The following is a 59,364-nucleotide window of genomic DNA, read 5'->3' as shown; positions in this document are numbered from 1 at the left end:
GGGCCCTACGATCTTATTTTACAAGTAACATGTAGAACCTAATAATAATATATACAGTGTGATGGAAAAGAAATTGCCAATCCTAAAAAAAAACTTTCTTAAGTATAGCAATATATTACATATAGGAATGGCAAACAGACTGACTGAATATCTGATGGTAACCATTGTTTATATTTCACCATCACGGTCGTCACATTCTTTTGTGACGTCTTTGACGTGCTTGATCTGATCCATTCTTAGTGTAATTTATAATTATGCTGCTAAATCTTACCCTTCAGACCAGAGGTTCCCTTTTTTGTGGAGACCCTTTGCCATGTTTTTCGGTTTTGGGTAGACCCTTCATTCTTACATGGTATTGTTTTTTTGTAAATTTCTAACTGCAGTAAAGTTAAAAATATAAAGTGACAAACAACAAGATGTCGTAGACAACTTGAAGTTTGTCATAGACCCATGGGGGTCGATATAGACCACTTTGGGAATTAGTGCTTCAGACCAAAGCTGTTAGCACAAAGTTATTTGTTATTACTACAATTGCCGGATTAGGATTACAATTTCCTTTCCGTTACACTTCAAAACGTCATAATCTAAAATCCAGTAAATCATATTGCAATGTCAAAATAAATGAGTGAAGCGTAATACATTATATTTGACAATAGTCCCGTTATAAATATTACAATAGTCAATATATGCAGGCATGTGCCGTGGTTTAATTGAGTCGTTGGTTGAGTATGCTCCTCGAGTCACGGATGTATGGGATGGTATAACAAGCGAACATTTGACGGTATTTGGGAAGCTGGACTACAATCTACTAAACAACACGAGATGAATCATTAAGATGTTTCGTGACCCTTTTCAGAGTGTGTACAAATGTCGCTTTACACAGATCATAGTAATGTTAGCTTTATATAAACCGTTGCGTGTTATAGTAGTGTTAACAGTGTGCTTCGAGTGCTAGGGATCTCTTAAACTCGGCAGTATATATATAATGCAAACTCATATGTTACGTCTAAAGCGAATTTTTGAACCTCTCAAAGTGATATACTGCAATTTTATTAGACAAAAATAATGTTTTTTGTTCAATAATACCGTTGTATCGCTCGTTATACCTACAGTTTGAAATACACGATTACGACACGGGATATGTCTGCTGTACACGCGACTGGACGTTGCTTACATACAACATCACAATCACGAATACATAGCGAACTTTCTAACAATTTTTTTTATATGAAACATCAAATTTCGAAATCAATTATGTATTTGACAGTTGCAATAGTTCGAATATAGCTCGCAACTGTCAAATGGTACATGTAATATCGCAAAGCTATCGTTTTGGATTAATATAGTACGTGTGGCCTGCCTCGTGTAGTCGCATGAGTGGAGTTAGTCGCGTGGGGGCCGGCGCGCTCAGCTGGCGGGGCGGTCGTCGGCGGGGGTGGAGGGCCCCGCGGAGGTGGAGGGCCCCGCGGCGGTGGAGGGCCCCGCGGCGGTGGAGGGCCCCGCGGCGGTGGAGGGCCCCGCGGCGGTGGAGGGCCCCGCGGCGGTGGAGGGCCCCGCGGCGGTGGAGGGCCCCGCGGCGGTGGAGGGCCCCGCGGGTGTGTGCGGGCCCCGTCCCCGCTCGAGGTAGCGGCGGCGCGCGTCGGCCAGCAGCTGCGCCTTCCTCTGCTGCAGCAGTGCCTGCCGCTCCGCCACGCTGCACGAGAACCGAGAACCGGAACTGGCTCCAGCCCTGCATACAAGACGGCGGTTTAGCAGTCTACCACACTACCTTATCTCCAATGGTCACAGGTTCGATTCCTCGAACGATGCAAACATTTATATTTACGAGTATAACTGTTTATATCGGTGGGGGTAGTAATAATATACATATCTATTTACAAAAATAAAAGTATTTCTATCACTGGTCTGACTGACACTGGGCATCCGCAGTCCCCGACATGAGTGAAGGTTGACCACTCGGAGCGAACCTCTTTACCTTAGCATTGATTCCCGAGGGCAACAACTGAACTAAAACTCCGAACAGTTCCCGGGACCTGTGTCCCGGATGTACGTTTAAAGAACCTCTTGCCGACCTATGTCAACACGTACCTTCACTACTGATGTTTCTCTTTTGCTCTGGCAAATCTGGTAGGACCTCGTGCGGCTATAGAGACACGTTCTAATATAAAACTACCTACAGTTCAAGACAGGCTCAATTTTACAACTTCAAGTTTTCGCAGATATACTTCTCCCTTATACCACTACAAAGTGTATAATTGTTGAGAAATTTCGCTGTTATTACACATCTCGCTCCCTTATTCCACTAAAAAGTATATGTAAACTGGGTTTTTACCTGTCGTCGTTATTAAATTCCGGCAAATAAGTGTGCACGAAGTCATGAATGTCGGTGCTGGTACTAGTGCTGGTGCTGGCGCTGCCGCTGGCGGTGGGTGTGACGCCGGCCGCGAGCAGCGGCATAGCGGCGGTAGCTGCGGCGGCTGTCGCGATGGTAGCGGTGGCCATCGAGCTCACGGACGGCCCTGGACTGCCGCTACGACTCTCCGGTGCAGGCACTGCACACGAATACCATTATTAATACCGAACCAATTTGCTTATTAGCGGAAAAAATGTACCATATTCGGTACATGAAGGAGATATGATTGATATTAAAATTGTATATGTACGCATTGTTTTTTTATACTACGACGGTGGCAATGAAGCGTACGGCACGTCTGATTGTGAACGGTTACCGCAGCCTATAGTACCAGGTATGACATGTGTGCGGTGCCGGTACGTTGAGGACCGCATTGAAAATCTTGAATGCTTATTTTTCCCCGAATGAAAGGCCATTTACGAGTTCTAGAGTAGGTGTAAAGGCAGGTTGTGTGTGTACCGACCGTAGTGCAGGCGGCCTTCCAGCACGTTGTCGACGGTGAGGTCTGGCGAGTGCGTGGCGGCCAGGTCCCGCGTCAGCGTCGCCAGGGGCACCTGCGGGAACATCTGCTGCACCTGCACCACACAATATTTATTTAGACATTTATTACAATTTCATAGTTGCCCCGTCTTTAGAGGGATCACGGTAGCTAACTGACATGACATCGTCCTCGCCAGCGAAGACGATGACCTCGACTACACTATCAACTGGGCGCTTCACGTCGGCGCCTTCGGTCATAGCGAGCCTCACACTCACCTGCTGAGCCATGGCCTCCAGCTGCGAGGCGGTGAGCGCGGGCGGCTGCACGCGCACTCGAGTCACCTCCACGGAGAAGCTGGGCAGCCACGACACGTAGCGGGAACCTACCGGCATACGTGCACCTGTTACTATATGTACACTAGCCATTACCTGCGACTACGTCCGCATCGACTTTAACATTTTATTCTTTTATTTAGATAAATAAAAGTTTCTGAAACGTATGTAGCCTAACTCCTTAGACGATTGGCTGTCTATGAATGAAAATTCCGGTCAAAATCAGTCCAGCCTTAGCCCAAAGATTAGCCAGAATAAACAGACAGACAATATTTTTTATAATTTAGTTAGGGGTGGGCAACCTTTATCACTTAGGAGTATAAAAATAGACAGTATACGATTCTCAGGCCTACTGAATATGGATTTATTAAAATAATTTACTAAAAATCAGGCAATCCGTTTGGGAGGAGTATGGTAACTAACATTGTGACACGAGAATTTTATATATATAATTATTTCTTAAACACGAATTGTTATTGATAGTCACTGCAGAATCTTTTATATATACAGAAATAAATAGAAAAAGAAATAATCTTTATTCAAATAAACTCAATACCAGCACTTCCTGTACTTTGAATAGTCATATTTTGATTCTACCACTCATTCAGAACGCAGATTCATTACAAGAAGAATGAGCGAGAAACTTGTGTTACTCATCTGTATAGATGGTAGCGAGTTAACAGCTAGTAAACAAACAGTTCACCTGGCAATCTCCATTGTAACATGCAGAGATATATATACACAGACAATATGACGAGGCACAGCAGTATAGAGAGAGCGAAGCGATGTAGCATTTATGGCATAACTAAGTCGTAAAGCCTCGCTCTCGAAAATATACTATTAACGATTATTTCAACATTTAATTTTCTTTAACTTTTCGTTACGACATCACATTCTGACTGACATATTGTTCGAATGACATTCTGTTTGTGTATTTAAAAAGCATACACTTTTATGTATTTGGATGAGGTGTAATTAGAGACATTTTTATAGAATGGAGTGAAGATATAATAGAATAGAATTTTTTTTCTTTTGTAATGGCTTGTCTCTATGGTGCATTTGCCAACATCAAAGTTTGGGAAACTATAGGGCTTGGTATACGATAATTTTGAATTTTGGGATACGGATCAGAGAAGTCATTACATTCTGACTGACATATTGTTCGAATGACATTCTGTTTGTGTATTTAAAAAGCGTACACTTTTATGAATTTGGATGAGGTGTAATTAGAGACATTTTTATAGAATGGAGAGGATATACAATAGTTTAGAATTTTTTTTTCCTTTTGTAATCGCTTGGCACTATGGTGCATTTGCCAACATCAAAGTTGGGAAACTATAGAACTTGGTATATGATAATATTGGATTTTGGGATCGGAGAAGTTAAGGAGGGATATGAAATAAATGTTTGAAGATTATATGTTTACAATGAATATTCATACAAATATTGAATTCATATAATGATGTTTTATATAAAAAATAGATACCAAATGAGATAATGTTCATATTTAAAATATAATAATATTATGATTAAAGCTTAAAATAAATATATAAGCGCTTTTGAATAGTTAAATTTTTTTTATTCTACCACTCATTCGGAACGTAGAAACATCATATATAGAATGAGTAAGAACTTGAATAAATCTAATACATGCACTAACACATAATCAGTACAAAGATCATTATTACAATTGACAATAGAAAATCTTATTTCAAAACTAGCTGTTGCCTGCGACCTGGTCTGCGTATCCGTCGTTTTTCGTAAAATAAGTAGCCTATGACCTTCCTCACGGTTCAGTGGTTTTGATGTGTTTCCCTAACATTTTCCTTCACTGCTCTGCTCCTATTGATCGTAGCGTGATGAAAAGTATACTAGAACCTGCCCGGGAGTATGAAGAATAATTGTACCAAGTTTCGTTAAAGTCCGTCGTGTAGTTTTTTCTATAACGAACATACAGACAGACAGACAAAAATTTTACTGATTGTATTTTTGACATCAGTATCGATCACTGATCACCCCCCGGTAGTTATTTTGGAAATATATTTCATGTACAGAATTGACCTCTCTACATATTTATTATATGTATAGATATAGATTATATTAATATTGATCTGGTGATCCATTGAAGATTAATTTAAGCTATTCAGGACATATACAATGGTCCTTTGAGCCGGATATTAGAATTCGTTGGAGTTATATTAATTTTAGTACTTGTAGACTAAAGAAATAAGACATAACTTGCAGAATAATAGTACAGGAAAGAGTTAATAGTTTTGTAGTGTATCTTCTTGGGTTAACGCATGAGTTTTACCTCTATAGATAAAGTTTTAGAAATCAACTTTTATTCCTTTTCTCAAAGTACATAGACTATATTATTTAAATTATTAACCGGGTCTTAACACGAATAATTTTATGGCAAATAAAGGTATTTACCTCTCTCGACGTTTCGACTAGGTTGCACTAGCCGTGGCTAGTGAACGCAGGAACAAATCACTGGATTGAACTACATGCGCCTAAGGTCCTCTCTACTGATCGCCACTATTACCCACGAATAGTTCGGGAGGCGATTAAAATTAAAAAACATCCCAATTTCAACAGAGAGGATGGCTTAAAATTATCATCTGCGTGGAATCCAGTCATAAATAAATTCACAAACTTCAGTAGCATCAATAGTCAATAAGTGTACGGATACCGTGAGTGCTGTGTGTCGCGAACTTTTGTTAAACAATCTAGTGACGGTAGATGAAGAAAAAACTGCTGTCACCTATCTACATTGACATCGCTGTTACTCCAGTCAGCTCGTGAACACGGCTAGTGCAACCTAGTCGAAACGTCGAGAGAGGTAAATACCTTTATTTGCCATAAAATTATTCGTGTTAAGACCCGGTTACATAGACTATAATTCGGTGATCGTTTTACTCTATTAAAATAATATCTTATATTTTAAAAATGTTAATTAAAACTTTGATTGTACATATATATAGCTAATATATTAAACGAGTGGAAAGGGGATTATTAGTAATGTGGACTGATGATATCATTGCTAGCAATGTACCATGTCAGGTAGACCTCCATGCGGTTTCCCCTGGAAACCATCGCTATAATTTCATGGTGAATTTACCACGATGGGCTAACTGAGCTGACCTCATGTTCATCTTATCATCCTCCACTAGTACTCCGCTAGCGTAAACCGTTAGCGCAGGCGGGTGCATCAATACATTATAATTCTTTAAAAAAATATATTAAACGAATATTATGAAGTATATTGTATAACATGAAAGTATATATCGAAGAGCACTTTTTCAGCGCTGTGTAAGTAGATATGAACTATGAACGTAGTAGTGTACTCACCGTCGAAGTGGAAGAGATGGTTGGGTCGTCGGTGTTCGGGGGGCGCGGGCCGCGGCGTCAGCACCAGCCGCGTGCGAGCCACGCCCGGGGGCGGCGCGCCCGCCCCGGCGACCCCCCCCAGCCCGGCGACCCCCGCCAGCCCGGCGACCCCCCCCAGCCCGGCGACCCCCCCGAGCCCGGCGACCCCCGGGCGCGGGCCGGCCGCCAGCGAGCGGCGGCACGTGGGGCACGACGCGTCCTGCTGCACCCACTGGCACAGGCACGAGCTGGAACATAACCGCACCCTATTAGCTCAGACGACAGGGGCTCCTTCCTTTAGGACCGATCGTTGGCCACGGCCGACCTTTACGTCTTCGCCGAGCGGAAGCTAGTGCATATGGCACTCCAAACAGGCGGCAGGACGTATGCAGCGACTGAACGCCAACTCCCGTATGACGAATACGACTTTAGTAAGACTCACTAAAGGTTTAACCTTTCGAATGTCTGTCGTCTGTCGCAGCGACCGAAAATGAAGAGGCGGTATGCGCGCGCCAGCTGTATTTTTCAAATGTGTTTCGATCTTATTTCGTTAGTAATAAGGACTAAATTGGTTAAAAAGAAGACACATCTTTGCGGGCACAGATCTGTGACAATACGGTTTAAGAGGGTTGGACAGTTCTGTGTCAAAGGAAGGGTTAAACCTCGGCTCGAGCCGTCGTAATTTCAGTCACCGTTTGAATTGGACGGGGGATCGATCGCAGTAGTCTTAGAAACTGAAATAGAAATACCCAAGCCAAGTCAAGTCACTTAATAAAAATAGAAATACTATTTATTCAAACAAACACTTTTGAACAGTCACATTTTATTTTACTACCACTCATTCGGAACGCAGGTTTGTCATATGAAGAATTAGCACGAAACTTGTGTTTTACTCTTTTGAATAAACCTGTTTTTTTATAGAGACAAAAGTCAAACCCGTTTCATTAATACAGTTAAAATTAAAACTTTAATATTTATACACATAGAAATATATAAATATAATATATATAAAAAAAATATATATATATATATAAACTTCTGTAAACAATATCGCATGTGGTGGCAACCAGTAATTAAGTCAACACTATATACCTGAACTCTTTGCAAGTTATAATAATTGTAACCTCATGGTGTATGTCTTGTTGGTCGCTCAAATAAATAAATAAATATATTTTTTCCAACAATAATAAGTAAGAGGCGTGCGATAATCAACATAGAAACCGTTATGCACTCATTTTTAGTGCAATCAGATAGTATTGTCAGCGCTACGAATTTTAAGTTTTTTCTACCAAAACTCTTGAATTTTATAATAAGCATTTTTACAGAGAACTTTGTTTATACGACCATTTGAATCTTTTTTCTGTTTGTATAAAACCACCTATCATCATTTGGTGTTTGATGAAATAAAACGTCCAGCAGTGGACGTCTTCCGGGCTGCGATGATGATGTTGATAAAAATAAAAGGTTTACTTATGGAACAAATGTGAACAGGGCAGTTTCCTGGCCTCCTTCATGGGCTCCCAGCAGATGGCGCAGTTGTCCTGATTCTTCTCCACTTCTTCCTTACTCGCCATTGGGTAACTGCAACAATCAATCTTCTTATGAATATTAGTTTATATTTATTCAGTTATTTTTTTTATTATGTTATTACAGTTTATTATTATTTAATTCAGTATTTTATTACTATTATATGGTGGCAAATAAGAATACTGTAATTTGCCCGTTATCAACCCTTAAGAAACATTAATATACCCTTATTGAGAGAGCGCCGTGACTTCGTTTATTGCGCGTCCTAAATTATGAATGAATACTATATTTATATGTTATAAGATTTAATCTATCTTTATGTAAAATTTCATTACGATTCATTCAGTTATTTAGTCGTGAAACTTTCCCAGTTATAATGTAGAATTGGCAAAAAACTTAACAGATTTTTTTTAAACAACCAGTTTACTTATATAGGTGTCTATGTCTAACATTAAATGAATATCACGTGTATGAACAACTAAGAGCTGATTTTTTAAATTTATTTAAAGAAAATTCCAATATATCCATTGGTATTTTATTGTAAATTTTTATGCCCATTCCCATAAAAGACCCATTGACTTTTTCTGAACGATACTTAGGAATAACAATTATACATTTGCGAGCTACTCGCCCCGGCTTCGCACGGGTGTACATATATTACATATATAAAGCTACATCTTGAATCACTTTATCTATTTAAAAAAGCCACTTCAAAATCCATTGCGTAGTTTTAAAGATTTAAGCATACATAGGGACAGACAGACTTTGTTTTATACTATGTTATGATAATGATAATTACATACTAGCTGTAACTGCTATTTAACTATCATGTATATAGCCTATGTGTTATTCTGATGTATAAGCTATATTACTGTAAAGTTTCATCAAAATCAGTTCAGTAGTTTTTGCTTGAAAGAGTAACAAACTTTTGTATTTATAATATTAATAATAAGTTGTTGTTCTGATGTACAAGCTATATTACTGTAATTTTTATCAAAACCGTTCAGTAGTTTGGCTTGAAATAGTATAAAATATATATCTATTAATAATATCTAAATATAAATAAAAAAAATCATATTAGGGGTGGACAACCCTAATGTGAAAGAAGTGCGAAAATTTGAGGTTGTATGTATTTTTTAACGCCACATTAAAAAAAATATCCAAAATATAAAAAAATGTTAAGGGTGGACACTTAGGGGTATGAAAAATAGACAGTAGCCGATTCTCAGACCTATTGAATATGCATATAAAATTTCATAAAAATCGGTCAATCCGTTTCAGAGGAGTATGGCAACTAACATTGTGACACGAGGATTTTATATATAACTAGCTGTCCCGGCAAACGTTGTTTTGCCTTAAAATAAAAAAAAATTAGGGGTGGCCTACCCCTAACATTTAGGGGGATGAAAAATAGATGTTGGCCGATTCTCAGACCTACTCAATACGCTCACAAAATTTCATGAGAAACGGTCAAGCCGTTTCGGAGGAGTATGGGAACGAAAACTGTGACACGAGAATTTTATATATAAGATTACACGACTGGTTTATTCTAATTAGTAACTAATTGATTATGCATTATTTTTGTTTACGTCGCAACAGGGACAAATGTAAACAGTCGTAAATAACCGATTACCGTGCAGTTTTCGAGCGATGTGCCTTTTTTTTGTGGTCATGTTGCAACTACCGTTGTAGTTGACATTTCGTAATTATCTTTTAATTGGTATCATGTTTAAGAATAACATACATAATTGCAGTATATTCTTGTATTAGGACAGTCTTTTTTTTTATTGGGTTGTTTGGGCTATTGCCAGATGTTTTTTTTTATGGATAATAATGAAATGGTGCACCCGCCTGCGCTAACGGTTTACGCTGGCGGGGCACCAGTGGAGGATGATAAGATGAGCATGAGGTCAGGTGAGTTAGTCCATAGTGACAAATTCACCAGGAATTTATCACGATGGTTTCCAGGGGGGACCGCGTGGAGGTCGACCTGACATGGTACACTGCTAGTAATGGGGTTCTGAGTCCACATTACTAACAATCCCCTTCCCCCCTATTGCCAGATGTTTGTAGCACCTGTAGCACTGCGACCTACATAGATCTATTGTGCTCGCCCGGGATTATAATGATACTAGCTTTTGACCGCGGCTTCGCTCGCGTTACTTTATCCCCTTAGGGGTGGAATTTATCAAAATCCTTTCTTAGGCGATGCCTACGTCATAGTAGCTTTATGCATGCAAAGTCTCAGCCCGATCGGTTTAAAATTGACAAAGTTTCATATAAACTTTCATCGCCCATTTTATTCCCTTGGAGGTAGAATTAATCAAAATCCTTTCTTAGCGGATGCCTACATCATAACATCTACCTGCATGCCAAATTCCAGCCCGATCCGTCCAGTGGTTTGGGCTGTGCGTTGATAGACACTATGTAAGTCACCTTTGAGTTATATATATTTAGATTTCACGTGAAGATTATATCACTAATAGTCCAGTAATGCGAGTCAAAATTATGTTGTTTAGGTTGGTTAGTAGGTGATTCTTCATATAGGATTTCAGTGGTGAAGGTACATAATAAGATACCTTTGGATATTGTACGTACTATAACAGTATTTATACGTGTGAGTGTCTGTTTATGTGCATGTGTATGGAATGTGTATATCATGCATTTTTCTCTCTCTTTGTCACATACTTCTACACTTTTGTTTGTCTCTGTCACATAAACAGACACATTATTGTACGAGTATGTGAGTGTGTGGATGGGTCGGTTTATTTTTCGGGCTACTCTAATGCTGTTGGACGCAGCTGGCCTTTACAGCTTCACCGAACGAACGGGGCGAGTGCAGATGGCACTCCAAACCTGCGGAAGGACTTATGGAGCGGCTGAAGGCCAACTCCCGCCTGACGGATACGACTTTAGTCTGAGGGCACCGCTAGGGGTTCGAATCTCGGTTCAGGCCGTCGTAACATCGGTCCCCGTTTGAATTGGACGGAGGATCGATCGGAGGGGCGACCGGGGGCGCCGGTGTGGAGCGCCCGGTTGAATATCTTCGCCGGCGAGGACGGTGTCGTGATTGTGTGTAAAAGTGTGGTCGGGACGGAACGGGTGGACACGTGGGGAGGTTTACTGCCGTTATGGGGTCGTCGGGATCATTGAGAAGTAGTGACTTGGGGTTTATGTAGTGCGAGTGCGCGCGCGACAAAGATAGGGAGGAAAAGAGGGAGATGGGGATAGAGGGGGAAAAAAAGAGAGAAAGAGTACGTGTATGCAGGTACTGACTTGCGGCTCATGTGGTGCGCGAGCGTGGTGTAGACGCGGTGCTTGCGGAGGCGCGCCTGCAGCTCGTGCAGCAGGTGACGGAGCTGCATCAGCAGCACCAGCGACGCCATCGACACCAGCATGTTGCAGTACACCACCATGTGCACCACGTCCATCAGCTCCACCACCAGCACCACGCACTGGACACATACACAGACATGTTAATGGCTGATCATTCTGGTTTTTTCATACAATTATCTTACATATACCTAAATTGGAGTTTGTAATATTGAAATAACCGTTTTTTACTATATTCATATGAATACGGTACATACACCAAAATAATATTTTTTACAATTTTCGTCTATCTTTCTGTCTGTTCCGGCTAATCTCTGAAATGGCTGGACCTATTTTGACGGGACTTTTTTTGGCAGGTAACTGATATAATAAGGAGTAACTTAGGCTACTTTTATTTTAGAAAAATACATTTAAATTCCACGTGGACGAAGTCGCGAGTACAGCTAGTGTTCCATAAAAAGAAGTCCCTTGATACAAATTATTGCTTTAACTTCTTTAACGCTTCAGACGTTCATTCACCCGTGATCAGAAGCTTCTGATCACTCTCTCAGAGCCGAGTGAGGGATCGCATAAAATTTATCTTCTTTATTTTTATTTTAATCATTATAGGAAAACCATGGGCATATAAAACCAATATGTATGTTGACACAGCACATTAAGTCGCTAAGTTATTTCTCGTTCTTTTTATCTACATTTACATGCACATTTTTTCCCGCCTGACCGCTGATTTACTCGCGAATGAGGTGGGTGTGTACACAGTGGGTACTAACTTCGAATATTTGCTGCGTGTAGTATGAGAGCGGGCCGGCAACGTCCACCTCGTAGGTCTGCAGCACGTACCGCGCCACCACGTGCAGCGCCGACACCAACACCAGCACGCACTGTCACAACACAACAACATCATACAATCTACCATAAACAAAAATATAATAAATTTTATTAAAAAAAATTGTCAAAAAAAATTGAGACCGTCGTGACCTGCTATTTCTCTAGCAGACCAGAAAAGTATAGACAATTGCAATGTTAGTTACCATACTCCTATGAAACGGCTTGACCGATTTTTATGAAATTTTATATTCAGTAGGTCTGAGAATCGGCTACTATGTATTTATCATACCTCTAAGTGATAAGGGTTGTCCACACCAAGAGGTGTTAAACTCAAATTTGGGAGAATAATGTGACCATCAGCGTATGCTATTACAATTTCGTCAAAAGAAATAGTTTAATCAGTGGCAGTACCCTAATAGCAAGTATTAGGTAATGAAAAATCCGATAACAAAATAGTTTTCACAAAGTAACAAATTAGTTCCAATAATAGTTTACGTCTCTTGGTGTGTTTAGATTTGAACTCACGACCTTTGAGGTCGAAGTCTAGAGAACTAGGTCACGACGGCTTGTAAAATTAACATATAACAGCTAGAAAGCTTTTTTCTTTTTCAATAGTGCTAATTGACGATCTGTTATTTTTTAACAATAGGCCAATCTGATGACTCTGTTCATTAATTGGTTGTATTACTTTCAATTGATGAGGCTGTTATATGAGTCAGCATTCAGGCTGATGATGGATGGATGAGCTATTCCCATAGAATAGCTCCATTAAGATATACAGCAGTAAATATAATTTAATCTGATTTCATCAGTTGCACGTTAGCCAGAACTGTTACTTAGCAACAAGAACACTAATTTTAAATCTCATGGATTGTACTTATTTTTCTAAAATCTAAGGATTTTTTGGGCTGCAGTCCAGGGCCCCGTAGATACAAAGGTTCCCACACCCTACAAAAACAATAGGCGATATGTTTAATAAGAAAAAAAAAATTGAATACTATCATAAGGTTGGTAACCCTGAAACTGGAGCCAATGCAATGTTTCCAAAATTGAGCTGGTGTATTTTTTTTTTTCAATTGAGTAATATAGGTAGGTGGGGGGAAAGAGGATTGTTAGCAATGTCGACTGATGATCTCATTGCTAGCAATGTACCATGTCAGGTCGACCTCCACGCGGTTCCCCTGGAAACCATCGTGATAAATTCTTGATGAATTTGTCACGATGGGCTAACTGACCTGACCTCATGTTCATCTTATCATCCTCCACTGGTGCCCCGCCAGCGTAAACCGTTAGCGCAGGCAGTGCACCATTTCATTATCATCTATAAAAAAATATATAGGTAGGTAGGGCCCTAAATAGTTTTAGCTCAGGGTTCCACAAATTTACGTCCCGCATCTGCTAATATGTCTGCTAGAATATATGAACGAGTAAATGTTGGGTGTACCTCAGCAGCCATGAAGACGAAGGTGTCACATCCGGCTGGCAGTCCCCACACGGCGGCTACCATCAGCAGCGCCAAGCTGGCTATCTGCACGCCGCCGACCAGGCACAGCAGCCGAAAGTGCGCCCACCGCTCCGAGCCAGCAGACGACGACAGCTGCATCACGGGGGTACAAGGTTACTGTTACACTGACGGCCTCGGTGGTCTAGATTAGACGTTCATAAGCGGCTAAAAATCCTTAAAGTGATCCTTAATAAAAGATTTTTATTTGATTTGAAAGAAATTAAATAAAAAAAAAACGAATAATAAATAGAAATAGAAAGAATCTTTATTCAAATAAACATAATTTAAGCACTTTTGAATAGTTATAACAATTTTTTTTATCTACCGCTCATTCGGAAAGCTGTCTCATCACAAGAAGAATAAACAAAAAACTTGTGTGTTGCTCTTTTAAATAATCCTTGTAAGTTCACAATTACAAGTCGAAACGTGTGAATACAAACTACCAACCAGCACTAATTTTTTAAAGTCAAATATACATATAAATAAATTTGGAGTGTCTGTTTGTAATATTGAAATAACCGTTTTTAATACATGCATATGAATATATATACGGTATATATACCAAAATAACAATTTTATAATTTTTGTCCGTGTGTCTGTTTGTTCCGGCTAATCTCTGAAATGGATGGACCGATTTTGATGTAACTTTTTTTGGCCGGTGGCTGATGTAATAAGGAGTAACCTAGGCTACTTTTATTTTAGAAAATTAAAGTTAAATTCCACGCGGACGCAGTCGCGGGGATCAGCTAGTATACAATAAGAATAAATCAGTCGTAGTGATAACAGACCAGACCCTGCAAGCAGCACTGGTTCACGATTTAAAAACAACAACAAAACGATTAAAAAAATACTTCGATATACAACTATAGAAAGTAACAAAAGAAGGGGCCTTTCAAAGAAACGAGTACATAAATCTATACCTACTACGTTTAATTTTGAACACTTTATCAACGCGATTAAGTTGAGTTTCCTTGTTTATTAAATTATAATTTACATTATATTTTATTTACATTATATTTACACACACACTCCTGTGATTACACCAACCTACTTAAATTGTAATATATCATAACAAACTTAAAGTACACCTCAATATGGAAGAGGACACTGACTTCTGAAACACAGGTATTTTCTATACCTACCTCAGAATTCAGGGACTTCTTAATTATTTGTATTATTTGTATTTGTAAAAAAAATATTAGATATTAGACAATAAAGATAAAGATTACTAAAGATTATAAATTAATTAATTAATTTGTAACTATAACGTTTTAGTAAAATGATGCAATCATTTCCTGTGAAAATGAAGTTGTTTTAAAGAAAGATATCTATATTCATGTACTTAGGTTTATTACAGACTTTTATGATATGTCAAATCTACCGTCAGTTCGGAATGATTTCGAGATGAGAAGAACTGACAAGAAACTCAGCTCGTATTCTTTTCAAATAAATGTTGTACATGTTTACAATAATACAGATTCGTTATTAAATTCAAATTTGGGAGAATAGTGTGACTATCAGCATATGGTAATGCAAAAGCAAATAGTCTAATCAGTGTTCGTAACTCGAACAGACAATTCCCCACAATAAGCACCCGGTCACGAGTATGACGGATATGACGTCGACGTATTACATATGAATGTGGATGGTTATAAGGGCAGAGGAAGGACGAAAAAAATTTGGATGGACTGTATGAAAGATGGTGGGGAAGAAAGGAAGTAAATAACGAGATGACTACGAACAGGGATGAATGCAAGAGAAAAACACATTACGCCGATCCCAAATGAATCAGAGAAGGTAGAAGCAGATGATTATGAATGAATGAATGAATGAATGAATGGAATCCTTAATTGTTCCTCTCACAGAAAATACAATCTATATATATATATATAACTCAAAGGTGACTGACATAGAGATCTATCAAAGCACAGCTCAAACCACTGGACGGATCGGGCTGAAATTTGGCATGCAGGTAGATGTTATGACGTAGGCATCCGCTAAGAAAGGATTTTGATTATTTCTACCTCCAAGGGGATGAAATAGGGGATGAAAGTTTGTATGAAACTTTGTCAATTTCAAACCGATCGGGCTAAGACTTTGCATGCATAAAGCTACTATAACGTAGGCATCCCCTAAGAAAGGATTTTGATAAATTCCACTCCTAAGAGGATACATTAACGCGAGCGAAGCCGCGGGCAAAAGCTAGTTAAATATGAAAAACCAATAATAAACAAGACAAAGAGGTAACAACGGGCGGTCTTATCGCTAACCAGGCAACCATAGGGTGGAGACAAGTGCTTAGATTTAGACATTTCCTGCCTACAGTCCAATTAGAAATAAGAACAAAACACTATCAACTAAATTGGATATTCAATTAATATCGAATTACGAACTCCGATTAACAAGGTACGAGTTGACATTATACATATTGTAATCGAGTCATTAATGATTAACTAGTAGCGACCCGGGATTTCGTTTGCCATTTAAAACAAACACTCACACCGATACAAACAATCATATTCATGAATACAAATATTTGCACCATTCGAGGACTCGAACCCGAGACCATCGGAAGTGAGGTCCCGAAGGTGGTGTGCTAAACTGTTATATCACCGAAACCATCAAGTAACGATAATACATATAAATGTAAATTATCTTTAGAGATTAGACAATTTACAGATCCCATAACTGCTCGAGTGCGGAGTCAGGACGTGTCGCTAGTCTATGCAAATAAAAAAACAATAAAGTCCCTATTTGTAATTTCTAATTACCTCATTATATGCATGAGAGAGTATATACGGTAATTACATAAAATTTTTGTCTGTCTGTTTATTTCTGCTAATCTCTGTAACGGCTACTAAATTTGAAGGGACTTTCATTCGCAGATAGCTCATGTTATAAGGTGTAACTTGGCTACTTTAATTTTAGAAATTTAATTTAAATTAATTAAAATCAATTCCAGGAAATCTAAAAAGGAAACGCTACTATACATCCTATGTGGTTGTATACCACTCATGCACAAACGAATTATCTCCTTTGGAAAGTTTACACTCTATCCTGAGGAAATAAAGGGCAGTGATGGCTGGCTCATCCGTCATACTCGTGAACGAGTTCAGCTTGTAGGGACTGGTCTGCTCTTATCACTACGACTGATTTAATCTTATTGTGTTTTTATATTTGAGCCCGCTCTCTCAGTATTCAAAATATCTTTATTCATGTAGGTCTATTACAGACTCTTATGATATGTCAAATCTACCGTCAGTTCGGAATGATATCGAGATGAGAAGAACTGACAAGAAACTCAGCTCGTATTTTTTTCAAATAATAGTGAAACATGTTTATGATAAATACAGTTATTAAAATTCAAATTTGGGAGAATAGAGTGACCACCAGCATATGCTATCGCAAAGAACAAAAAATTTAATCAGTATTCGCAACCTGAACAGACCAGTCCCCACAAGCAGCACCCGTTCACGAGTATGACGTATGAGCCAGCCATCATTGTACTCAACCATATTTGAGGGAGCACATCGACCCGGCCCACCACGCCGCCACAAGTTTGAACTTTATAGCGAGCATGACTGTTTCAGGTTACTCCACTACGTCAATTATATTATTTACAGCATAGGCTGTACCGATCACAGTTTTCACCCATTACAATATTAAATTTACATTATTTAATTTACAATATGTCATTACAGTATTCGACCGGTAATATTTCCAGCAGCCCGAGTGGCAGGGGAAGCGGCTGAAAGTAAACGTAGCATAAAGTCGAGCACAATAGATCCATGTAGGTCGCAGTGCTACATGTCCGAGCAATCTATGTAGGTCGCAGAGTTAAATAACATAGTCCACGCAAAACAAAATCAAGACATACAATGTACAAGAGCTGCAATGTTCGGCGTGCGTACGTTGGTCACCAATTACCACTAATCAGTTCGAACATCTCACATCGTAATCAATGGTCGACAGGTTTCATTGTGAATAATCTTATATCCACGGATCCCTAATGGCGTACTTTGATTAGGGTAGTTAAATAAATTACAACTAAGAAAACTTATCCACAATGGTTGTTATAATATGTTTTATAATTAATTATCAAAAGATTATATGTATTCAAAAAGAAATCTTAATAGCGAGATGTAGAAAAATGTATAAAACTAACAACGCCATCTAGTGACACACTTAGGAACTAAAACAAACAAATGTAATCTAGTTCGATTGTACACATTTTGTTTACTACATGATGGATAATTAATAATAATAATAATCTCAGGACAATTCACACAGCGCCATCTAGACCCAAGTTAAGCTAGCTAAATCTTGTGTTATGGGTACTAGACAACTGATACAAATATCTTTTTTTTTTCGTAAATACATACATATTTATTATACATAGAAAATACCCAGACCGATACAGACATACATGAATATGATATTCATGTATACAAATGTTTGTGCCGTGCGAGGAATCGAACCCGCGACCATAGGACGTAAAGCGGTGTGCTAGCCGCTAGACCACCGAGATAATTAAATATTACTAAACGATATTATTAATATTATAAACGCGAAAGTTCGAGAGTATGTATGAATATGTTAGTCTTTCATGCAAAAACTACTGAACGGATTTTAATGAAACTTTACAGTAATATAGCTTATACATCAGAATAACATACAGGCTCTAAATTTCACGCGAGGCAAACTGCGGGCTCAACTAGTCACAATGTTAGTTACCATACGACTCCGACCCGGCTTGACCGATATATATGGAATTTTATATGCGTATTCAGTAGGTCTGAGAATCTGTTACTATCTATTTTTCATACCCCTAAGTGTCCACCCTTAAAATTTTTCTATGTTTTGGATATTTTTTTATAATGTGGCGTTAAAAAATACATACAACCCCAAATTTTCGCACTTCTACCATCAACCCCTATTTTTAATAATAGCGATTCAATTTATATGGCAAAACGTTTGCGAAGTCAGCTAGTATACTACAAGAATTCATTTTTTTTATTCAAAGCGAGCGAAGCCGCGGGTAAAAGCTAGTAATATTACAAATGCGATAGTTTGTAAGTATAGATGTTTGTTACTCTTTCACGCAAAAACTACTAAACGGATTTTATAGAAACTTTACAGTAATATAGCTTATGCATCAGAATCTATATAGGCTTTTTTTTTAATGAAATTTAACGCGGCCACAGTTAGTATTAGTGTAACTTACGTAGTCGAATCTATCCTTGCAGAGTTGTCCGAGCAGCTGCAGGAAGCCGAGCACGCTGAACCAGGCGCACCAGAGCAGCACTTCATCCATATACTGCACGTTGATGACGCCGAACACGAAGATAAATTTGTAGAACAGATAATTCCAGAACTTGTCCTTGACGCGCTGCGCCTCAGACACGCGCAGCCGGCCGAACACCGCGCGCTGGATCATCAGGCCCAGCACGGCCAGGCAGCAGTACGCCGTGTTTATGACCGTCTGCAACCAAACAAACGCACATACGTCAACAACGCTCAACACGGTGGTACCACCAGGTCCAGCACGGCCAGGCAGCAGTAAGCTGTGTTTATGACCGACTGCAACCAACGTTTGTATTTCAGGCGTCAATAGGCTACAGTAACCATTTACCATCAGATGGGCCGTATGCTTGTTTGCCATCATAGTAGTAAAAAAAAACATAAACATGTTCCACTATTATTTGAAAAACATACGAGCTGAGTTTCTTGTCAGTTCTTCTCATCTCGATATCATTCCGAACTGACGGTAGATTTGACATATCATAACAGTCTGTAATAGACCTACATGAATAAAGATATTTTGAATTTGAATGGTAAATATTTGTATTCATGAATATTATTGCTGTTTTCTATATACAGTCCGGACCCTGAGAATGTATATAGGCTACTTTTTAAACCGAAAAAAGGGTTGTAAGAGGTCGAAAGTTGTTTGGTGAACCGCAGGACGTCTAGCCGAGGCCATCGAAGTGTAAAAACATTGTTAAAAAAACATGTGAATGTCCACAAAACCCATAACAAATTGTGTTGCATTTAGACCAGTGGTTCCCAAATAGTTTTTGCTGCGTACCACTTCAAAAAGTCCTCAAACCTTGCGTACCCCTTATTGTAGCAATCACACTAATTATAAATGTGAAAGTTTGTGTTTGTTTTACTGATAGCCGCACGTACCCTAGATGCTACTTGACGTACCCCAGGGGGTACGCGTACTACTAATTGGGAACACTGAAGACGAAGTGGAGGTCAACCTGACATGGTGCATGCTAGTAATAGGGTCATTAGTCCACATTACTAACAATCCACTTCCACCCGATCTATCAGGGTCATGTACCCTTTACCAATAATCCTCTCAAATATAATAATAATCTCAGGACAATTCACACAGCGCCATCTAGACCCAAGTTAAGCTAGCTAATGCTTGTTTTATGGGTACTAGATAACTGATACAAATTCAAAAAAAATATATAGATATATATATTTTTGTAAATACATACACATTATAAATAGAAAATACCCAGACCGATACAAACAATCATACTTATGAATACAAATCTTTGTACCTTGCTAGGAATCGAACCCGCGACCATCGGAAGTAAGTGTGCTAAACCGTTACACTATCGTGGCCGTCAAAAACATACAAAATACAGTTGTATTGAAAACTCTGCTTGAAAACAATACATTGCTAGTTTGTCTTTAGGCTAAGGAAAGAAGGTCACACAAATGATTAAGTGTAATCAAATCATACAAGTAAATACATAGTAACTCTTTGTGTTCACAGCAATATGACGACCTCAGTCTGCACTCAAGGTGCACGCAATTCAATTAGAAAGTATTGCACAAGGCCCAATTTTAAATAGAATAATAATATTGTATATAATATACGTATAATTAGTAAAAATCACGGGATCTTACCACGTTTTATATTTATTTGCTGAGTTCCCGATATTTCGGCAGTGTTTCAACCACCATGATCACGAGTTACCCGTAAATATATCATATATCTAATAGTAATAAAGAATAAAAATAAATTAAACATGCCTAGTTTTCGTCTCAAAAAAGTAAGTACATCTTTCATGGAACATTGTATACGTTTTTATAATAAATTGCCTGATAATGTTTTCAATTTAAATGAAGGGAAATTTAAGATACATGTAAAAAATACACTTTGCGCTAAAGCTTATTATAAAATAAACGACTACTTGAATGACTACAATGCGTGGACTAATTACAATTTTAACTTTTGTTATGAGGTATATAACTTTCCCATTGACATAGATAACACTAAAGAAACTTATTCTAAATTTAGTAATGACATATTGTAATTTAAATAATGTAAATTAAATATTGTAATGGGTGAAAACTGTGATTGGTACAGTTTATGCTGTAAATAATATAAATGACGTAGTGGAGTAACTTGAAACAGTCATGCTCGCTGTAAAGTTGTGGCAGTGTGGTGGGTATGCTCGCTATAAAGTTCAAACTTGTGGCGGCGTGGTGGGTCGGGTTGATGTACTCCCTCTAATATGGTTGAGTGCCATGATGGCTGGCTCATCCGTCATACTCGTGAACGGGTGCTTGTGGGGACTGGTCTGTTCAGGTTGCGATCACTGATTAGATTTTTTGATTTTTTTCAATAGCATATGCTGGTGGTCATTCTATTCTCCCAAATTTGAGTTTAAATGAAATTGTATAATTGTAAATATGTACAACACTTAAAAAAAAATACGAGCTGAGTTTCTTGTCAGTTCTTCTCGTCTCGAATTCATTCCGAACTGACGGTAGATTTGACATATCATAAGAGTCTGTAATAGACCTACATGAATAAAGATATTTTGAATTTCAATTTAAATATACCTTCGCTGGCACAGCTAGACTTATTAGCAGTTAGCTTACTGCATTTGGATAGCATAACAACCTGAATCGAGACATGAGGTAATTACTTAAGTAGATAATTATATAGCTTATTTACTTAGCTGTTACAATATTGGTCACACACGTTACGACATATTTTTTAATAATCTAAATATATACATACAACTCAAAGGTGACTGACGTAGTGATCTATCAACGCACATCATAAACCACTGGACGGATCGGGCTGAAATTTGGCATGCAGGATGTCATGACATAGGCATCCGCTAAGAAAGGATTTTGATTAATTCTACCCCCAAATGGATAAAATAGGGGATGAACATTTGTATGAAACTTTCAATTTTAAATCGATCGGGCTGAGACTTTGCATGCATAAAGCTACTATGACGTAGGCATCCCCTAAGAAAGGATTTTGATAAATTCCACCCCTAAGACGATAAATTAACGCGAGCGAAGCCGCGGGCAAAAGCTAGTTACACATAATTATATTGATATAAAATTATAATAGTCAGATGGCATCGTAACCTAGTTGATTATTACCCATAGAATTAGCAGCAAAAGAAATGTGTGTCTGACTAATATAGAAATACTAGGTGTACATGTATTACATATATATATAAACCATCCGCTTGAACACTTGAACCACTCTATGCATTAAAAAAAACCACTTCAAAATCCGTTGCGTAGTTTTAAAGATTTAAGCATACCTAGGGACAGACAGCGACAGCGACTTTGTTATATACTATGTAATAATGATGCTGTTGATTCTCGTGTCACAGATTTCGTGTTTATATTCCTCCGAAACGGCTTGATCGATTTTAATGAAATTTTATATGTATATTCAGTAGGTCTGTGAAAAGGTTTATAACAAATGTTTATACCTAAGTATTAAGGGTGGCTCACCTCACAAAAAAATATTTATTTTTTCATTAATTTATTTTAATTTAATTGTTTTATAATGTGGTATTAAAACTATTTTTTAATACTGCTTATCTATATATCTATACATAAAAATAAAATTGGAGGGTCTGTTTGTAATATTGAAATAACTACATGCATATGAATATATATACAGTACATACGCCAAAATTACATTTTTTACAATTTTTGTCTGTGTGTCTGTCGGTCTGTTTGTTCCGGCTAATCTCTGAAATCACTGGACCGAATTTGACGGGACTTTTTTTGCAGGTTGGCGATATAATAAGGACTAACTTAGGCTACTTTTACTTTAGAAAAATAAAGTTAACACAAGTTACACGCGGACGAAGTCGCGGGCACAGCTAGTAATTTATAAGACAAAACAACATTTACGGGGTCAGCTAACATTTCTATAAAAAAATGCAAATATTTCCACTATGATGAGCTCAGAAACAAACACACTAACGTAATAAAAACTCCAAATATGACTATTATAGATTTACTTAGCCTAGAGTAGTGTCGACATAAAAAAAACAAACGAGTCTCTGGGACTAGGTCGTCTTTTTTATAAACCGTTTATTGGTTGTTGAAACTTAATCTTTGTGTTAAAGCGAAGAAAGTAACATTATCAAATAATAATAAATTTATATTGGTCAAGGCAATTTATATTTTACTAGCGGGATGTCGCGGCTTTGCACGGATGCATTTCAAATCTTGTATTTATCACCTTGTGCTATACTATAACACCCTTGTATTGTACATATAAGCCTTCCTCTTGAATCACTCTATCTAACACTTATAATTAAAAATGTAAAGTAATAATAAAATTATTTAAAAGAGCAACACGCAGTTTCTTGCTCGTTCTTCTTGTGCTGAGACAGCTTTCCGACTGAGCGGTAGATTAAAAAAATGTAATGACTATTCAATAGTGCTTCAATGTAAGTTTATTTGAATATATGATTTTCTATTCTATTCTATTACTGAAAACTGCATTAAAATCCGTAATAAGGCCTATGTCCAGCAGTGGACGTCTTCCGGGCTGCGATGATGATGATGATGATGATGATGATTATTATTATTAATTATAATTCAGAGACATTAGTCGCTTGTTTTTTAATAAATACAATGCATAACGACTGTTTACGATGATTATTATTAGAATCCATTCGTTGTATTATACATTAATGTTTCCTATTGACGATTGTTGTAGGTATGGTTGCATGCAGCCCGCTGGTTGACTATGTGCCAAGTGTCACACATACACGTAAGACATCTACATTCTTACTAATATTATAAACAAGCTGTATCCGCGACTTGTCCGAATGGAATTCAACTTTATTTTTCTTTTAAGTTACTCCTTATTACATCAGCTACCTGCCAAAAAAAGACCAGTCAAAATTGGACCAGCCATTTCGGAGATTAGCCGGAACAAACAGACAGACAGACAAAAATTGTTGAAAATGGTATTTTGGTGTATGTACCGTATTTATATTCATATGCAAGTAGTAAAAAACGGTTATTTCAATATTACAAACAGGCACTCAATTTTATTTATATGTATAGATATAGATGAGATAGTAACTCTGTCTGTCGGTCGGTCTACGAGCTAAATCTACTTAGGAGCCTACCTAATTATATTACTCAACAAAAAAAATACACCGACCAAAAACAAGCGACCAGAAATTCCCCGTTGCTTTCTATAGACGCGCACTTGTATGGGTTGATTGATCTCAGGGTTGCCAACCTTATGATAGGTTTTTTAACATTCTAGATATATTTTATAGTCTAAATATCGTTTCAGTGGGGACTGGGGGTCTTTTGTATCCTCGGGGCCCTGAGCTGCAGCCCAAAAAGCGCTTACGTAGATCCGCCCCTGTGCATTCTTTAGATGAAGTAATGTGAGAGCAGATGTTAGGAGTGATTTTGTTATCTTATATTTAAAATTCTCGTGTCTCAATGTTAGTTACCATACTCCTCTGAAACGGCTTGACCGATTTTTATGATAATGCATATTCAGTAGCTATGAGAATCGGCTACTATCTATTTTTCATACCCCTAAGTGATAACGGTTATTTTTTTATTTTTTGGGCAATTTTTTTTATTACGTGTCATTAAAAAATACATACAACTCTAAATTTACACCCTTCTATCACCAACCCCTATTTTTTTATAGCGTTATTAATTTATATGGGAAAACAACGTCTGCCGGGACAGCTAGTGACTCTATAAACTACGTATTAACAGATACTGTTATCGTACCACCTACCACGTCGTGATAAGATCACGTTTTGTTTATTTTAAAGTTAAAAACTATCGCGGTTTGTGTAAAGTATGACTTTATTGACGTTTTTTTATAATCATTTATAGTCAAGCTCATTTGAAATGTATAAAAACATAATTCATTAAATAAAATCATTTCGGCCTCGGTGGTCTAGCGGTCTAGCACACCGCTTTACGACCTATGGTCGCGGGTTCGATTCCTCGCACGGCACAAACATTTGTATTCATGAGTATCATTGTTTGTATCGGTCTGGGTGTATTCTATGTATAATATGTATGTATTTACAAAAAAAATCTATGTATATGTATCAGTTATCTAGTACTCATAACACAAGCTTTAGCTAGCTTAACTTGGGTCTAGATGGCGCTGTGTGAATAGTCCTGAGATTATTATTATTATGTATATTTACAAAAAAAAAAAAACTGTATCTATATCAGTAGTCTAGTAGTTCTAGTACCCATAACACAAGCTCTGCAGAGGGGAAGATCATCATTGTTAGTAGGGTCTAGGGTCCCTATTGCTATCAATGTGACATGTTATGGCGACCTCTATGTGGTTCCCTAGAAACCATTGTGGTTAATTCCTGGTTATTAAATTACGGCACACTGACCAGACCTCATGTTCTTATCATCCTCCACTGGTGCCCCGCCAGCGTATACCGTTAGCGAAGACGGTACACTACTACAAGTACAACTAAAAACACAAGTTCTGCTTATCTTAACTAGATGGCGCTGTGTGAACTGTACTTAGTCATTATTATTGTTTAATGATCATAATGAGTCGTTACACCCAATTCCATTATCTATACATCTATACATATAAATAAAATTGGAGTGTCTGTTTGTAATATTGAAATAACCGTTCTTTACTACATGCATGTGAATATAAATTGTAAAAGTGATATTTTGGTGTATGTACCGTACATACACCAAAATATCACTTTTACAATTTTTGTCTGTCTATCTGTTTGTTCCGAGTAATCTCTCAAATGGCTTGTCCAATTTTAACGGGTCTATTTTGGCAGATAGCTGATGTAATAAGGAGTAACTTAGACTACTTTTATTTTAGAAAAGTAAAATTCCACGCGGACGAAGTCGCAGGTACAACTAGTTATAAATAAAAAAAACACAAGCTTTGCTTAGCTTAACTAGATGGCGCTGTGTAAATTGCACTTTATTATTATGACCTTAATAAATCGTGCAATCAGCGCGGCGCCGGTTGGTACTTGTCGGACACGAGGTCCGCGGGGCTCCGCCCCCACACGTCACACTCGTACGACACGTCACACCACACATTGTGACACACAAACATGACGTGTAAACAAACAACTCGGGTGTACGTGACCACGTGAGGACTGATGATCCTATTGCTTCGCTAGTACTTTATAAACTACAATACTTATGAATCTATTGCTGGAACGGTCGCCATAAATCCCAATATTAATTACCCCCTCTCCTCTTGAATATAGTTTTAAATTGAATGTTTGTATCTTATTTATGAAGCGCATTATGTAAGTTTATTTTTACGTTCGTATCACACAACTGGCGTATTAATAAAAAGACCTGTTAGAAAGCGTCGGCTTGGCAGAAGATTCTCGAATTTATTTAAACTAATACGTAATTTTTTTCGCATTAAAAAGTAGCCTAGTATGATGTCCTTTCTGAAGTTTGATGATGTTTTTCCTAGACTCTGGACTATCTGTGTGACAAATTTCATTTAAATCGCTTCGCGTGAAAGAGTGTCAGACAGACAGTGTTACTTTCGCATTTAGGTATAACTATAGTATTGATTTTGTATGCAAAAGTATAAATAAATAAATATTTTTATATGGATAAAGTCCTACAATACTAGGTTTTTCTCGTGCGTTATTCACGTGCAGACGGCGATCGGATACATTATCTATACATATAAATAAAATTTGAGTGTCTGTAATATTGAAATAACCGTTTTTTACTACATGCATATGAATATAAATATGGTACATACACCAAAATAACATTTTTTACAAATTTTGTCTGCTTGTCTGTTTGTTCCGGCTAATCTCTGAAATGGCTGGACCGATTTTGACGGGACATTTATTGGCAGGTAGCTGATGTAATTAGGAGTAACTTCGGCTACTTTTATTCTAGAAAAATAAAGTTAAATTCCACGCGGACGAAGTCGCGGGAACAGCTAGTTATATATACATATAGATATAACAGAAGTCAACAACATTTGGTGAGGTACCGTAAGCGTAACACGGTCGTCTCTGTTTAACTATACAATTTCTATTGTTTGCAATTAGTACTAGATCCGGCTGTAGGATTACGATGTTCATCTGATTGCCTCGGTAGTCTAGCAGTTTAGCACGCCACATTACTCCCTATGGTCGCGAGTTTGATTCCTCTCACGGTACTAACATTTATATTCATGAGTGCAGGGGCACATGAGAGCAGGGACGGATCGTGAATTTGTGGGGCTAAATCTACTTAGGGCCTCACTTTATATTCATCATCATCATCATCGCAGGCCGGAAGACGTCCACTGCTGGACATAGGCCTTAAAGATCTCCACGACTACCTAATTATATTACTCAACTAAAAAAATACACCGACCAAAAAAAGGGACCAGAAATAAATCCTTACAGGTTTTTTAACATTCTTGATATTTTTTTAAATTATAAATGTCGTTTCACTGGGGTCCCTTTGTATCCTCGGGGCCCTGGGCTGCAGCCCAAAAAGCCCTTAGGTAGATCCGCCCCTGCCTGAATATGATTTTCTTCTATTGATTTGTGTATTGTGAAAACTGTTACAAAAAGAACTTAAGTAAGTTTTTATATCCAGTAGATATAATGTAAGTAATTTGTACTTACAGACTATTTAACATTAAGTTCAGTGCAGTAGTTTTCAGTTTACTGACCTTTACAGCTGCTCCGATAGGGGGCGAGTGCAGGTGGAACTCCAAACCAAGGAAGGACTTATGGAGCGGCTGAAGGCCAGCTTCCGTCTGACGGTTACGATTTAGTGTGAGGAGACCGCTAGGAGTTCTAACCTGGGCTCAGGCCGTCATAATTTCGATCCGTGTGAATTGGATGGGGGATCGATCGGAGGGTAAAGTGCAGCAGTGTCTATGTATATTATCTATTAATAAAAAGCACTATGCGACTACACTCTCTTAATAAATGTCATCTAAACATATTTATTATTGGCATTAGAACAATATCAATGCAATAAGTATAAGGTTAAAAAAACAACTGAGTATAGTATGAGACAAACAACTATAAATAAGTATATTGAACCGGTGGTAATGCAACTATTATGGTGAGAGAACAAGAAGGTATATGACGCCACGAATATTTAATAAAATTTATAACGAAAACGATTGTTCAAGTAATGAAATATTTAATTTTAAATTGAAAAGATGGTTACTCGAAAAAATGCATTAGTATAAGTTCTATATTATAGTTAAATTGTAAATTAAGTATAAGTAAAAATGAGTGTCCATATTCGCCAACAAACTGCAAAGCAGTTTGGCGATAATTGTAAGAACAAATTGTATATATGTAATACTTATAAATAAAAAAAAATAAAAACAAAATATATAAATAAAATTGGAGTGTCTGTTTGTAATATTGAAATACCCGTTTTTACTACATGCACATGAATAAAGTACGGTACATACACCAAAAATAACAATTTAAACAATTTTCTCTGTCTGTCTGTTTGTTCCGGCTAATGTTTGAAATGGCTGGACCTATTTTGACGGACTTTTATTGGCAGGTAGCTGATGTAATAAGGAGTAACTTAGGCTACTTTTATTATAGAAAAATAAAGTTAAATTCCACACGTGTACAGCTAGTTGTAAATAAAAATACTGATATATTCTAATAAAAATATATTCACCCATTCATAAATCTACAAGTAAAATAAATATTTTAATTACTAACTAGATATAGGTATCTCTCGGTCGGCTCTTACACTATATGGGTGCATGGGTACAGCGACCTCGAGGCGGTCGTACATGTTTATCAGATCGTTAAACTGTATTTTTCACACCGAAACCATATTTACATAAAATTTTGCGAGCCGTCGTGGCCTCCTTCTGTAGACTTCGACCCCAAAGGTCGTGGGTTCAAATCTGAGAGACATCTAAAAAAATTGAGACCTATTCGCTGATAATAAACGAAAATAAATACGACAGATAAGTTGTCAAAGTATTACGGCTAAAGTTGAATGGTAAGTTAATGCACAAAAAAACTTAGGTACGAGTTTGTTCGTAAGTTTTTTTGTGCATGGTTTTTATAGCAAAGATATATTGATTGTTCGAATAATAATATATTCTTAAATTTAATATCCAATAATAAGCAATCAAAAATGCACATTGACCTTATCACCAAACTTGCACAATCTTCGTTCCCGGGAACTTTCGGCAGAATTACCACACTGCACTGCTTTTCATGAACTCACTATAATACACATACAGTCTTTTCTTGCTTTGTTGTATATTATTTGCAAATTATAACAGAAGTATTCTATTATTTGATGCGACCTTGCTATAATGGCGGGAATAAGTTCTTTTTTTTTTAAGTGCATGGCTATAGATTCCCAGGATGAGGCAAAGACCTGCGCGATCACTGATTGTTATCACTTTTCTATGGATTATAAGCTGTGAGTTTGTCCGCGGGGAACTAAAGCATAAACCATTAACACAGGCTGGTGCACCATTCCATTATCATCCCTATAAAAAAACCTGTTTTCGCATTAAAAAGTAACCTATGTCCTTTCTCAGGTTCTAGGTTATATTTTTACCAAATTTCATTTAAATCGCTGCAGTAGTTTTGGCAGGAACTGCGAAGCGAAAAAAGTGAAAAGAGAGACTTACAGACAGACAGACAGAGTTACTTTCGCCTTTATAATATTGGTAAGGGTAAGGATAAGGATTAGATATAGATACGATAGTTCGCTATCTATCCGGATAGAAATCAGACAGAAACCAGCGGCTTCACTCGCCCGAATCCGGTTGTATAATAGTGATGACGTAAAACTGTTTATAAACACATGTGTTCAAATAAAATTGGATGGAGATAATGAATGGAATTATAATACAAGTATTGCTAAATACATCCACTAGTGTCGTAAGCGGGTATACATTTAAATTAATTAAATAGACAACACTCAAATATTACGAAATCTATCTACATTTATATCGATACAATCACACTCATGAATACAAATGTTTGTGCCGTGCGAGGAATCGAACCTGCGACCATCGGAAGTAAGGCGATGTGCTAAACCGCTAGATCACCGAGGCCGTAGTTGTTGCTGGGATTGTTAGTAATGTGAACTGATGACCCATTGCTAATAATGTAATATACCATGTCAAGTTGACCTCCGGTTCCCCGTGGAAGCCGTCGTGAAAAATACCTATGGAATTTGTCATGATATGGTTATTGACTTGACGTCATGCTCATCTTATTCTCCACTGATTCCCCGTCAGCGTAAACCGCTAGCGCAGGCAGGCGTACTTATCCAATTCCATATATATAAAATTGAATTGCTGTTCGTTAGTCTCGCTAAAACACGAGAACGGCGGAACCGATTTGACTAATTTTAGTCTTGAAATATCCTTGAAAGTCCAGGGAAGGTATAAACGGTGATAAAATACGAAGAAATTGCATGTAAAATAGTAAAAACATCAATTTTATTTTCCCATACAAACTGCTGATATTTATTGCCTAACTATACTGCAAAAAACCTTTGACATATTTCCGATTCTCAGACCTACTGAATATGCATATAAAATTTCATAAAAATCGGTCAAGCCGTTTCAGAGGAGTATGGTAACACATTGTGACACCAGAATTTTTTATATAAGAAGATATAGTATGTACAAGAATGTGAATCAACACGTGATACGTCAACAGACACGAAGGTGATTAGAACCTACCTCACATATCATCAGCAAGTATTTATTTACCTATATGTCGTATAATTCATATAACTCGTGTCATAGAACTCGATTCACATGACTAATTGTTTTTTTTTATGGGCGACAATTATTAGTTAGTGGAAACAAGCCTATTCATTGTCCTGGGTTTTTTTTTGTGAATGATAATGGAATGGTGCACCCGCCTGCGCTAACGGTTTACGCTGGCGGGGCACCAGTGGAGGATGATAAGAGGAAAATGAGGTCAGGTCAGTTAGCCTAACGTGATAAAATCATCAAGAATTTATCACGATTGTTTTCAGAGGGAACCGCGTGGAGGTCAATCTGACATGGTACATTGCTAGTCCACATTACTAACAATCCCCTTTTGCCCCCCCCCCTCCCCCCGTATATATTATACTAGCTTTTGCCCGCGGATTCGCTTGCGTTAATTCATCCCCTTAGGGGTGGAATTTATGAAAATCCTTTCTTAGGGGATGCCTACATCATAGTAGCTTTATGCATGCAAAGTCTCAGCCCGTACGGTTTAAAATTGACAAAGTTTCATACAAAATTTCAACCCTTGGGGGTAGAATTAATCAAAATCCTTTCTTAGCGGATGCCTAAGTCATAACATCTACCTGCATGCCAAATTTTAGCCCGATCCGTCCAGTGGTTTGGGCTGTGCGTTGATAGACCTGTCCTCATGTTCATCTTATCATCCTCCACTGGTGCCCCGCCAGCGTAAACCGTTAACGCAAGCGGGTGCCCCATTCCATTATCATCAATAAAAAGACAATTCTACCTACTCCTAATCTTGGATATTATTCAATAATATACCGGGTCTTTGTGCTTGTAACAAAAAAAACCTATTTATACTACAGTAGGAATTTTTAGTAATCTGGTCTGATGACCCATAGCTAACAATGTACCACGTCATCTCCATGTAGTCATAATTCCAATTGAAATTGTCAGATCTTCACGCATCCTCCACTGGTGCCCCGCCAGCGTAAGTCTGAAACCATCGTTACAATTCCAATTGAAATTGTCACGATGGGACAACTGACCTGACCTCATGCTCATCTTATCATCCTCCACTGGTGCCCCGCCAGTGTAAACCGTTAGCGCAGGCGGATGCACCATTCCATTATCATCCATAAAAAAAACTGTACGTTATAATTGATATCTAGTAATTAATGTAATTATATCTGAATAGCTATGCATTGTTTACGAAGTGCTATGTTTTATTTATAGCCTTACAAGTAGACCCGGCCACGCGTTGCTGTGTCTAAGGTTCTTGAATAAAATAATATTGCGACTATAAATTGAGATGTAAGCTATCCTATCTTTCAAGTTGGATCAAATTGCACACAATGTTCAAATCAAATTTGCAACCGGTTCAGTAGTTTAGGAGTCCATCGCGGACAAATAACGTGATTCGTAATTTTTATATAAAGACAATTAAACTAGCTGAGACTGCGACTTCCTACGCGTAATACTCTGAATAACAATAGGATAAGATTCCTTTTTTTTTTCTAAATCGATGGGAATAAATAAACAATTAATGGTTTCATACCATTCATTGTTTAACAACTGAACAAAAACTGCTTCAATAGTCAGTGGAAACCACATTCAAATTGATTAAGTCGACTCGGACAATAACAAGCACAAATGTACGAACAAATAGTTTTTTTCCGGACTACTCTAATGCTGTTGGCCGCAGCTGGGTTTTACAGCTTCACCGGACGATAGGCGGCGAGTGCAGATGGCACTCCAAACCCGTGACTTGTGGAGCGGCTGAAAGCCAACTTCTGTCTGACGGATACGATTAGTCTGAGGGCACCGGTAGGGGTTCGAATCTCGACTCAGGTCGTTGTAATTTCGATCTCCGTTTCAATTTGACGGGGGATCTATCAAATAATAAAAAGACTCTCTGACCCGACACACCACCTAAATTCGGAATTTTTTTTCATAAGTACCTTTTCCAGTATAGTAAGTCTACCAAACACAACAGGGGGGAAAGGAGATTGTTAGTAATGTGGACTCACCCCATAACTAGCAATGTACCATGTCAGATTGACCTCCACGCGGTTCCCCCTGGAAACCATCGTAAGTTCGTGGAGAGGTTGTCAAGATGGGCTAACTAACCTGACTTCATGTTCATCTTATCATCCTCCACTGGTGCCCCGCCAGCGTAAACCGTTAGCGCAGGCGGGTGCACCATTCCATTATCATCCATAAAAAAACCAAACACAATAAAAAAAAGTATTAACGAAATTGGTCCAGTCGTGATGCCGTTACCAAAGGAAATAGGCATTTTTATATCAATATATAGAGACAACTGAAATGAGAATGTTGAGGTGGATGTGTGGTGTGACAAGAATGGATAAGATAAAGAATGAATACATTAGAGGAAGTGTGAAAGTGGCACCGGTGTCAGAGAGGTTGAAGAGTAATCGTCTATCATGGTATGGACATGTAATGCGTAGGAACGAGGATAATATTTTAAGAAAGGTGTTACATATGAATGTGGATGGTTATAAGGGCAGAGGAAGGCCGAAAAAGAGATGGATGGACTGTGTGAAAGATGATATGGTAAGAAAGGAAGTAAATAACGCGATGACTGCGAACAGGGATGAATGGAAGCGAAAAACATATTACGCCGACCCCAAATAAATAGGATAAGGTAGAAGCAGATGATGATAGAGACAACTGAAAAACATATTAAAATACTATCAACCTAGGTGTTACGGAACTGTATGTTTTTATAAACTCCACGTCTATATCGAAACTAGCGGTCTATTTATATATTAAAAAAGAAATTGTCTTTTAATGTATATCTATATATATAACTCAAAGGTGACTGACGCAGTTATCTATCAACGCACAGCCCAAACCACTGGACGGATCGGGCTGAAATTTGACATGCAGTAGATGTTATGACGTAGGCCGCTAAGAAAGGATTTTGATTAATTCTACCCCCAAGGAGATAAATAAAATGAAACTTTGTCAATTTTAAACCGATCGGGCTGAGACTTTGCATGCATAAAGCTACTATAACGTAGGCATCCCCTCAGAAAGGATATTGACAAATTCCACCCCTAAGGGGATAAATAAACGCGAGCGAAACCGCGGGCAAAAGCTAGTGTGTATATACATATTGAAAGTCTGCACAAAAAGTAAAGAATTAACCTAAAATTAAGTAAGTTGTACTTATGTACATGTTTTTATGTTCAATCTTTAGTTTTATCTGTACTACAATCTCTTCAAAACAACCTTTGGAAAGAGAGAATGAACGAAAAATCAAGTAGAGGTTGATGACTTAAAATCTTATCATTACATAGTATAAGAGTAGCTGTCTCTGTAACTGTCTGTCCCTATGTATGCTTAAATCTTTAAAAATACGCAACCGATTTTGTAGCGTTTTTTTTTAATAGATAGAGTGATTCAAGAGGAAAGTTTATATATATAATACATGTGTACATACACACGTGAGAAGCCGGGGAGAGTAGCGAGTATATAGCCTATGTTTTTCACGTGGGTGTAATCACGGGCATAACTAGTAATATCCATAAACGAACATTTATTATCGAATACATTATAGTGAAATTTAAAAATCATGGCCAAGTTCTGAATTTATAAATTCTAAAATGATTGTATATACATATAAATAAAATTGGGAGTGTCTGTTTGTAATGTTGAAATAACCGTTTTTTACTACATGCATATGAATATAAATACGGTACATACACCAATATTACATTTTTTACAATTTTTGTCTCTCTGTCTGTTTGTTCCGGCTAATCTCTGAAATGGCTGGACCGATTTTGACGGGACTTTTATTGCCAGGTAGCTGTACATCAGCGATAAGGAGTAATTTTAGTAAAATTATTTTATTTTAGAAATTTAAAGTATAATTTCACGCGGACGAAGTCGCGATTACAGCTAGCTATTTAAAAATATACCGAAAAAGATACGAGGCCACTAAATGTTTGCATATTATTTGTAAATTGTCAAAAACGTACAAGATATTTTCAATATTGATAAAAGATAAAATTAAAACATTGTGTATCGAATTTGAATGTTAATCACGTAATATTTTTTTCATTATCATATCAGTGACCGATTAGACTTTAATGGTATAGCATTACCCGCTTGATTTCCGGCACAAAGTATATCCTATTTATTTATTTAGAACTAGCTGTACCCGCGACTTCGTCCGCGTGAAGTTTAAATTTGTTTTTATAAAATAAAAGATTTTTTCTAAAATAAAATCAGTCTAAGTTACTCATTACTCTATTATTATTACATTAACTACCTGCCAAAAAAGTTCCATCAAAATAGGTCCAGCCATTTCAGAGATTAGCCGGAACAAACAGACAGACAGACAGTCAAAAATTGTAAAAAAAATATTTTGGTGTATGCTCCGTATTTATATTAATATGCATGTAGTAAAAAACGGTTATTTCAATATTACAAACAGGCACTCCAATTTTATTCATGTGTATATATTTGACCTATCTGTGTGATAAACTTCACTCCGATTCGTCTAGTAATATTTGCGTGAAGGAGTACCTAATTTCCATACATTCCACATCACTAACTTTCTCATTTGTAAATAGTATAAAGCTAAGTCGCTGTTTTCGTCTGTTTGTCTACAACTTAATTATCAGTATTTCATGCTACATGTTTATTTATGTGTACAAATGGAAATAGCGACAAAACAATAAAGTTTGCATTAAGAGTACTGGATTATAAGAGCTCACTGGTGGTGGGAGTGGTGTGGGAGTTGTGGGGAGGATTTTTTTTTTCGGACTACTCTAATGCTGTTGGCCGCGGCTGGCCTTGACAGCTTCACCGGACGATACGGGGCGAGTGCAGATGGCACTCCAAACTAAGGATTAAGGCCAACTACGACGACTTTAGTCTGAGGGCACCACTAGTAATGGAATGGTGCACCCGCCTGCGCTAACGGTTTACGCTGGCGGGGCACCAGTGGAGGATGATAAGATAAACATGAGGTCAGGTCAGTTAACCCATCGTGACAAATTCATTAGGAATTTATCACGATGGTTTCCAGGGGGAACCGCGTGGAGGTCAACCTGACATGGTACATTGCTAGTAATGGGTTTTTTTTTTTGTATGTGATAATGGAATGGTGCCTCCGCCTGCGCTAACGGTTTACGCTGGCGGGGCACCAGTGGAGGGTGATAATATGAGCATGAGGTCAGGTCAGTTAGCCCATCGTGACAAAGCTAGTAATGGGTTATAAAGTCCAACAATCCCCTTTCCCCCTCCAACCTCGGCTCAGACCGTCGTAATATCGATCCCCGTTTGAATTGGACTGGGGATGGATCGGAGGGGCAACAAGTATACTTAAAAACTATGGAATAAAAGCAAAACAATATTACGAACGAATAAATAATAATAATTTTAGACCCAAGTTAAGCTAGCTAAAGCTTGTGTTATGGGTACTAGACAACTGATACAAATACATAGAAAAAATTTTTGTTTCGTGCCGTGAGAGGAATCGTACCTGCAACCATCGGACGTAAAGCGGTGTGCTAGACCGCTAGACCACCGAGGTCGTCGACAATAAATGCGTTGGAAGTAGCTGTAACCATTTACCATCAAATGTGGTGCTTTCCCTGATTACCAATGTCATAGTATAAAAAATGTTCTAGATAATGTGGACTGCATCATGCAGGGACTTGTAGTTTTGCTCTTTTATTACCTGTACTACAAAGGTAGTACAGGTATTAATAATAATAATAATAAATTTGTTATTGCCAATATCAGTATAGTTATATAGTTACACATTTACAGGTATTAATAATAATAATAATAAATTTGTTATTGCCAATATCAGTATAGTTATATAGTTACACATTTATACATATTTAACATGATTGGCAATAGGTACAAACTCAGCTATTCCTGGACTGATGGGCGTCCAGCGCTGGTTTTCAGTTAGTACCTACGCAGGCGTACCTGGTCACACGTGCTAGATAACCATACCATAACATAATCAAATAAAAATTTAACAAATTAATACATAAATAATAATAATAATATACATACGAATACACACGTGACATGCATGCAATGCATGTGTACCTATACAAAAATTCACATTTTATGTCGAGATTTGTCGCCGCTATCCAAGGGCTGTCTCTCTACTTAATATAATTTTCCTTAAAGAATTTTTAAATTTTACCGGTATATCATATATAATTTTTATATTTTTTTATTATATTAAATATCATATATAATTAGTGTTGATTTATTTTATATCTTAACATTCACAGTGACAAAGTATCTCAATTATGAAGACATAAACACAGCAATAAAATCCATTAAGCAGTTTCAACTTAGGTAATCAAAATTGACTTTATAATTATTATAGGTTCAAAAACTTTATAATATACCTATAACTTATAACTAGCTGTACTCGCGACTTCGTCGCGTGGAATTTAACAAAAAGTTAATTAGAGATTTTTCTAAAATAAAAGTAGTCTAAGTTACTCCTTATTATGTTAGCTACCTGTCAATAAAAGTCCCGTCAAAATCGGTCCAGCCATTTCAGAGATTACCCGGAACAAACAGACAGACAGACAAAAATTGTAAACATTTTTTATTGCTGGCATAATAAGGAGTAAGTTTGGTGTATGTACCATATTTATATTCATAGGCATGTAGTAAAAAACAGTTATTTCAATATTACAAACAGACACTCCCAATTTTATTTATATGTATAGATGACAAAAGACATTACATCTTTACATAGTATAAAACAAATTCACCACCATGTTTATTTGCTGATATCTATTAAATTTGTAAAGGATTTTTATGCAGTTTTCAACAATAGATAGAGTCATTAAAGAGGAAGTTTTGTATAATAATACATGAGTGTTATAGTATAGAATAAGTAGAGAAAGATCAAAGATTTGTAATGTGAAGCCAGAAGAGTTGCTAGCATACTGCTTTCTTGATATATGATAGCGTAGCGGCTTTTATATTGATTGCCGCATGCATCCGTATGTAAAGTGCGAATACTGTAACTACCATATAGTAATTTTTGTAGCTGTGACGTGGTCGTGTGGAATGAGTGGTCATGCTCACTAAAATGTCCAGACATGTGGCGGCGTGGTCGGCCGGGTCATTGGGCTCCCTAAAATATGGTCGAGCGCAGTGATGGCTGGCTCATCTGTCATACTCGTGAAACGAGTGCTGCTTGTAGGGACTGGTCTGCTCTTATCACTACAACTGATTTAATCTTATTGCATATTTATATTTGACCCAAAAATTAGTGCTTGTTGGTAGTTTGTATTCACACGTTTCGACTTGTAAATGTAAACTTACAAGGATTATTTAAAAAAGCAACACACAAGTTTCTTGCTCGTTCTTCTTGTGATGAGACAGCTTTCCGAACGAGTGGTAGATAAAAAACAAATTGTTATGACTATTCAAAAGTGCTTAAATTAAGTTTATTTGAATAAATGATTTTCTATTCTATTCTATTCTATAATCTTATTAATATTATAAACGCGAAAGTTTATGAGTATGGATGGATGTTTGTTACTCTTTAACAAACATCCATCGATACTCACAATGAAACTTTACAGTAATATAGCTTATACATCAGAATATATAGGCTATAAATTTCACACAGGTGAAACTCTATTCACCCAAACGAACTAGCACAGAAGCTTTTAGCCAACAACCCAGCAAAAAGATTAAAAAGATCAAATATTCTTGAGCTGGATGAAAGATTTCTAGCTAGCTGAAACATGGGGACCTTGTCAAAGGATAGAGATCCTCCCACTCCTACTACCAACAACTCCTTATAGTACCAGTACTAATTGCAGATACCCAACTACCAATAAGAAAAGGTGAAACTGCGGGCACAGCTAGTATAATATTAAATAACAAAACAAACAACCACATAAATTTTTATAGCAGAATTATACTTGGTTATTAGCAGTATAGGTGTATTAACTTTAATATGACCAATATTATTTTTGTCTCACGTTTCTAAGAACAGATTACCACTAATGTCTTTTGTAATGGGATTTTAAAGATGTGTATATGTTCTTCTGTAATTAGTATAATGATAGTCACCTTTATTTGCTACTGAATATACACATCTGGTGTTTTGTTGTCTAATTAACATTAATCAGCTTTAAGTTCTGTATTAGATAGAAAATATTGTGCAACATATTGTCATCAGCGCCTGTCACTCGAATATCGAAATTCTCCAAAGATGTCAAAACTGCATCCTAAAGTGCATCTTAAAAGCTCTATGGTTCATCACCAACTCTGAGGTTCACCACTTTGCCACCATCGCCACAGTCAGGGAAGAAATTGGGAAATCAAGTATCAAATATAAGGCCTTGCTATTCACCCAAACGAATTAGCTCAGAAACTTCTAGTTAACAACCCAGCAAAAAGATTAAAAAGATCAAATATCCTTGAGCTGGATGAAAGATTTCTAGCTAGCTGAAACATGGGGACCTTGTCAAAGGATAGAGATCCTCCCACGCCCACTACCAACAACTCACCTGCTTATAGTACCAGTACTGATTGCAGATACCTAACTACCAAAAAAAAATATTGTCATCAACAGTTATTCATGATTACTATATTTGTTCTATTCTAATTGCCTGAGGGCAGTACGCTTCTTTATCATATTTAATAACCATTTTATCTAATTGCATTGTTAAAATAAAAGTAAGTGTATTGACTATTTAAAACTGGGAACTACCTTCCAGTTTTCTATTCTACAAAGGCGATCAGATTATTAAGATAGCAGCAAACATTACAAACAGACATGTGGAAAAGATTTTGTAAAACTTTGTTGAAAATATAAGAAAAGTGATTATCAACTGTAAGTATTGTTTTATTTGTAATGTTATCTTGTTAATATCATGTAAATCCAATAGAATACCATCATTCACACTTATTAAGCTGACGATATTTTGATCTCTCTATTTAATATTAATTGCTATGCAGCTGTGTTTCACTAAAACTAGTAACTATAATTATTGCAATCATTGTTTGTTAATTATAAATGAATTAATAATTTAAATTACACCTATACATAGCATTGTAAGTGTTAAATATATAGGATAAGCTAGATAAGTTAAATATATAGATAAATATATGGAATAACAATAGATCATATTTTTTTAGTTTGTAAATTGATTAATACAGAACACAGTATATTTTAAACACGGCTATTATTTAAAATGTATGCTTAGCTAATTGTGGGAATATTACATTAATGAAAACCACATCCAAATTAAGCCTCACAAACAAATAAATGAATAAAAATATAATTATAGGTATAATTAGTAAAAATCATGGGATCTTACCATATTTTATATGGTGGTGGTTGAAACACTGCTGAAATATCGGGAACTCAACAAACAAATATAAAATGTGGTAAGATCCTGTGATCTTTACTAATTATATGTATAAATAATGACAGCATCGAATTTAAAAGTACATAAAAATATAATCAGTCTCCAAAACTTCAAGCAGTCTTTATTTCAATTTCCATTATGTGGCCTAAAGTGTCTGTATTGTAAAGCCTTCAATAAGTTTTTTAATTACTTTCAATGTACAGATAATAATAAAACATTATTAATATAATTAATAATGTTTTATTTTTGTGTTTGTGTTTTATTAATATAATTTTTGTGTGCCAAAGACTCATATTCAATCATTTAAATATGAGTCTTTGGCACACTCTAATTGTTGATATGATAAAATGAAAATTGTTGTATTTAAGTAAATTCAAGAAATTATTTAGGAATTATTAATATATTAGAATCATCTTTACAGTATTTCTTTAATATATTTCTTCAATTTTTAGTAGATTCATTATATTAAAAAATATGTATATTGTTTAAAGAGCTTATAGTTTATAATAAAATTCATAAGTGCTTATATTAAGTTTATTTATATAATGATTATTACTATTTCCATTTAGATTATATAAAAAAATATTTAATTATTTATTTTGTTTATTGTGAAGAACAGAAATAAAAACAATACTCTGTTATTTCAATTAAAAAACACCTAAGTTAAATTTTAAAAGTAAATAGTCACATTCACACATATTTCACACACACACACACACATCACACAAAAAACAATATAATTACAACCTTACTAATATTTCAAGTTTTAAAGCAAGTTTCATGTATACTGTAAAAGCTGTAATGTTTAAGTAAATTTTATACATAATTGATAATAGGAACTGGTGATGAAGTATGAAGTATGGGGATGAAGAACATCCTGTTCAGGTACCAATAGAATGTCTTCCCCCTGTGTCAATATCTGGTTTACCACCAAGTACATATTATTAGCACAAGTAGGGTGACCACTGTATCATAGAACAATATATATAGCCTGCCTTTATCATTACTATTCACTGTTTAGAATGATATAGGCTACTTTTTATCACAGTCAATCTAGATACCAATATCGTAGTAGTAATTGGAAAAAGAGCCTGATAAAAGTACTCACCCACATACATAGCGGCTCCTGCATCATGAACGTGACCACCTCCACAAACTGCTCAGTAAAGTTCCTGGTGCCGTTGGTGCCGCCACTCAACACCCCTGCAGCAGCAGACTGCACAGTTTTCAAATTCTCGCCATTAGTCTCCGCGACCATTCCTTCCTGCCGTTGCAGCGTTGCATTGACGCGCCAGTTTGGATCACTCGTCACACTCATCGCATAATAAACGGCTACCGATAGCAGCAAAACACTTCCCGTCGTGTAAGCCTTGAGATTCGGCAAGGGCAACCTGTCCACTAGTGTCACAGGCATATTGTAAGCGTTTAATTATATACCAGCACAATAATCGTCTAAATACACCGCAATTTCGAACCTAATGACTTTGGATAGTATCTCAACATTCACATTACCGCTGATCAAACATCGTCAGACGCAATTAAAGAAACAGGTACATTTCTAATTTAATGATAAAAACAACAATAAATTCAGAATCACAATCACAATCACTGAGAAGAAAACCACAGATTAACAAGAGACTATTTTTAAATGTTTAAAAAAAATACAACGGCCAGAGAGAAACAAATTATTTTTTAAAGAACATAGTAATTCGCTTAGACAATTTATAAGTTTATGCAAGGCCTTATTCACACGAATGTTGGTGCTAGATTAAATACAAATGTTTCTAGTGTCAACTGTCAACAACTTGAAGTCTTGAAGTGTCAACTTGTCAAGTTAACTCCCCATTATTTGTTACTTTTTGTTTAGTATTACAATAATTTACTAAAATATAGAAAAGTACTCGTATAATATTAGAAAATTAAATGTACAAATATGTCTGAACGGGACTATGCGCCATTAAGCATAGCCTGCGTTCGCGGGCTCTGCGACAAAATTTATGACAAAAGGAAATTTGCTGGTGTTGAAATTGAAAAGTACTATTAAGTTTTACTGTCCTTTATATTTATTCCAGATCAGCTGAGTTTTGTGATACAATAAATTTATACTATTGACAATGTTTTTAGGATGGTAAAAGATTTCAGTGATGCGAATAACACGAGTCAAATTAAGCGGTTAATTCGGGTGCTCGGTCAGGACTTGATGTCTTCAACCAACCCTAATGTAAAAAACGGTGCTTTAATGGGACTTTCTTCGGTTGCTGTTGGACTGGGAAAGGTACGTTACCCTCAAATAATGAGGACTATTGCTATGTGTAGATCAATTGTGTAACAATATATGAATTATTACTATAATAAATGAATTGTTCTTCATAACTAGCTGGGCATAATAAATATTGATTAATTAAACAGGTTTTAACACCCTTCCTTTTATTTGTAGATGTAAATTATATATATAAAACTTAGATTTGACTTTGATTACAAATATAAATATAATAAAATAAAAAAGCCAATTTATTTTTCTAATTAAAAGATTTTTCCTATAATAAAAGTAGCCTAAGTTACTCCTTATTATATCAGCTACCTGCCAATAAAAGTCCCGTCAAAATCGGTCCATCCATTTCAGAGATTAGCCAGAACAAACAGACAGCTAAAAATTGTAAAAAATGTTTATATGCTATGCTATGCTGTTTTTTACTACATGCATATTTATATTCATATGCATGTAGTAAAAAACAGTTATTTCCATATTACAAACAGACACTCCAATTTTATTTATATGTATAGATTTTGAGCAACTTGAATATAATGTGTAAATAATTAGAACATAATTTTATTTACAGGGCTGTGTAGATTACTTACCAGAGCTGACCCATCCAATAGTGGCCTGCTTCAGTGAGAGTGAGTCCAGGGTGCGGTATCAAGCAGCTGAAGCTCTATTCAATGTTCTGAAGATCGCCCGTGGAGCAGCCCTACCTCAGTTCCCAATTGTATTTGATGCACTGGCAAGGCTTGCTGCCGACCCTGAGCCACAGGTTAAGCAAGGAGCTGAACTTTTGGATAGATTAGTTAAGGTACAGCATTTTACTTAAAGTATTACTCTATAGTTTGTTAAGGATGAAAGTATATAATAATAAATATCTCAGGACAATTCACACAGGGACATCTAGTCCCAAGCTAATCAGCTTGTGTTATGTACTAGATTTTTTTTAAATACAAATTCATAATGTATATTATGTATGTGTATTTAAAAAAAATCTATGTATATAACCTATGTACTTAGAAAACATCTGATACAAACAATTATACTCATGAATACAAATATTAGTACCATGCGAGGAATCGAAAATGAGCCTGTCATAATCATATATAAATTAACCACATCCATTTTACGTTGATCAACGATATAGCCATAATACGAATTATATGATGACAATATTAATATTGTCCCCTTATAAATAAAAATTGTGGTGGTGGTGGTGCTGGCGTCGACTATTGAGGATACCGTGGACAGCCCTCTGTACAAATGTCTCTATACTAAAAGAGCTCAAATTGGAAGAGTCACGGCATCTGTCTTCTACTTGTCTGCAACGCATTGCGCGATACTTCGGACACGTTGCGCGGAGGAGTGTAGACAATATGGAGAGACTAATGGTAACAGGCAAGATAGAGGGTAAAAGACCTCGAGGCCGAAGTCCCACTCGATGGTCAGACCAGGTATCCCGTCAGTTAAACATTACTGTCAGCGTCGCATTACACCAGGCGTCTGAGCGCAACCGATGGCGACAGCTGGTCGACAAGATACTGTAGAGTCGCGATCCTCAGCAGTGAGGGAACGATGAAGAAGAAGAATAAATAAAAATGCTATTCCCACCATAAACCTACTTTTGCAAAACAACTGTTATATGCTTATTTTTTAAGTTATATTCTTAACTAGTTACTCGCCCCAGCTTCGCACAGGTGGACATATATTATATATATAAACCTTCCACTTGAATCACCCAATAAAAAAAACCGCTTTAAAATCCGTTGCATAGTTTTAAAGATTTAAGCATAGGGACAGACAGCGACAGCGACTTTGTTTTATACTATGTAATGTTATTTAGGAAAAGTGTGAAAAACATTGTAATAGTTAAAATAAGTTATTAAGGCAAGATAGAAGTAAGATTACAGTTTTTATAAAAAAAAATAACTAATATCAGGGTACTCTAATCATCATCACCATCATCATCATAATCATCATCATAAACATCATCATCATCACCATCATCATCATCATCATCATCGGTTTCTTTCTCATCCCATGTATTTGGGGGCGGCGTAATATGTGAGCAGTCTGTAGTAGTGTACGCTAATATTAAACTTTAATGTTACTTCAGGATATAGTGACAGAGTCATCATCATTCGATTTGGCGGCGTTCGTGCCGATGCTGCGGGAGCGTATCTACACGCGGAACGCGTTCGGTCGGCAGTTCATAGTGTCGTGGGTGTCGGTGCTGGACGCCGTGCCAGATATAGACCTCATAGTCCACCTACCGGAACTGCTGGATGGACTGTTTAAGATGCTGGACGATGCCAACTCAGAGATCAGGAGAATGTGAGTGCTGCTTGCAACTGATGGTCAATTGATTAACTTTGCATCTTTACATAGTATTTAAAAAAATCTCCACTACTGTCTTTATATTATATATAAAATTCTCGTGTCACAGTTTTCGTTCCCATACTCCTCCGAAACGGCTTGACCGATTCTCATGAAGTTTTGTGAGCATATTGAGTAGGTCTGAGAATCGGCCAACATCTATTTTTCATCCCCCTAAATGTTAGGGGTAGTCCAACCTTAAATTTATTTTTTTATTTTTTAGACAAAATGTTTAGTTTCTATTTTTTTATGATACAACATACAAAAATACATACAATCCTAAATTTTCACCCTTCTATCATCAACCCCTATTTTTTTATAGCGTTATAAATTTATATGGCAAAACAACGTTTGCTGGGACAGCTAGTATCTTATATCTTTTAAATTACACAGTGGATTTTATTTTTAATTCAGCAATAAAGCAGCAGTTTTCAGGAAAAAGATTCAAATGTCTTATAAAAGACTTTCTTTGTATAAAGCTTATTATAAAATTGAGGAGTTTATAAATGGTAATAATGTTTTTTTAAAAAAAATCTAACTTAAAATTCATAGCTCTGACAAAATCTGATTGCATAAACATTGAGTGCCTAACAGTTTCCATGTTGACTGTAGCACGCCTAATCCTTGTTAAGATATTTCTATTCTATTCAAGAAGGTGTTATAACATAGATCTAGCCGAAAATGCATTGACCATCAGTGGAGTATTTTCTCATATTGTGAATAGAGAACATTTATTACTGCTAAATCACTAAATTGCAGGTGCGACGTGCAGCTGAGTGAATTTCTAAGAAGTATAAAGAAGGACCCATCTAGAGTGGACTTCCAGGCCATGATCAACATCCTCATCACGCACGCGCAGTCGCAGGAGGAGTTGTTACAAGTTAGATCAAATTAAAAAATATTTATTCGTGTAGGACATTTTAGTCGCTTATGAACGTCAAGTTATTGTATTAATTTTTTCCCTACCGTCCAGTTCAGTATACAGATTCAGTTGAGAAGAACTGACCATACCTACACTAATATTATCAGCATCTTTTTCGAACTATTCTAATGCTGTTTGCCGCAGCTGGTCTTTACAGCTTCACTGTAGGATAGAGGCCGAGTGCAGATGGCACTCTAAATCAAGGAAGAATTTATGGGACGACTGCAGGACAATTCCTGCCTGTCTGTCGACTTTAGCCTGGGGCACCGCTAGGATTAGGTCGTCTTACTTTCGATCTCCCTTCGAATTAGACGGGAGATCGATCGAACGGGTTTTATTAGTAGTGTTTTTGTTTTTTTTTTATATAAATTCAAAAATCATTTATTTATGTAGGACATTGTAGCACCGTTTATGAGGGTCAAGTTTTTACATTATAATTTTTTTTCCCTACCGTCCAGTTCGGTATATAGATCCAATTGAGAAGAACTGGCAAGAAACTCAATTGCATTACTTTTTTTTTTAAATCCAGTTTATTTGCAATGCATAGGTATTTATATAGGTGTCTATGTCTAACATTAAATGAAAATCCCGAACATAAAAACTATTGCCATGCACGCTCGTCATTCAAGTAATCGTTTAGTGAGTAATAGGCCTTGCTCAGTAAATGTGATTTAACAAATGAATATATAACCGAAAGTGGCTGAGGATTGCTGTTACTTATTTATGAATTTAAATTAATATCCAACGGTTCTGTTTTATCAAAAGTAAACAAGACATATAAAGTTACAAGAACGCTGGTGATAGAAGAATTGAATACTGTCACATAGTCCATTGTGACAAATTAAGTTTAATAATACCTGGGACAATTCACTGTCCTGGGTTATGTCTGGACCGCCCCAGTCCCCTGGCCCCCCTCGAATTTATCGGTGGGTAGTTGTTACCACAGTACTAACAATACCCTTCCACTGTGGGGGGAAAGGGATAGTTAGTAATGGGAGCTAGTAACCCCATTGCTAGCAATGTACCATGTTAGGTCGACCTCCACGCGGTTCCTCCTGGAAACCATCGTTATAAATTCCTAGTGAATTTGTCACGACGGGTTAACTGACCTGACCTCATATTCATCTTATCATCCTCCTACTGGTGCCCCGCCAGCGTAAATCGTTAGCGCAGGCGGGAGCACCATTCCATTATCATCCACAAAAAAAACTCCTTCCACTGTGGGTTATTATTATTACTATTGTTTTCGAGAGGGGAGGGAGTGAGTGGAGATGGAGTCCCTTTCAGTCTAACCAGTCGGTGTGGTGTGTTGCAGCTGACGGCCATAACGTGGATCAAGGAGTTCGTGGAGCTGGCGGGCGGCGACATGCTGCCGTACGCGTCGGGCGTGCTCGCAGCAGTGCTTCCCTGCCTCGCATACTCCGACGAGCCACGGAAGAGTATCCTTTACAAACATACCTACAAATCCCCTGGTTTTGTTGTGTGTTCATAAGCGGAACCGAGGGAATCTCTATGTCAGGTTGACCTCCATGCGGTTCCCCCTGCAAATCATCGTGATAAATTCATGGCGAACTTACCACGATGGGCTAACTGACCTGACCTCATGCTCATATTGTCATCCTCCACTGGTGCCCCGCCAGCGTAAACCGTTAGCGCAGGAGGGTGTACCATTCCACTATCATTCACAAAAAAAAACCGAGGGAACCTAAATAGCTTAAGTAAATATGTACTATATTTACTTAAGCTATTTAGGTTCCCTCGTATTGGGACTATTGGGACTACAATACAAAAAAAAAATATAAAAATTAATAAAATAATGTAAAACCATGAGTTATGAAATGGACTTAACTGGATGGATCACCACCGTACCATCCGCCAGAAACTTAAATACCATCCTGATCATCCGGATGAATGGCGGTTCTCTACAGTCCGGTTTTCTAGAAACTATTTGCCACGCACAACCACATTGTGGAACCTTCCAGCAATGGTATTTCCGAACCGATACGATATTGAAACATTCAAGATAAAATCTTATTCCTTTTTAAGAGATCGATAAGGTACTTGCAATTGCCCCTGGTATTGCGGGTGCTCATCGGCGGCGGTAATCACTTACCCCAAACGAGCATGCGGCTCACCTGATGGTATAAAAAAATATATATATTACCTTTGTTTGTACACTGTCGTGGGTAATTATAATGTAAATATATATGTGGATAACATTATATTTACGACATATACTAAGTCCTAAACGCAATATTTACTACGCAATATTACGTAGTTTATGATCCTTAACGGATAACCAAGGCATTAGAGAAACGGCAGCCACAGTGAACTTCCAGCTGACGAAGCTGGTGGGGTCTGAAGGCGCGGACGTCGGGGCGGGCGGTGGTGAGGGTGGTGAGTGCGGGGGCGGCGGACAGCTGCAGTTGGCGGGCGTGGTGGGCGTGGTGACGCAGATGCTGCACCACAGCTCCGTGCACACCAAGGTGGCCGCGCTCGACTGGATGCTGCACCTCTACAACAAGCTGCCCACACAGGTGACAACACTACTGTTTGTTGTAACTACACCTAGTTTTGTTGTCGTGGTTGATGTTGGTCATGAAAAGAGGTAATGATGTGAAATGATTATAATACAAATATATACAGTATATAGTGAATATATATAGTGAAATGATTATAACACCATAGTGTTATCTGCAGTTATTGTGGTGGTATCTGCAGATGGAGATACCACCACACACATGACGGATCTGAGAGTAGCGTGGTGATAGAGCTGAACGTGATAGTTCTCCCTGGAGTGGTGGAATGTTGATAATGACTCGAAAGATTCAGACTTTTGTAAAAATAATTTAACTAGAGTTCAGGATATTGTCTTAACGACCATTCATGTAGTATATTCGATGTGTGCGCAGATGTTGGAGGAGACGAATGTGGTGTTCATGAGCGTGGTGAGCAGCCTCACGGACGCCGCCGACGACGTGGTGCGACGCGCGCTCGCTGTTCTTGCGGAGATCTGCTCCTGTCCGGGTACACATACATACACAGTTATCGCTCCATAAGTCCTTCATTGGTTTGGAGTGCCATCACTTGCCCCCTATCGTCCGGTGAAGCTGTAAAGGCCAGCTGCGGCCAACAGAATTGGGGTAGTCCGAAAAGAAAACCGTTTCAAGCATATTGTTATCCAGTAACAAACAATAGTATATGTAAATTATTATTATTTAGTACTAGCTGCGCCTGCGACTTCGTCCCCGTAAAATGACGATACTTCCATAGAACCTTTCATATTCCCTTTCAACCCCTTGCAACTCTTTTTTCAGATTAAAAGTAGCCTATGTCCTTAGTCAGGGTCTAGACTATCTGTGTACCAAATTCCATTTAAATCGGTTCAGTGGTTTAGGCGTGAAAGCGAGACAGACAGACAGAGTTACTTTCGCATTTATAATATTAGTAAGGATTCCTATGAATGTGGATGTAAAGGGAGGGGACGCCCTAAGAAAAGATGGATGGATTGTGTGAAAGATGATATGAATAAAAGAAGAGTATGTTCAGATATGACGGCCGATAGAGAGCAGTGGAAGAGAATGACATAATGCGCCGACCACAAATAATGGGATAAAGGCAAGGCAATGATGAATGATGAGTAAGGATTCCTATGCCTTTTTTATTTCTCTAGTACATTCTTGCGCTATCTACCACTTTCTGTCTTCTCTCCTCTACCCAAAAGTTGTCTGGAAGAGATTGCTTAAGCGATAAGACCGCCTTTTGTACCTTATTACTTATTATTTGTTTGCTCTTTGTATAATTATGACGACCTCGGTGGTCTAGCGGTATAGCACACCGCTTTACGATTCGTCGCAGGTTCGATTCCTCGCACGGTACAAATATTTGTATTCATGAGTATGATTGTTTGTATTGTTATGGGTCATTCATTGCCTTGCCTTTGTCCCATTATTTGTGGTCGGCGCAGTATGTCACTCCCTTCCACTGCTCTCTATCGGCCGTCATATCTGAGCATACTCTTCTTTTATTCATATCATCTTTCACACAATCCATCCATCTTTTCTTAGGGCGTCCCCTCCCTTTACATCCATTGGTATGGGTATTTTCTATATGTATGTATTTACAAAAATATCTATGTATATGTATCAGTTGTCTAGTACCCATAACACAAGCTTTAGCTAGCTTAACTCGGGTCTAGATGGCGCTGTGTGAATTGTCCTGAAATTATATATTAAAAATTATATTATTATTGTCTTTCTGGTGCAATAAAGTGTTAATAAATAAATAATAAGTAGTTTAGAAGTGAATGGCGCTGTGTGAATTATTCAGACTTGTTCATGATATGAACTCACGTTTCAGGTGATTTGGAGTCTAGTCCGTACTACTACAAGTTCCTGCAGGCCCTGCTGAGGCTACTTGCGGCGGACGACAACTTATTAGAAGATAGAGGTGCTTTCATTATAAGGTATGTCAATTTACACCTAATTTATATTTGGAGAAGGTTCTTTATTCAATATTCATCAAATTTCATATGTAAATAATGATTTATTTATTTATAAACATTCAATTACATTTAGCGTTCGTTCGTTCGTCTTAAGTTTTTTCATTGTAATATTTTTACATTAAATTTACACCTAATTTATATTTGGAGAAGGTTATCCATTCAATATTCATTCAATTTCATATGTAAATAATTATTTATTTATTTATTTATAAACATTCAATTACATTCAGCGTTCGTTCGTTCGTCTTAAGTTTTTTCATTGTAATATTTTTACATACAGGAAACCTAATTCAAATTCAAATTCAAATTCAAATTCAAATTCAAATTCAAAATATCTTTATTCATGTAGGTCTATTACAGACTCTTATGATATGTCAAATCTACCGTCAGTTCAGAATGATTTCGAGATGAGAAGAACTGACAAGAAACTCAGCTCGCATTTTTTTTTTAATGTTGTACATATTTACAATAATACTCATTTAAATTCAAATTTGGGAGAATAGAGTGACCACCAGTATATGCTATATAAAAAAAATCAAAAAAAATCAAAAAATCTAATCAGTGTTCGCAACCTGAACAGACCAGTCCCCACAAGCAGCACCCGTACACGAGTATGACGGATGAGCCAGCCATCATTGCACATTAACCATATTAGATTAGCACATCGACTTTCTGGTGCACCACGCCGCCACAAGTTTGAACTTTATAGCGAGCATGACTGTTTCAAGTTACTCCACTACGTCATTTATATTATTTACAGCATAAACTGTACCAATCACAGTTTTCACCCATTACAATATTTAATTTACATTATTTAAATTACAATATGTCATTACTAAATTTAGGATAAGTTTCTTTAGTCTTTATTATATTATCTATGTCAATGAGAAAGTTATATACCTCATAACAAAAGTTAAAATTGTAATTAAGTCCACACATTGTAGTCATTCAAGTAGTCGTTTATTTTGTAATAAGCTTTAGCGCAAAGTGTATTTTTTACATGTATCTTAAATTTCCCTTCATTTAAATTCAAAACATTATCGGGCAATTTATTATAATTAGTGAATATTGGCTAAGAATCTTGTATTTAATTTAACTTATTTGTCTTCCTAAAAGTTATGTTGTAAACGTAATCATGCATGCCTTTGCTTTGCTTTTTATTATATAAATTTATTGTATTTGCTACTGGTACGCTAAGGCCTCTTAAGGGTCTTAGGGAGGTGGGCGTTGACGGCCACAACACAGTATTACTTACTAATGTGGCTGTAATCGTAAAATATTATATATTTTTATGTTTTTAGTTCCAATAAAAGAATTATTATTATTATTTCCACCGTTTCACAATATAAATATCGGTTATTTTATAGTGATCACAAGGACGGGCTTATATCACCAAGTCACATGTATTATTATTATTTTTTTTTAAATATTCTCATCTCCCCTCTTAAGGAGAGGAGATGGCAACATACCCCCGGCAGAAGCACAGTCGGCCGGGGTTCAGGGCCCCAGGGAGAGAAACCGGCGTACAATACGGGCAGAATCTAACTTATTATTATTATTATTTATTTATTTATATATTTAGCCTGTGTGCTGACGATCATCCGCTTAGCCCAAGACATAGGCCTCCTCCAAAAGACTCCAGGCTCCTCCATGTTGGCCCCGCCACTGCCCGTATATCACCCTCCCGCCCCTTTTTCTGTCGTAAATAATTTGTGACTTGCAAATTGAAGGCAATTTTTAAAGATACTGTTTCGTCATCATTTTTATTAATTAACTAGCCACTTGCCCAGGCTTCGCCCGGGTGTACATCTAAATATATATAACTCAAAGGTGACTGACATAGTGATCTATTAACGCACAGCCCAAACCACTGGACGGATCGGGCTGAAATTTGGCATGCAGGTAGATGTTATGACGTAGGCATCCGCTAAGAAAGGATTTTGATTAATTCCACTCCTAAGGGGATAAAATAGGGGATGAAAGTTTGTATAAATCCTCTTAGATGTTCAACTGATTGAACTGAAATTAAAGATTGGAGCTACTATGATGAAGACGTTCGCTTAAATAGGATTTTGATAAATTCAACCCCCACGAGGATAAAATAAGGGATGATGTAGGATGTAAGTATATTAGTTTGAACATATCAGTACCTAATGGAACTAATAAATTAAGACGACCAAAATAATTTTTAGTTCTTTAGGCTACTTTTATTTTAAAAAAATAAAGTTAAATTCCACGCGGACGAAGTCGCGGGAACAGCTAGTGTATTATATACATAAACCTTCCTCTTGAATTACCATCTAGACACGCGGTAGCGTGTCAAGCCGAGTTTCAAGTAAACTGGCAAGCAGCACCGTGTGTATATTTACACGAACCATTTGGAGCCACTTTTGACCCCCTCATAACTCCAAAACTCTTTCACACAAACCTGTCAAATTTGGTTCATATATTGAGACTTGCGAGATAAATATGTGTTCTAAATTTCATAAACATATCTCAAACGGTTATTTAGATATTAATGTCCAATAATCGTCATTTTTTATCACTGATCAACTATACTACATCGTAATTTTTATCACTGATCAACTAGGCTACAGTATATTATCCTAAGTTATAAGAAGAAATGATATTTTATATTGTTATAAATACATTTCAGGACAGACCATTGAACTTGGCACCCATTTAGATCTCATCTCTTTTGTCGTAGAAGTCAACAATCAAGGCATATATCATAATATTAAACTCGGCTATCATTTCACATTTATGTTTTTGATGGGATATCTATTAAAAAAACCCCCTTCAAAATCCGTAGCGTAGTTTTAAAGATTTAAGAATATATAGGGACAGACAGCGACAGCGACTTTGTTTTATACTAGGTAATGATGATAATTATTCGATCACACACGCAGTCTAAGTGTATTGAAGTGACCAATCACTGGCCAGTTTCTAGACTTGTCGTACTATAGCCAATCGTAACAGTAATGGACTGATCAACGATCACGTACGTAGTTCTGATCACGTGATAGCTTTCGTGATCAGAAGTACTGTCTCTCGGTTCGATACGAACGGCGGTTGCAACTTACCTTTAAAATTATATTACCTAAATGTCGTTTGGCTAAAGTTAGTAATCCAGAGTCTGTTATAAATCTGCCAGAAAAAAGATTTAAATGTCAAATAAAACAATACCTTTGCAAAAAAGCTTACTATAAAATTGAAGAATTCGTTAACGATAATAATGTTTTTATAGAAAAACTTTAAATCCATAGCACTGACAATATTATCTGATTACACTAATAATGAGTGCGTAGCGACTTCTATGTTGACTATCGCATGCCTCTTACTTGTTATACTGTAATTATTTATATAAAAAAAAATCTATTAAAAAGCAACACACAAGTTTCTCGCTCATTCTTCTTGTGATGAATCTGCATTCCGAATGAGTGGTAGAATCAAAATATGACTATTCAGAAGTGCTTGTAATGAGTTTATTTGAATGAAGATTATTTCTATTTCTATTTCAAAATTTGAGTAATATAAGCAAAAGAACCTTATAAACCTTTCATCAAGTTGTGTAACCTAAAGTGGACAGCAAATCTAAAGTGGAAAGCAGACGTGTGAATCGCAACAAGGTAGAATGGACCCCTTACTCTTCCATTCAGGAAATACACGCCAATCCGGCTATATGTAAGTAGTGCTTGATCTATATCTTTCCACAAAGACTGGCGTGTATGGTCGTCTTATATAGGTTGGATCTTCCAAAGTGTCATCGGTTCTACCGAATTGATACATTTACTGTGTTGGTGAATGAGATGTTTTTATTTATTTTAATCCGAGACGGATACTGGATATTAGCGCCCTCCTAGGAAGTGAAGGTTGGAGTCTTAAGGCGAACCACTTTGCCCCAGTATCAACTTTAAAACAATATACATTGATACAGTGAGGTCTGAGACATGTATGGTTGTGATATTAGAGTGTGGGTTGTCTCAGACAGTTGTGCGTGCTGCTAAACGCGGAGGACATCTACCGGGCGCTGTCGCGGTGTCTGCTGCAGGAGAAGAACCTGAGGTTCGTGGCCACCATGGTGGACGTGCTCAACACCATCCTGCTCACCGCCGCCGAGCTCTACGACCTGCGGCTGCAGCTGCGCAAGTTCGACAAGCCCGTACGTATAGTAATACTGCAAACTGGACTGAACTGTGTGACTGCGAGGGAGTGTGTGACTTTGTTCGAGAGTTTGTACGCTCTATGTGTGTGTTTGTGTTTGTGTGACTGTGAGTGTGATGTGTCGGCAGGCGACGCACTCTCTGTTCGAGGGTCTGTACGCATGCTGGTGCCACAGCCCGGTGTCGCTGCTGGTGCTCTGTGTGTGTGTGTTTGTGTTTGTGTGACTGTGAGTGTGGTGTGTCGGCAGGCGACGCACTCTCTGTTCGAGGGTCTGTACGCGTGCTGGTGCCACAGCCCGGTGTCGCTGCTGGTGCTCTGTGTGTGTGTGTTTGTGTTTGTGTGACTGTGAGTGTGGTGTGTCGGCAGGCGACGCACTCTCTGTTCGAGGGTCTGTACGCATGCTGGTGCCACAGCCCGGTGTCGCTGCTGGTGCTCTGTGTGTGTGTGTTTGTGTTTGTGTGACTGTGAGTGTGGTGTGTCGGCAGGCGACGCACTCTCTGTTCGAGGGTCTGTACGCATGCTGGTGCCACAGCCCGGTGTCGCTGCTGGCGCTCTGTCTGCTCACTCACAACTACGCGCACTGCAACACGCTCATATCCACATTGTATCCTTTTATATGCTGTTTTTAATAATTTGATATATACTAGTGGTCACCTAGTGGTCAAAAATAGACCATAATTAATTTGAATTATAAGACATTATTAAGGTTCTTTGTCTACTATACATATAAATATAATTAGAGTGTCTATTTGTAATATTGAAATAATCATTTTTACTACATGCATATGAATATAAATACTGTACATACACCGAAATATTTTTTATTACAATTTTTGTCTGTCTGTCTGTCTGTTTGTTCCGGCAATTCTCTGAAATGGCTGGACCGATTTTGACGGGACTTTTATTGGCAGGTAGCTGATGTAATAAGAAGTAACTTAGGCTAACTTTTATTTTAGAAAATTAAAGTTAAATTCCACGTGGACGAAGTCGCGGGTGCAGCTACTATATAAAATATAGATTACTTTGATAAAAACAGCACAGAAACAAACCTCGATTCGCTGATTTGACAACTAACAATATTGACATTGACGTTTTGTTATCATTCGTGTAGTATAATAATAGTGTTTGTGATATTTTATTTATTGACAATTTAATGATAACGTATGCATAATTAAAAAAAAAATTGCATCTACACTCCTCTTCTATATGAACTATAATTATGCGAAATTTCATACTCCTGAATCCGCGCAATTTTCGTCAAAAGGAGTACAAAGTTTTTGTTTCAAGTATTAATATTATGTATACTAATATTATAAAGCTGAAGAGTTTGTTTGTTTGAACGCGCTAATCTCAGAAACTACTGGTTCGAATTGAAAAATTATTTTTGTGTTGGATAGTCCATTTGTCGAGGAAGGCTTTAAGCTATATAACATTACTCTACGACCAATAGGAGCGAAGCACTTTATAACCACGGAAACGAAGTCGCGGGTACAGCCAGTGATAAATAAAATTGAAATGTCTGTTTTGTAATTTAAAATTAATAGCTTTTCCCTAAATGTATAATATATGAAAGTATAAATAATAATTTATTGCATAAAGAAAATTATTGTTATAAAGTTTCTTTAATATAAACATAGTGGTGATCTGGAGATCACAGTGGATTTCTTGACAGAAGTAGACAAGTTGGTGCAACTGATTGAGTCGCCGATATTCGCATGTGAGTACCATCTACCATCATATTAGTAACAAACCCTGGACAATTAACACAGCGCCATCTAGTCCCACGGTAAGCAGAGCTTGTGTTATGGGTACTAGACAACTGATATAAATAAATAAATAGCCCTGGACAATTAACACAGCGCCATCTAGTCCCACGGTAAGCAGAGCTTGTGTTATGGGTACTAGACAACTGATATAAATAAATAAATAGCATTGGACAATTAACACAGCGCCATCTAGTTCCACGGTAAGCAGAGCTTTTGTTATGGGTACTAGACAACTGATATAAATAAATAAATAGCCCTGGACAATTAACACAGCGCCATCTAGTCCCACGGTAAGCAGAGCTTGTGTTATGGGTACTAGACAACTGATATAAATAAATAAATAACCCTGGACAATTAACACAGCGCCATCTAGTACCACGGTAAGCAGAGCTTGTGTTATGGGTACTAGACAACTGATATAAATAAATAAATGGCCCTGGACAATTAACACAGCGCCATCTAGTCACACGGTAAACAGAGCTTGTGTTATGGGTACTAGACAACTGGTTCAAAACTGGCAAGAAACTCAATTGAATTACAATTGAGTTTCTTGCCAGTTCTTCTCAATTGGATCTGTGTATCTACTGAACTGGACAGTAGTGAAAAAAATATAATATAAAATAAATGTTTTTAATAAGCGACTAAAATGAACACGAATAAATGATATTTGAATTTGATATAAATATTTAGAGATTTATTTTTTGTAAATACATACATAATATATATAGAAAACACCCAGACCGATACAGACAATAATACTTATGAATACAAATATTTGCATCGTTTGATGAATCGAACCTCGACCATCGGAATTAAAGCTGTGTACTAGACCGCTGGACCTCCGAGACCGTCATATAGGTGTTATTTTGCAAATGTATATTTTATGACCTAATTTATGTTTTCATATTGCTATTATTAGCATGTGTGAGACCACAAATATTCGGTGTGGAAACTTGACCGCCATTTCTGGAAGCTTTAAGATCTTCTCTAGTAGTGATCATATTCCGACCGTTATTGAATAATACACTTATAGAATCCACGCTCGCTGGAGCAGACGCGTTCTAGATTAGAGATTGTGAATGGGTAGATATAACGTAGGACGTCCTAGGTGTAGGTGTAATGGTCCAACGAGAAGGGCTGATGATCGTGCCTCGCTAGAGGTCTATGTCGTGGACCGATGTTAAGAGCTCGGACACAGCTCGCAGGCCTACTTTTGACTGTTCGGCTGTGGTAGTGTGACCATAACAAAATAGAATGTATTGTGATATGTTGAATTGGGCCGACGTGGCCGTGGGTGTCCAGACCTGCGGCTGGAGCTGCTGGAGGAGGGCGGCGTGAGTCTGCGCGGGGCGCTGTACGGGCTGCTGATGCTGCTGCCGCAGACCGACGCCTTCCACGCGCTCCGCACGCGCCTCCACTGCGCACCGCACCCACACCCACACGCGCACGCCGCACAGTACGGACTGTTTGTAATATTTAAATAACCGTTTTTTACTACCTGCATATGAATATAAATACGGTACATTCACCAAAATAACATTTTTTGCCATTTTTGTCTGCCTGTTTGTTTCTATTAATCTCAGAAATGGCTGGACCTATTTTGACGGGACTTTTATTGGCAGGTAGCTGATGTAATAAGGAGTAACTTAGGCTACTTTTATTTTAGAAAAATAAAGTTAAATTCCACGCGGTTGAAGTCACGGGAACGGCTAGTTTCATTATAAAATTGATGACTTTATAAATGATAATAATATTTTGTAGAAAATATCTAACTTAACATTCATAGCGCTAAAAATGTTATCTGATTGAACATAGATTGAGTACGTAGCGGTTTCTATGTTGATTGTAGCATGCCTAATCCTTGTTAATATAAATCTATTAAAACAACATTTATTTAAAAGTATTAGGCACATTGATTGAAGTAGAAAAAGTATAATCCATCACATTTAAAATAAGTATTGTTGCTAAGTAACTGTTTGTATGTAACGTGCAACTGCGATCGGAACGAAGTAAATTATATTTACTACTATATATGTAATCCACTCAATATCTCTATCAAAAAGAGCAACACACAAGTTTCTTGCTCATTCTTCTTGTGATGAGTCTGCGTTCCGAATGAGTGGTAGATAAAAAAAAAATGTAACTATTCCAAAGTGGTTATATTAAGTTTATTTGAATGAAGATTATTTCTATTTCTATTTCATAAATAGTTTCATTAATTGTTCAAAATGTGTTGCATGTTTGTCGCAGGACTCCCGGCCGAGCGAAGCAGACCCGTGAAGCTCCGGTGTTGGACTTCGAGAAGCTTCTGGCGGAGTTCGAGCGCGTGCAGGCCGAACATCGCCGATACCGCGCGATAGACCGCGCTCGTCCGCCCACGCACGCATAGTGCGGGCCAACCACATACGATATCGGTTGCAACGTTCCAACTGGATACGGGGGTGTATGTACACGCCGTTTAGGGTTTAGGTGTAGGACCTACTTCTTCGAGAACCTGGGAGCTTGAAATGATAGATGCGAGAGACAGAAGTGTTTTTATTGAGATGTTCCGGCCTTAGATACAAAGTGACACGTGTCGTGTACACGTGCTGCTACAGGTCACGCTGCTGCGTTGCTAATGTTACACGTGCCGTGCGATAAGAGTTCTAGGAAATTACCTTGCAATTTCCTAGAACTCTTATCGCACGGCACGTGGTAGTGGCAAGGTGGCACGTGTAAAGTATTCGCGTACACGTGCCGCTGCAGGTAGCAACGGAGTGAAGGTCGCGCAGCTGCGTTGCTAATGTTACACGTGCCGTGCGATAAGAGTTCTAGGAAATATCAAGGTGGCACGTGTAGAAAGTATTCGCGTACACGTGCCGCTGCAGGTAGCAACGGAGTGAAGGTCGCGCAGCTACGTTGCTAATGTTACACGTGCCGTGCGATAAGAGTTCTAGGAAATTTCAAGGTGACACGTGTAGAAAGTATACGCGTGCACGTGCCGCTGCAAGTAGCAACGGCTTGAAGGTCACGCAGCTACGTTGATAATGTTACGTGTCGTGCGATAAGAGTTCTAGGAAATTGCATGGACTAAAGGTGGCACGTGTAGAAAGTAAGTTGCTACAATAGTATACAGCTAAATCAAATTGAAGTATTTGTTTGTAATTTCAAATTAATAGTCTTTAAAA

General features: G+C 37.4%; 2 protein-coding genes across 3 annotated transcripts; one reads left to right on the top strand and one right to left on the bottom strand.

Moving 5' to 3' along the window:
• Nucleotides 1-1,407: 1,407 nt before the first annotated feature.
• On the bottom strand, nt 1,408-41,812 carry LOC131844037 (E3 ubiquitin-protein ligase AMFR-like). Its single transcript, XM_059192821.1, has 12 exons — nt 41,314-41,812; nt 19,012-19,269; nt 13,728-13,880; nt 12,226-12,336; nt 11,399-11,577; nt 8,066-8,176; nt 6,779-6,843; nt 6,578-6,670; nt 3,170-3,276; nt 2,877-2,988; nt 2,333-2,552; nt 1,408-1,729 (listed from the first exon to the last, which is right to left on the bottom strand). The coding sequence occupies exons 1-12, from the start codon at nt 41,617-41,619 to the stop codon at nt 1,408-1,410; spliced, it is 2,037 nt and encodes a 678-aa protein (XP_059048804.1). The 5' UTR covers nt 41,620-41,812.
• Nucleotides 41,813-42,053: 241 nt separating this feature from the next.
• LOC131844014 (protein VAC14 homolog) lies at nt 42,054-58,845 on the top strand. Of its 2 annotated transcripts, XM_059192799.1 has the most exons (14): nt 42,054-42,239; nt 42,330-42,480; nt 43,046-43,276; nt 44,582-44,799; nt 45,601-45,721; nt 47,079-47,202; nt 48,068-48,300; nt 48,676-48,790; nt 50,123-50,228; nt 54,255-54,429; nt 54,917-55,035; nt 56,069-56,148; nt 57,500-57,641; nt 58,448-58,845. In XM_059192799.1, the coding sequence occupies exons 1-14, from the start codon at nt 42,139-42,141 to the stop codon at nt 58,584-58,586; spliced, it is 2,055 nt and encodes a 684-aa protein (XP_059048782.1). In that variant the 5' UTR covers nt 42,054-42,138; the 3' UTR covers nt 58,587-58,845. The 2 variants fall into 2 exon arrangements, with proteins under 2 accessions (XP_059048782.1, XP_059048781.1); XM_059192798.1 differs by lacking the exons at nt 54,917-55,035; nt 56,069-56,148; nt 57,500-57,641; nt 58,448-58,845 and adding an exon at nt 54,560-54,753.
• The last annotated feature ends 519 nt before the right edge of the window (nt 58,846-59,364 follow it).

The sequence above is a fragment of the Achroia grisella genome, unplaced genomic scaffold (assembly GCF_030625045.1).
Source record: "Achroia grisella isolate CSIRO2021 unplaced genomic scaffold, CSIRO_AGI_Agris_v1 utg3654, whole genome shotgun sequence".
Lineage (NCBI taxonomy): Eukaryota > Metazoa > Arthropoda > Insecta > Lepidoptera > Pyralidae > Achroia > Achroia grisella.
Note: the sequence above shows the minus strand (reverse complement) of the source record. Positions and strands in the feature narration are given on the sequence as shown.

Coding starts and splice junctions, on each gene's coding strand:
- LOC131844037 (XM_059192821.1), bottom strand. CDS start 41,619: ATGCCTGTGACACTAGTGGACAGGTTGCCCTTGCCGAATCTCAAGGCT. Junction 19,270..41,313: donor AGGAGCCGCTATGTATGTGG/GTGAGTACTTTT, acceptor GTTTGGTTGCAG/ACGGTCATAAACACGGCGTA. Junction 6,844..8,065: donor TGTTCACATTTGTTCCATAA/GTAAACCTTTTA, acceptor GTTATGTTCCAG/CTCGTGCCTGTGCCAGTGGG.
- LOC131844014 (XM_059192799.1), top strand. CDS start 42,139: ATGTCTGAACGGGACTATGCGCCATTAAGCATAGCCTGCGTTCGCGGG. Junction 47,203..48,067: donor CTCCGACGAGCCACGGAAGA/GTATCCTTTACA, acceptor CGGATAACCAAG/GCATTAGAGAAACGGCAGCC. Junction 57,642..58,447: donor CCGCACCCACACCCACACGC/GCACGCCGCACA, acceptor TGTTTGTCGCAG/GACTCCCGGCCGAGCGAAGC.